This window comes from Fistularia commersonii, chromosome 3 (genome assembly GCF_037954325.1).
Source record: "Fistularia commersonii isolate RoL2024-O1a breed Wild chromosome 3, RoL_Fcom_v1.0, whole genome shotgun sequence".
Taxonomy (NCBI): domain Eukaryota; kingdom Metazoa; phylum Chordata; class Actinopteri; order Syngnathiformes; family Fistulariidae; genus Fistularia; species Fistularia commersonii.
In genome coordinates this window covers 1,402,229-1,463,176 of record NC_141286.1, presented here as the reverse complement: position 1 = coordinate 1,463,176, position 60,948 = coordinate 1,402,229, and the positions used below count along the sequence as shown (strand labels likewise).

Sequence of the window (60,948 nt, the reverse complement as noted above, 5' to 3'; positions counted from 1 at the left end):
AACATAAAAATACTCATTCAATTCACATTTTGACATATTTTCATCTTTTTTTTTTTTTTTCTTGTCATCAACTCAGGCTGCTGATTTTCAGCCCAGCATATAAATATTGGGGTCGGATGTTTAATTATCAACTTTTTTTTTTGGGTGTCTGATCGTCATCATCTGGGCTTTATTGCTTATTACATTTCACCGACTTCCCATGAACTCCGTTATGAGATTTGGATGTTAAGAAAACGCCTCCCTGTGACGCTTGAAACCCAGACTCCGTGTGCATGATGACAATAGATGGGTTTTTAAAAGGTGGTTACATTTTCCTCTGGATCTAAATCCAAGTAGAGAAACGAAATATATTTTACCTGGATAGTTTGTGAATCTGTGAATGTGTTTTTGACTGGAATGAGAAATTACAGTGAAATGACATTTTGCAGACGTGACAATCCGTTATCCTCAGGTGAAACTGGAGCTGTTTTTTACTTTGATACTAATCATGGAAATGGATTAGCGAGATAACATTTGGGAAAGAGTCGTACGTACAGGACATTTCTCCCGTTCCTCCACCGGCAGCCAGAGTTTCTCCCTCAAAATACTGTATAAACTACAAGTAGTGATGAAATACAGCCAACAAACTGCTCAACATGGCTTGAATTTCTGTGCGTCAGTTCTATCCTTGAGTCAAACTAGGAATTCTAAAAGGAACTTTTGGCTGAAAAACTCTTACTTCAATTTATTTCGCTCTGACTTATGTTCAAGTCATCTTCTGTTTCCTGCCAATATCTGAGGATATTTCTCTTAAAGTAAATCTACAATTTAAAAATTGTGGAGGACTTGAGTTGCAGCAGCTTCCAGGTTTCCTTTCTCTTTAACTGACTGTCACATAGAATTCTTTCGCATAAAGTTTTTTATTCTATTTATCATAAACTCAGCAATAAAGACGCTTGTATGTGCCGGAGCGAACGTCGGTGATGGAAAACACAAAATAACAGCGGCGTTACGATTGTCAAACCGAATCCAAAATCCCAGTTAAACGCAGCTGTGAGACGTTGATGTCACAGCTCTAGAGAGAAGATTTGGTGAGAGTCTGGAAGCGAGAGATCAGGAAAGGCGTCAGGTCGTGGGACGGCGTTTCTCCCAGGCTGAGTTCACTCAGCAGCTTCCCGACCAGGGGGCCAAACTTGAAGCCGTGACCTGGGAAGACAAATCCTTACATTGAGTGCGCTGAGGTTTACTGTTGACGTTATTACATTTCTAAAAATACTAAAAAAAATTAAAAAAATCCAATAAATAATAACATAATTAATTTTAATTTATTATTATTTTCTTAATTAAAATACAATAACATATGACAAATAATATGCATGTTTTTGTATTTTGATAGGATCAAGACTGAGTCCATCAGAGGGGCAGCACATGAGATAAACTTTATTGATCCCCAGTTATACGTCTCAATAAATATGAATATAAATATAAATAGGCAAGATAATTACAAGGTAATTGGAAAACGCAAACGAAAGCATAAATAGAAAAAAAATAAAATAAATAGACAGTAAAGAGAACAACAACAACAAGGGTAGGAATAAACAGAATGGGAAAAAAAAGACAGCAAGGGTGAAAACAAACAACCAAAACTAAACAACATAGACAGAGTGACAATAATAATGACAAGAAGACGGTAAATAAACAGAGCGGGCTGAAACCAACAAGGATAAATATAAGACATGTTAGATGTTGTTGTTTTGGCGAGAAGGTCATAGATGGTTGGTGCACAGAGGAGGGGGAGTGAATATATTGGTAGACGGACGCTGGAATTGGAGGTCTAGAGGAAGAAACTAAGAGAAGATTGATGGAGGTGTGAGAGAGGATGTGAAGAGAACAGGGTTAGATGGAGAGGGTTGATTGGCTGTGGAGACCCCTGAAGGGAAAAGCGAGAAAAATGTAAATGTATATTTTTCTATAATATGTTTTTTTTCATCCACTGTGTGTTGCGTTTCTGCGGCTCCAGGGGAGGTGAGAGACAGTGAAACCATGCAAAATCCAAACAACAACAACAACAACAACAACAAAGCTAACCACTGCGCTAACATGCCGCCGCGCATCTACATGTCTAATTTTCCGATCAAACGTACATCAGAAGCCTGCAGCTCATCAATGATTTAGCGCAGCGGCAGCCATCAAACAACCTCTCACAGAAATGAAACAGGTGTCCTCTGCCGATGCCTTCAACCAAAAATAAACACATCTGAATGTTGACCTCTCGTCGTTTTAATGAAGATGACCTCGAGGACTTCTGCAGCTCCCAAAATAAGAAGCTCGTTTTTCAAAATAGACACGTGCATTTTTAGCCTCTATTGCTTGTATGTTACAGTGAAGGCAGGTCTTGCAGAATATAACACACACACACACACACACACACACATGCGTGTCTGCCGTGCCCCCCATGCGGGTCAGGGGAGTTTTAACCCCGAGCAGAAATCCTGACGGTGCGAGGAGGCCGGAGGACAGACGTGTGAGTCACGCCGTTGCTTCAAACCTCATGACTGAACACAGAAAAAGAATAAGAGAGCCGTTGTGATGCCCGTCACCGAGCATCTCTTCTCCTTTCTTTGCGCCTTCAAAGAACGAGGCGAAAGCGCGTCCGTATTTAAAACGTCATCGGCGTCGAGGTCTGAGAGGCAAACGCTGAATGTCAGCGGGGCTGCGGGAATGCGGCAGATCGCCATCCGACAAAAGGTCTCCGCGCTCCCGCCGATTCTGCCGGGCTTTGAAGTCGTAAAAGCTCGGCTCTGACGGTTTCGGCCACGTGCAATTTGCTCTCGCCGGAGAAGGAGAATGGAAAAGCTCAATAGATGGCCGAGCCCATCGGGTGACTTTGTAGCCATGGCAACCCTCCCGACTTGCTTTAAAGCACTTGTGTCAAGCTTTGATGACAAATGCACGGTGTGATGGAGAAGAGAGCGCGGCAACACGTTTATCCCTCTCTTATGGAAAAGCTCTTTGGATTTCTGTTGGTTATCGCTGGTTTTGCTGCTGCAGTTGAGCATACAAAATAAAAAAAGATTAAAAACACAGCAAATTGCATCATTACTAAATTTGACAAATCAGGAGAACAAACTTGGAGCGATTCAGCGCTTTCATCACTTAAATTACACTGGAAGTTGATTTCCGAGTTGTTTTTATCATAAATGGAGAGGAAATGTTCTGTTATCTCGATACAATCAGTCACGGAATCGAATCTGCTGTTTAGATCCGGTTTGTCGCAGGCTAATGATAATGTTTCATGACGGCGTTTTCTAAAATAAAGGGACTGCAATCAAAGCAAATGTATGATCTTCATTATAAAAATGTGTGTGAGGCTGGAGACAGTCCCAAGTCACAGGATTTCAGATATTTATTAATAATAATTCATTTCTGTTTGTTTTTTTTTTCCCCAAAGTGGAAGCAGCGTAATGAAAAAAAAAAAAAAAAGGATTTGAATATAAATATAATTAAAAAGCCGGACGTCAGAAGAGAGCAAGACCAAAAATTTCCATGAATAAATAGAAAGCAGAAAACAACAACAACAACAGCAACAACAATATATTCCAGTATTTTTCACATCAGCTGTGAAAATTACCGCAGAGAACGCAGGAGAATTTGAACAAGCAAAAACAGCCACTGTATTTGAGATTTTTTTTTCCAGATTTTTATTTACCAATTTCGCTGTCCATCCCTTTGGAATCATCCAAATGAAGGACGATAGATGGCCGGTTGAATAGATTCAAAGGTGAAGTGAGGGATGGATAAAATAGATGCTTGGGATCCAGAGAGCTACATATTGAAAATGTCTAATAATGTCCATATATTTCCTGCTCTCCAGTTTCACACACTTTCCTTTCCCCTTCTAGACGGTCCGATCTGCAGCTCCAGACACTTGCATCATTCCTTCTGCAGACACAAACCTCTTCAGCTTCACACACTCGCTCCTCCACTGTCTGCTCATGCTAAACACACTCTGGTTTGATTTTGTTTTTTTCCCCCCAGAACTCGATGTGGTTTCGCCTTCCATACGTTCCTCATACCCCCCTTTTCTTGCACCATACACTCCTATCTCCTGTTCCACACACACATTCTACACCTTCTCCACATTCCTGTTTGGCTCACTCTGTACTCTCCTCTCCCGCTCCACGCCGAGAAGGTAACAAATGATACAAATCCTTTTCTGCTTTTGCCGCTCGTGTTTTCTTGCGGCCCTTGTCAGCAAACAGCCGGTGCACGAGCTGCCAGATCCACTTCTCCACGTGCTTCGTCCGACCGAGACGGTGACATTTTCGTTTTGACATCGATATTTTCTACTTGACACCGCCAGCCTCCGAACTCAGACATGGTGCGAGTTGTTTTTCTTTCAAGATAGCACTTCCTTCGCAAGATGTTCACACACTTTGCAGCAGCCTTATACAAAATTACACCTGGTATTGATTGATCATGTCTTGAAATTTAGTATATTATTACATTTTATATATATTACAATACATTGCATATACCCAATATATTAATTGCATTTATTCATGTTAATGGTTTAACCTTATTTGAATGCTGCATAACTTAAGCATCGCACAAATTGGATAAATATTTAAGGAAAATGTTTTAATTCCATTTCTTTTTTGTTACTACTTACTGAATTCTGTGGTTGATTTTGTATGTAAATTAAATGTGATATTTGTGACTACAATATCACTTATTTCTTGATCATTTATCAACAATTATGTTTTTCATTTAAAATGCTTTGCCAGTTTACTTATTAAGTGCCATCATTAAAAAAATGAATGTGTGGGAGCGGGAAGATCGAGACGTAAACCGCATCATTAAATACCACAATTCTAAGGAAAGAAAAGCTAGAATATAAAATCGCAGTTCAACAACGTATTTCCGATACCGAGGACCGGATAACCTGCAGGATAAGCGGTAGATAATGGATGGATGGGTTTTTCCTTCTATTTAAAATACACATTATTCGGATGCTCTTAATACAAAATACGCATAAAGTGCAGAAGAAAAATTGAAATTGCGACCAATGAAACCTTCCGGTGAAGCAAAGAATAATTCTGCTCAATTTCATCTGATGGGTCAGTGATGGAAGGTCATATCAACTGTTTGACGGAAAAATAATGCAGACGTTATTTGAATTTACACACACGGTAACATAACTTTTTTTTTTTGTGCTGAATCACAATTAATATGGCATCATTCTGTGAATGATGGCTTTACATTGATTTTTATTTGAGAAACTCCAAAACAGGTTGTGAACACTGAATGAAATTCTCTAGAGAAAGTAAGAAAAATGCAGTTGTAACTTCAGATATTTTCAGAGAGAAGAGAAATGCGTATTCCATTGCAGTAATTGGTTCATTTCTCACACCTGCCAAAAGAGCACTGGAAAAGTAAACCTGGCAAAAGACAGATGCATTTAGCTACCGTTCACACACAAGGGAAGAAAAATAGAAAATGGAGGCGGCGAGACCGGCTTCGCCCGGTTGATTACGCTCCGTCTGGAGCGCACCTGTTTATGTGTGTGTCTTTAAAATAATCTTTCTTTTTCATACAATTCTAGCTCAATATCCCTCTTTTGTCTGTGTGTCCGTCTTACGCTGCAATCATCTAGACAGATTATCTAAAACAAGATGGCGTTTTCTTCAATAGAACTGAAAACATCTCGGTGCAACGGATGGTTTTGTTGGTATATTTCGGTCTCGACTCACGCAGTGAATATTTATTTATGATTAGCGGAAGATTACATCACTGAACCTTTGGATATTTAAATGTTTACATAGTTCACGTCGTACACTTGCATCACGCATTTTAAGTCAGTGCAGAGTGAAACAGACTTTCGACGAGCCAAAGAGCTGCACTCACAACATTCTTTAGATAACATTTAAAAGGAAGAAACTGAGCTGAGGCTAAAGTAACCTTGATCCTCAAATCCATTCTTGACATGACGCATCCTTTGACAGCAGGAGGTAATTACGGTGATCACTCGGCCGGCTAGTTAGAAGAAAATGACCTGCTCGGCATCAGAAAATATACCTCTGAAATATACCTCTTTTTCAGAAATTCACACCACCAAATCATACATGTCTTTGGAGGTTCTCGGCCATCTCGATCATTATCATCCGGACACGAAGCGAACCGTGAGGTTCGGGGTCACGCGGCGAGCGGACCGGCGTGCGAGCGGAGCCCAGGACCGGTCCTGGTTCATGGCAAATGGGTGAAGCCAGAGCTTTGCGCCCCGTGCCGGTTGCCGGGTCATTTGCCAATTTCCCCGGGTCTTCCCTGTCCTCCCGTTCCTGGCCGGCACCTCCAAGGATCTTTTATTGTCATTCCGGCACACCTTACAGTCTGTGGTACCACATTTGTACCCAGGTGCGATAGTCGTACCCCCCAAGCGAGCCTTTCCCTCGTCGGTATAAGCCAGCGCCTTCTATCCAGTCGCCTGTTCCCTGCGTTCCCTTCAGCCCGAGCTGGAACGCTCAAAGAGCCATTTGGAAGCGTTTCCAGACAGTAAAAAAGGATTTTGAAATTTAATTTGAATTAATTAACACGGCGTATAACGTTTTATATATATATATATATATATATATTTTTTTTTTGGGCCTTTATGCTATGTATACAAATGCAAGGTTATTTTTAAGAAAAATACTCAATGTCTATTTGAGTCCTTCTTGTATTTATGAAAAAAAGCCAAACATAGATTATCCAAACCAAAAATTCCATCCTCTCTCTGTGTGCCGTCATCATTTTACATTTTACTATACTAATAAACATGCAACACAAGAGCAACAAAAATATTTCAACTATAATTTACTATTTTCTACTCTTTCTGTGAGCACATATCCACATGCATTATGGACAGCAAAGTAAGAACCTTTATAACGTAAGTGTGACAATAAATGTTTTGAATATTGAATCCCAACACATTTTATTCAGATGTTACAAGATGACCATAAGCTTCAAATTTAAAATGACATTTTAAAAATGAGGGAACTAAAATGCATTTTAATTAAACACTCTAAAATTTGCAAAAGCCACAGAGAGCTGAATTAGACGGCGTGTATTTCATTATGTTCTGTGGGTGATTCAAAATGAAGTAGGTAGATATCATGAAACACGTCATAGAAATGGACTGAAATAATATCAAATGACCACAATTTTGTTTTGTTTTTCCACCAAGTCATGTCTGTTGAGCACATGAAAATACAATTTGACCTGACTAAAATAAATTCCACAAGCCTGTGTAAATTCAATACGGGTGGAAACTATCCTCCATAAATGGGATTTGGCGTTGCAGTGTGACGTACCTGAGAATCCTGCTCCGATCACGATGTTGTTGTAGGCCGGGTGGCAGTCCAGCACAAAGTGGCGGTCTGGTGTCAGCTGGGAAAACAGAATTCATATGAAGCTTGAGCTTTAGACCGCTTTCATTTCAAGCCCACCGGTTTGAAAAATACCGTCTTCAGGGTTGGAGTTAAAGTGAGCTTAAAAGCCAGAGCAATAAATGAGTTTTGTGCTAATTTATTCAAAAATGCTGCAGCGACGAGATGATCTTTCACCGGGACACAAACGACACTAAAACATACACGATGCAGCCTTTGTAACTGGAGAAGTTAAGGAATTGAAACGAATGTAATTAAAGACACGATTAGTTAAAATCAGGGTGCACGTGACCTGAGGCGGAGCAAGAAACCCATGTAATCATGGATGTAACAAACTAAAACACTCGCTATTTGATTTGAAAAGAGCATGACTGTCAGGATTTTCAGGGGCATTGGACAAGGTCACTGAGATTCTGTTTTCCTATGGCTTCAGTATGTCATCATGGTAAAAGCTGCTTGCTGTGATGCTGCAGGGCAGAGCATCTGTGCACCCCCCCAACACACACACACACACACACACACACATGCACGAGTGCGCGGATGCAGGCACATGGACAGCTCTGCCTCATCTGACTGAATTCTGTGCAGCATCCAGCAGTTAAAGTAAGAACACTGATGCAGAGTCTTTCACACTTGCATATAGTTTCTTTTTTGGACGGCCTGTGTGAAAAAGGCTTGTGTTGTGTTATAAAATATGTGGCTGTTCTAAAATTGAAGAATCAGCTAAACAACATTGCAGCAGGATGGAGGTTTGGACATCATCCATTAGAAACTCTTCTATGTAGAATATTGGAGATTTGTCATGCTGAAATCCATAGATTTTGGTTTAGAAATGGAAAGAGAAATGGAGATTGGCACCGATTGGTGGCCAATAAAAACAGAGACATTTTGTGACATGGCTTTCTTAAGTCACCAAACACACACACCATACCAGGGGTCGGCAACCTTTAACACCCAAAGAGCCATTTGGACCCGGTTTCCACGGAAAAGAAAACACTGGGAGCCGCAGTTAATTTCTGATGTTTAAAATAAAGGTACCGCTGTATATATTGCTTTTTCATATTTTAACTGCCTGTGGTTGAAAGTGTCGACAACTTGACGGCGTCTTGGCGAGTAAACCGGCTTCCGCGAGTGTGACGTATATTTCAGGCGTCGAAAAATAATAAATATAATTTTATTTTAATATTCAAAGATCACAACAATCTTCCAATTTCAAATCTTTGTAGTTAACAGTCAACAGTTAAGACAATTTATATTTCATTGTATTTCTTATTCTTCCTCCTTTCTACTAGTATCGATTACTGTTAGGTTCTTTACTTGAAACTCTGGCACAACAATTTCCTTCGGGATAAATAAAGTTGTTCTCATCTCATCTCATCCCATTTAGAACTAAAATTAAAAAAAAAAGGAACAAACACAAATAAAATACACTCAATTAAATACTTATAATTTATATTTCAGAGCCACTCGGAGCCGCAGTGTGAGGATGAAAGAGCTCTATATCGTGCACTGTACCACGCACCATATATTTTAAAGGTACTCCCATTTCCATGCGTTTTTTTTGTTCTTTACACAACTTTGCACATGAACTCTACTGAGTTAATATTTTGGGGTGCCCTTACTCACCGTGTACAGGCAGCTCTCCACCACAGCGGGCTCAGGATCCAGGGCAGGGAGGCAGCGCGCCACAAAGCGCTGGAGGATGTCAATGTCAGACCTGTCCGTCTGCTTGTCTCTCTGGTCCGGATCTGCCTTCTTGCCCCCATGGAAACACACCTGCAGGATACATTTGCATCGAAGCTAATTCAGCAGGAGTGTACCGCGCACGTATTTCATGACCGTCATACAAAATGACATTGTCCTTCCGATTGCTTCTCCTTGAGGGATGTAGCTAAACTGCAAAATTGTGCCCCTCTTTGAGTTGCCACCTTATCGCGACGGAGGAGTTGGATGGTCCCAGCGATCCGAGGAGCTAAGTTGTCAGGGGTCTGCAGGGCCCCAAAGCACGGCCCCAAGAAGACCCCCAATGGTGAACAATAAATGGATCTGGTTTTCCAATGCCCTGTCGTGGGTCACCGGGTCCCTCCTTGGGGAAGTGGCTTGATGGCGAGAGCTGCCACCCCTGGACCTGCCAGGCCAACGCAGATCCTGCGTCTTTTGGCTGCACCACCCACGGCGGAGGCCGAGGGGGTCGAGTGCCATATGAGCCGGGTGGCGGGGGATCTGCAGCTGGAGAAGCTGGTTCTAGGAACATGGGATGTTACCTCTCTGGTGAGGAGGGAACCTGAGCTGGTGGGTCAGATATAGTTGGAATCACCTCGATGCGCTGGAGCTCCGGAGCTCTGGTCGGACTCTTGTCTACTCAGGAGTTTCCCCCAGTGAGATGCTTGGGGAGATGTTAGCATACCGAGGCTACATGTTCTGGACACTCGGGTGAACAGAGTGTGAGAAAGTGTATCAACTCCCGCCTCCGGCAGAGCTTCCACTACATCGTGAGGGAGAAAGGGGATTCTTCATATGATCCAAATGACTATATGAACACTGATAATGAAGATATTGTATGTTGGGGGGCAAAATTCATTTCATTGATTTATTTTCCAACTGGTGTAGACATTCAGGCTGCAATGCAACACTGCATCGCAACAAGAAAATGAGGGACTGTTAATCAATGACCCCCCCCCCCTGTATTCTTGTACTATAAATACTTCTTAATGTCTTATAAATAGTACATTTAAATTTTGAAGACAGATGATTTTTCAGGGTGTGACTGTTACGTTCTTTCAGCAGATCATATTTAAGATACATAAGTGACCCTACGTAGTCAATGTCAAAGTTTTTTGTAGTGCGTTGCACGCCTTAATGACATGAATGACCGGTTTGGAAATGACAATGTAATTGGAATAGTTTCAAAGAGTTAGTAAGTCAGTCGTTAACATAATTTCTTTTTAAAAAGTATGACGATTCCTCTCTTTTGTTATACCACATCCATCAGCAGAGAACTTATTCTTATATTCAGCATCACTTCACATTTGAAAAATGCGTTCTATATACACTGGGAAATCTGTTAATTCAAGTGAGAAATTTATACCTGTCAAATGACAAAAGAGGAAAGGAAAAGAGGGCTGAACACAAACTTCCAAAGCTGCTTTAATGTGCAGCTCCTGTCAGGCAGGTCTGACACACCAAGTCTCGCCCTGAGATTACAAGCACATCGGGGGGCTGAACTATTCAAATACCCCCCCAAAAAAAGAAGCTGGATTTATTTTTCTCTGCTTTAGACGGTGTGCAGAGAAATCCTAATAGATTTATGGAAATATCAAAATTATCATCCACATTTAGGATTCATGTAACAGCCCATGATATAGAGCCGGTTAATAATATCATCATTTTCACTTCCTGGAGAAACACAAATTATAAAGTCTGCTCTTTCCGAGTATTTCCATTTAGTTATTATTCAAACGCTGGACATACGGTAGCCTTTGTGGCGGCATACCGGGATGAATAATGCTATGTGGCGTCACCATCTGTCCCCCTCAAACCCAACACATGTGGCCCGCTATTAAGCTGTGAGCTCCCGCTGGACGCTTTTTTGCCAAAAATATGCCCCCAAACCCGAAGGAGATGTGCCATCAAATGATGGGGGACCAGAACTACTTCCAGGTCCAATGACTAAATCTTGAGTTTGGTGCTTTTCCAGTAAGAATCTAAGTCCCCATGAAGGTTTTTGCAGTTCCAACCACAATCCTTCTTTAATCAATAATTCAAAGACCCGTGGGGATGACATACAGAATACATCTGCAACACTGTCAACATGTAAATATGTATGATTTAAGATGCCTTGAAATACACATGAAAAAAAAAAGAAAAGCCGTAACGAGGCGCTGTAGATACTGCTAGCTGGATGAAACACTTCATAAACAAAGCCACAGTACATGACAATTTGCAACAAATTAATTTTAAAACTTAAATCTGTTTGTCAATAATTGTTTGCCTCATATTAATGTTTTACAATACAAACATGTCCCATCTTTTTTGTGGTTGAGCCGTAACGAGTATCTTCAGACCTGTGGAATTTGACAATATTTTTGCAGCAAACTTCTTGCCAGATAAAGCAATAAATGTATTTTATTTGTAACCATATCTGTTTATTTTCTCCTAAATTTGTTATGTTTGTAAAGTCAAAAATGGGTTATGTTGAGAAAACATAACAAGATTTGTTCTTTTAACATTTTGTGCAGACACCAAAGTGAAACCTAAAAGTACATGTGAAGCGTATCTCATCAATGAGATTGAAATTACATTTTATGTAATTGTCAGCCACTTGTTTGCTGAAAAAAAAGAATAATAATAAAAAGGGAATTGTGTGTAAGTAACCACGTTTACCTGTATCTGACCCCGCATTTCTCCAGAACACAAATAATTTCGTCCGACATGTTCACGTATTTGCAGTTTAGATCCCATCAAATCAATATTTAGATAAATAATAATAAAAAAAAAAACAAAAAAAAAACAAGAAAAGATGTCATATTTTTGAAACGCTATAGCAACATTTAGTTCATGTAGGTTAGGTGGAAGGGAGGATGTGCTTCCATGAGCTGGCTAAATGTTGAATAATGAAGCCCAAATACCACGTCAAGCATGAGATTCAATTAGCTGACAAAATGAACGATCATCAAAACTACTTTACGTATATTTTCTATAAATAAATTGAGAATATAGAGTGTCTGGAACCTACCTTGACCAGGCCTGGGTACTCGTTGGAAGGGAGACCATAGATGTGCTCCTTTGTCTCCTCGCATTCTGTTTGTAAAAAGCAGGGGAAGCGTCTCTTCACGTTGTACGAGTCAGGAACCTTCTCTTTCCAGTAGCACACGTTAATTTTTACCACCTGTAGCAATGAAACCATGAGTTCAACTGTTTAACCAGGACTAGTGAAGTTCAGCACAAAGGTCTTGGAAGACACATGCATGTGATTTAGAGTTGGCAAGTTATAAATACACAACGGATCTGTGGCACTTCTGTGCCGCCAGTTATTAACACATGCACTTTGTTAATTGAAAGAATTGTAAATGGAACAGAAAATGAAACAGGCAGCGTAATCTTTGGCTGAACTGATGAACAAAGAAGTTCATCTTCTACGTCAACAGCGAGAAAACTGATCGATCTGATTTGATTTCCTGATCACCGTTCTCAGGACATGCAGTGCAAATACCCCCAAAAATATGGATTATGGATTTCATATAAATTCAATATGACTTTATATTGCTCGAGTGTTGCGATATCCCCATTTCTTTTTTCACTTCTTTATGAACATCGCCCGAAACGTGGCTTTCCGACTGGCTTTTACTCGGGTTGAAAGTTAAAGAACCGACCAATAGAAGAGCAACGCCGCTTGCCAATTTTTCGGACGAACAATCTTTCGAAGCCAAGTAGATTGAAACAATTGACAATATTGCACAGAGATCTAAAAGGAAAACCAAATGTTCAAACTGCATATGATCCCTTTTATATACAAGCTATTTGCCTCGATTAGATCCGGTCCTTTGTTTTCGATTCTTGTCAGAGACATTATTGAAGAAGAATCAATAACGCCTGGATCGAGTGTAAGCACAAATGTGAATTAGCAGCACTTAAACCCTCTGTGATCGAACATTAGAATGCAACATGTGGACCCTCGCCAGATGCAATTGCAAAAGGAGCTAAAACCATGACAGGGATTGTTTGGTCCGTCTTGTCGCAAGAGGGAAATTTCAGAATGAGGATTTAATGAAATGTACACATGGTTGTACAAATGATGTCCATCTAAGGGTGGTAGTACGAAGGACACATTGTTCAGGAGCTTTCAGTGTAATGAACTAACCGGCTGTGCTCTCATTCCCAAGGAACATAAAAATTCACAGCAGCACTCCAGCAAGCCAATGAGCTCTGAGCCTGCGCTTTTCCAGCAGTTCACTCAGGCATGGCAGTCCCCAGGCCCCACAGCCTGCTACCGACCTGAATAATGCAATTCCAATATCAACTCCAATTCTCCTCTCCTAACAGCCGTCCGCTTGTTTTCCCATCACTTTCTTATTTCAGGCTGGGTGGCAAACTCCCAGACGGAGGGGGGCCGCTTTGACGACCGGGACCTTGAAGCACGAGCGCTGCAGCGACATCTGCAGCTGGGAATTTAAGGGGGCCAAAAGGCAAAACTGGAAAATCCTGCGCGAGGGTTGGTGTGAAACAACTGCGGCATGTTTTCAGAAGGTCTAAATTTTTCCAGGTGTGCAACGGATTCTCAGTAGCAAGTGGTGAAAAACATTTAAGCAGCAAAGTTGAAATGAAACAATACTTAGTGTGAAACCGTGGCGGATAAAGACAACAAACACCAGCAAACACTAGTGGCTACAAAGGTAAAATATGGCGTCCAGTCGCCGAATTTGGATCTGAGAAAACCTTGAACATACAGCAAAGGTGAAAGGTGAGCATATTTACCAATATACATACATATATATATATATATATATATATATATATATATATACTTATATAAATACAGGCATACATACACTTATACACACACATGCATATATACATGTTCATATGTATATACCTATATATATATTTTGACACATATATTCATATACCTACATACAAAATATATGAATATATATGTATGTTTATGTATACATTCATGTGTAAAAGAATGCATATATATATATTTATACCTACATATGTAAGTATTTGTAAGTATCTATATATGTGTATGTAACTAAGTATGTATGTATGTGTGTCTGAATTCTTATGTGTAAATATGTCGATATGTATGTGTATGTATATGCATATATGTGTATAAATGTATGTGTATATGCAGATGTATGTGTATATATGTGCATGTGAAAAAAAAATATACACAAACATATATATCCTCATATGCAAATACATACATACACATATACACACATTCATTAATACACACATACATACATATACATATATACTATACATACAGACATTTATACTTATATACACATACATTCATATACAGTTATATATGTATATGCAGATGTACACATATACATACATATTTACAAACATATACATTTATACATATACGCACATACATACATATATACACATATACATTTATATAAATATATATATATATATATATATATATACACACATATATACAAAATGAATTACACATATAAATACATAAACATATATATATATATGCATACATACATATACATTTATATATATATATACATTCATGCATATATACATATATACACACATACATACATAAACTAATATACATATGTACATACATACAAACATATACATATATGCATATGCATACATACATACATACATACATATACATACATACATACATAAATATACATGCAAATACATATACAAATACATACATTTATACACGCATACATATGTATATATATACACATGAATATACAAAAATATATTCATACATGAATACATACATACATAAATACATTACATAAATACACATGCATACACACATACAGATAAAACTTAAAATACATTTTAGTTAAATAATATTTTCAAAAGCTGCAGGAGCTGCATTAGACCCGGGTTGCCGACCTGCAGCTTAGACCCTGTTCTACACATAGTTTGATTATAATAATAATAATAATAATACATAAGATTTGTATAGCGCTTTTCAAGGCACTCAAAGACGCTTCACAAATGAAAAACAATTGTTTTTATTTTGCAAAAAAAAAATTTTTGAAAAATTTTGCAAAATTGTTTTTTATTGTAAATTGCATCATTTACAATTATGAATTGTAGACCAGAAGTCAGAGATCCTCGGGTTTAAAGCCTCATAGCTCTGCCGTGATTCGGTAACATCATCAGCTCAGAGTCTTAGAAGAGTAATTTATTCATTAAAAAATCTTTGAGAAACACATTTTTTTTTCTCCAATGTATATAGTTCCTAAAAAACATGCATTTTTGTGCACTACGGCACTTTGTGCACTTAGACAGGCTTCAAAGACTCACTTCACTGTTACATTTAATAGGTTATTTTTGTGCAACTCTGTTTATGTACAAGCTTGAGAATAAGGGGCACGAAAGTAACTGAATCGTCCATTTGATCAAAATGAGCTGCATTTCCTTGACAAATGGAGGGCTAAACCCATCATAGTAAAATTGCACAAAGTAAACCTACATTTCTAGGCTAATGTACTTTATTTCAACACGCCCATTAAAAAAAACAAAAAAAACAACTCACTTATATGACAAATTACCGGTTTTTAAATTTGTTTATTCATCGTCCCACCATGTATCCAGAACTAGGTTATAGTAGCAGCAAAATGAATAGGTCGAACCAGGTGTCCCGTCTCCAGCAGCACACAATAACTCATACTCAGGGACCCAAAAGAGGCTGGGTAAATAATCCCTTCAGTGAGCTCTGGCTCCTGCCGGATAGAAACACCCAGAATACGTAGAATGAGAACACAGGAATCTGGAAAACATTTTTATCAGATGCTCCAAACTCCTCTACTGACTCCCTTTCTCCTTACGAGCATTGGCTCTTCTCTGAGCCCCACCTGGATGATGTGCATCATCTGCTCTGCACAGGAAAAACTCCTTTCAGACATTTGTTTTCAAGAATTCTCTTGTATGGTCACAACAACATAAAGTTTGTGACTAAAGGAGAAAGTTTGAACAGAAATACTGTGGACGGGTAAGTTGAATGTTTACCTCAGTCTCTAAGCTACATCTTACTGATGCAGTGCTCATCCAGCGATACGTTTGCATTCCATCCAACCCCAAGTGGTGAACAAGAGATCAAGATACTTGACCTCCTTTGTTTGAGGCTTCAAATGGTGAGGGGGCAACTGGATACTGTCTCCGACTTGTAGATGTTGACACTCATTTTGTCCGATTGGCTTCAAAATGCCCCCGTGCTCACTGGAGGTCACATGGAGATGAAGCGATCAGGAGCACCTTCTCCACGCAAAGTAGAGAAGTGAACCTGAGCGACCCTAAGAGGTGACCCTCCTTTCCATAACCCCAAAGAGAAATCCTCTCCATGAAGACAACCAACACAATTGCTGTCAAAGAACAGCATTAGACAGAGTTTTACGGAGACAAAACAACTCAGGGAAGCAACCCCAAAACCCAACACTTCTGCAGATCCACCAACGAACATCCTGTCATACACATTCTCAAAGCACAGGGTGAACGTTCTGCCACGAGACATCCAGGACTGATCCACTGCTCAGCAATATGGATGACAGACACATTATTACTCCTAAATCACAGGTTTGATCAGTCGGGGTCTCTTATGTAAGCTTTCCTCAGGAGGCTGAGCGGCGTGACCCCCCTTTTGGTCCGGACATACCATCAGATCGTCCCATTTCAAAAACCTGGGACCACGTCTGAGGTGCCACTGATCTGCCAGCTCCAATGCGATGCACATGAAATAACCTTCCCCGTGGTCAAAGCGCAACTCCTGATGGTGAGGTCTGTCCGGCTTCTGATTCCAAAAAACTGCGCTATTACAATACAACTCAGATGAAGTGCAGACTGCTGACAAAAGTCACCGCTTTTGAGAATAACTACATTCACGTGGGCTGATCAGGAATCAAATCTGTTCAAAATTCACACATGGGACTATTATAGTGTTCCAATGTTGATGTGCACAGTGCAAAGTGCTTAATCAATGAATTCCTGATAACGGCTGGCATGTTGTTGCATGTTGTCGGGAGCGACCAGATGGATAAGCGTTTGCCTACATTTCATTAGAGCAGTAACACGCTTGTAATATTCAGATATGTTGCGTGTACATGAAGTCTCACACTGCCTTGATAATAAAATTCAGTTTACATACATGTGTTGGTTCCGAAACACAACAAGCCGTGGCACAAATCCTACAAAGTTTTAAATTCAAATATGGGTCTGAATTAGAAGTTAATTTCTCAAATCCCTGTCATTGATTTGTTAAAGAATCTCTGAAATGATAAATGCAAACAAGCTTTTAAAAAAAAAGCAAAATGAAGTAAAGAAAAAGTCAAACATTTAAATGTGTGAGACAACATTTCCCCATAAATTTACCAACATTTTGAAAGAATTTCAACAAGGAATATAAATTGATGCCAATACGAAGGCACTAAAATGACAAAGAACACAAATCCACCCTGTGTCTACCTCTATTTTGCTAAAAACGTAAGGTAAAACTACCAGGGAACGTATTTAGTATAAACTCATCTACCTCCAGTGGAAGCTGTACGCCGGTGTTGGCGAGCACTCTGTTAGCCCACGGTCCTGCTGTGACCACCACGCTCCGAGCTCGATACTGACCGGCGCTGGTTCTGACCGTCACCACGGAGCCGGGCTCGATGTCCGTGACCTTCTCGCCGTCTCGTATGATGCCACCAAGCTTCTGGAACTGGTCCTGCCATGGCAGCGGTATGAAGCATGTTAATAAACAGCCTGAGCTGCAGCGGCTCATCCATCAGCACCTTGAGCTTAGCTTGTAAAAGAAAAAAAAAAGAGGAAATTGGGTTTTGATATTGATATTAAAATACAACCAAACATTCGAATGAAACAACACAGATAGAGTAAATATTGTGAAAATACCACAAAATACAAAATATAAAAAAAAACACATTTAAATCTGTTCATATGGTTTCTGGCGGTATAATGCAAATCTGATTTGAAAAAAAAAAATCAAAAAAGAGATAAAATGATATCCTGTCACATAGGAAAATAATTCTAAATCTGAAAAAAGTTACCAGACAATTTGCGATTTTTCCAATGATCCTTCATAACAAAAAAATGAAAAATAATCTGGTTATAATTCAGAGTAGAGAACTTACTTATTCTTTCCATTTATCTTTTCTAACCACTTGTTCAAAAGTCATCATCCGTAACTTAAAATTAACTGTTTTGGACCTCGAAGCAAAGTAATAATTCTCACTAAAGGGGATTTCGTGGATGTACGAGGACCACAAAGGAAGACGGGACGGACTGGGTGTGTTATGGTTATTGCTGCATATTCATAATTTGACATTTAACCAGTCTCATCTGCTCTCATATTTAATGTGAATAATTGATGAGGACAAAGAGTCACTGTGAGTTTAGTTTGACGCTAACACTCCTAAAAATAATGTATCTCAAATATCACGGTTTCACTAAAATTTCAAACTTCCTGTCCACTTTTTTCATATTTATTATTATTTTCCTTAACGGACAGGAAAATGTTATTTTTTACCTTTTTTTTTAAATCATATCTCATTTCTGTTCTGTTTTTTTTTTTTTTTTTTAAATCAGATTTGCATTATACTTCCAGAAACCATATGAACAGATTTAAATGTGGTTGTTGTTTTTTTATATTTTGTATTTTATGGTATTTTCACAAAACAAAAAAAGTTCAGTTTGTACACAATATTAGACAAGACTTTACCAAAAATATAAATACAGACATCAATTGCACGGCTTGTGTTTTGAAAGAGACGAATCTGTCGACACTGAAAACTCAAATATTGGCGTTCTTGCCCGAGAATCACGATTATCTTTTAAAGACGGGGAAAACACATCAAACAAAGCAAAAACATAAAACCAAATCCATCTGTTCCATCATGGCGGTGATCTATACGACAGAAGCGTGAATGTGTGTGTTCAACCCGGTCAGAACGCTTCCTCTGCTGTTTATTAATGTGAAATTATTGCTGACAGAGAGTCCTGGAGTTGTGTGTTCAGATAATGTGCACATTTAGCTACATTTTCTCAGCACTGTTCACTGACCTTGTGTTAAGTCAGTGATGAGAAAATGCGTCGCGTCCGTTATCTTTGACGACTTCCTCATGGTCTCATTTTTTCCCCCGGTGTGTGTTAAAGTTTGTTTATTACACAACCAAAACACATCTTTTGTGACGAACACCAGAACAAACGTGAAGGTCAGTTTGTGTTGAATGGAAAGTAACTAAGAACTAACACGCTGTCAGATCCCTTTTAGACTCATACATAAAGACTTGAAAGGGAACGATTTTATTTTTACCAAAGAAAGAGAGACCTTGAAAGTCTTTGGGACGGATCATTTGGAATAAAAGACTGTCACAGAGCTTTGGGGGACACGGGAGAGATCAGGGAATTAAGGAACAGCAGGTTTTCTTTTGACATAAAAATAAAATGTTTCCTCTTTGCTATCCAAAATAAAAAAAAAAAAACACTCTTTTTTTTCCTCTACGTTTTTCTTGCGAATTTCCCGAAACAAACGTTGACATCCATTTTAATGCAAGCGGTTAAAGTCACAGTTGATTGGATGAACTTTTTTTCAGTGAAGCGATGAGTCACAAAACTAATTGTTTCATAAGATTTCACAAAAAAATACCCATCATGTTTTTTTTTTCGCCCCCCACAACTATGTTGCGCTAAAATATATGCTATAAATAAATATTTTGAAGACATTCACAAATGCTAAATGTGGAATAATAGATAAACAATCATAATTAACATTCAAATTAGCTGTCATTCATTCAACCCTCCGTGCAGGAGCACAAAGATGAAGACCATGACATCATTTATTTGCTTAAAAAATGATAAAAAATTAAGGATACACCAACCACTTCTAGGTGACCATGAGAAACCCCAAATATGACTTTGCTCCCTCAAGGTCTTGTAGTCAAGTGTAGATCAGTTTGAGGCGCTTTGGTATTTTTGCATTCTGCTCAAAATGTCCCACAATTAGTAAGAAGGTCTAACCGAACTCTTGTGTCATTGTTTTTCTTTAAATTGGACTATTTGTCAATATCAGTAGTTTCATCCAATAACAAAGTAACTGGAGTTCTCCAACAGTGTGTGTCTGTGTCACAAATGAATGTTTATATTTTGTCAGCATAGGGTTCCTAAAGACTGCCAAAGATGTATTTACTTGCCACAAACCCACTGCGGACGTCAGGTGCTAAATATCCACAGACACTGGAACGTCGTACTTAAATAACAGGAGAAAACAAGCAGACGGAGGTAAAATCACTCTCAAGGAAAACTTCCTTCACAGCAATAAAAGACAAAAATATTCTACTTAGAGGGCGGTATTATTCAAAAGCTTATGAAAATTTTTTTATATGGAAAATAAGAATAATTGTGGCAGAGAACCTGAATGTTGATAGTCTGCATTCACTTATTTTAGTTGTTGTTTGTGTAATTGTATCCAGATCCACTCATTGTGGGCAACTAGTAATAATAATTGTTGCTATAACCTGCAATTTTCTTTTCTTTTTACAGCTAACACGACAAATGTTATCCGTTTTTTTTTTTTTTTTTTTTTGTCCAGTATGAACTGTACATATTGGTTCCGTGACCACTGTTGTTATTGAGTCTATTTATCGAAAAGCAAACTACAGTTTAGACGGTACCGACGTACGACTCCTTCACCCTCTGCGACTCACAGGACGCCATCGATGACGAACGATCCTCCAAAACACCAGGAGCTAAATTGCGTACCTGCACCGTCTTGAGCGCCCGGTCTGCATACAGCACTCCTGCGCTCACGTCCACCAGCGCCCCCGTACCGTCCCAAAGCTTGACGTTGGGGATGTGCTGGCTGAAGTTTTCTGGGGTCAAAACCACGATGGGAACCTGGTTTCGCTGCAGAGTGTTCTTCACCACTTGGTAACTGTGACTGTTCTCCGGCCCCATCACCAGGAGTCCTGTTTGCCTGGGAGGAAATCGGTGTGTTACAGTGCAACTCGATCACAATATATCATATATATTTACTAAATGAGTACAATTTCCCGAGGGGCGTCTCCATGGGGATTAATAACGTGCTATCCAAACCTATACTTACATTATGATAACTGAAGAAAGACAAATCTGCAAATGATGAGGTGGGAAATCAAATCAAAAACAAAAGAATCCAAATATTCCCTCAAAATGCATTGAAAAATGGTCTAATCATAGTTTTGATGCTTTCAATCGTTCTCTGACTTACCTTTACCTTACTGCCTATCTGTATATTTTATATATACTGCTCAAAACAATAAAGGGAACACTTGAACAACACAATGTAACTCCAAGTCAATCACACTTGTGTGAAATCATAGTGTCCACTCAGGAAGCAACACAGATTCATTTGGACTTGTTTTAAGGACATTACATCAAAGTTGGATCAGCCTGGAGTTTGTTTTTACACTTTCATTTGGAGTGTGATTCCTAATCCAGACCTCCATGGGTTGATACTATTGATTTCCATTGATCATTTTTGTGTGATTTTGTTGTCAGCACATTCGACTGTGTAAAGAGCAAAGTATTTCATAAGAATATTTCATTCATTTAGATCTAGGATGTGTTTTTTAAGTGTTCCCTTTATTTTTTTGAGCAGTGTATATTGTCTATTTTATACAGTTTTATATTTGTATTGTCCAGGACTACAGATGGAAATTAGCGATGAGCTATAATCCGGTACAAACATCTCTGCCTCTGTGCTTGATGTATTTGTACACTGTCCTAATAAACTTCTAAACAAACAAACAAACAAACTTATTCACGCAAATTTGCTGATGCCAAATCACCAAATGCCTTTTAAAATCATTCAAAAGACCTACATTAAATACGTAAATTGGAAAGACAGCGGTGACCGCGAAATCCTCCCCAAAAGATGCGACATGAAAAAAAACCCCATCCAAATCAGAAAGAAAGAGCAAACAGATAAAAAAAATAAAATATTTTGGAGTCTATTTCCCGAACTATAACAAATCACAAAGAAATGTTATTAGCTGGGATAGAAATAGAAGTGAAATTGAAATGTCTATATTGATAAGGCAGCAGGCAAGACTGGCCATCCATTTTCTTTCCAATTAGTTTTGAGGAGAATTGATTGATTTAAATGTGCGTTAATGGTTGCTGCAGGCAGGTTGGCCTGGCGAGAACCGTCCGGGGATCTCGGATTACTCCGACTCTGACACGCCGGGTGCAAAAGAAGGTCGGTCAGATGGTTTCCGTTGACACGAGCCCATGATTAATGTCTTTTCAGGTTTGTGTCCGGAAAGCGGGGTGCGGTTTCACTGCTTGTCGGTCCAAAATAGATACGGATGAATTATATCGAAAGAAGATTGAGTTATAGATGAAGGACAAAAAGCAAGACAAGTAGTCGTTAATAGGCAGGCAGGCAGGCAATAGCAGGATTTGTCTTAATATTGTTTTATTTAAATAAATGGCAGTGAATCAAAACCGTTTCGATCTAGAATGTAAACAAACTGAGGTATTAATTTGCCCAAACAAAAATCAAATCAATTCTAAGAACAAAACAAAAACAAACCAAAAAAATTACTTAAAAACACCCAAAAAATTATAATAATGATTCACAGATGTCACATGAAGGTACCAGGACATTTAAAATTAAAAATGCGACAATATATATCAAGTATCTACTCTTACAATTATCTTCAGACCGTTGTGTTGTTATGAAAAGGTAATGAAAATCCTCTCATTGGTATTTAGCCTACATAGCAATTGATAATTGGAGGACTTTTTCTGGTTCAGCTGTTACTTTCCCGTGTGTGTGTGTATGTGTGTGTGTGTGTGTGTGTCCTCTGAGATGACAAGAAGATTGGGATTGCTCCTCTTCAGATGTAAATTGAATTGGAGTTTGCTGAGGAAATTCTGTCCCTGACTTTGACAAGGTAGAAAAACACACTAATTATATATTTCCATAACAAGCTTCGATTCGGTTTTCAATCTGAGGAGCGGAAGCACAGCGTGACAAGACAGATGTGAGGCAAGTCCATGGCTTAGAATTAATGTGAAAGCATGAGTACTAATAGGACTTTTTGTATTCTTGTCTACAACCTGAATGCTGAGGTTTAGAAAACAGAATGCAGTAAAACATACAAGTTAACACGCCATTCATGTGTTAGAGTGAAGCTACTTTCAGGTCATAAAGGTTTCATCGCACAATTCTAGCCTTGGCTGTTTGACACCGTAAAAAAGAAAAAAAAAAAAAAAATGACGAGGACACTTTTTTTTTTTTCAAATAAAAAATAGAATTTCCAGTTTGGATGGCATGCTGAATAGATAAATGTTTGTTATGTCTAATTCGTCATTTTCGACATTTTAGTGTCTTGTTATTGATGAAAAGATCTGATCTGAGGCTGAAGGACGCCACCTTCCCTTGAATCAATCCATGGAACAAATATTATTCTGTCATATGCGCCCGCAAATTTAAAGGGTACAACGTGTATTTGTCTTCAAGTAATATTAAAAAATGTAATTTTCCCCAGTGTTGATCGATGGTGTTGATGAGGATGGAAGCCGACAAATAGATCTACATGTCTTTTGCTGTCAGATTATGATTAGCAGCTTCACGAGATATATTTTTGTACAAAGCTACCAAAAGCAACATAAACAGACAAATTCAACGCACTTGGGCTGTTCGTAAAGAATATTGACATTATTCATTTATCTGTTGATTGTTCTCCGATCAAGTGGTGAGAAAATGCCAAAGAATAACGTCTTGTTTTGAAAAACAAAACAAAAAGAGGCTGAAATGTATATTTTTGGACGTGCTCATGACACTTTCAAACATTACTGAAAAAAACAATGACCTTTTATTCTTGTTTATAAAATGATCATTTGCTGCATTGATATGAGGCGACGTACTTTAAGCTTTGACGAGAGGCCCTCAGTGTATCGATATTTATAGTTCAATATAGTTCAGTATCAATAAATATGCAGCGCAGATTCGTACGCGAACACATCGCTGGCATAAATAAAGCAGGAAAGGTGGTGGATTCTGCAACGGGGGCTCAAACAAACCACCAGCCGCTTCTGTTGTCTTGTATATTTCAAGAATCAATAAATTATCCGCTGATCTCTCGGCCCCATCGGAAGCGCTAGGGTTAAATAGAACTTAATCGCATCTTGCAATAAAATCCTGATCACTTCCCAAATAGCCAGCAGTTGAAATATGTGCCGGCCCCCGTTTTCTCTTCTGATGTTATTATGTTTCTGCCCGACGGCAAATCACTGGCTCCACAGCCTCCCTGCAGCCTTATTACATTAAAGTTATGATATAGATTTAGGCAAAATTGTTGACCATTCTTACTATGTTGGAAAAAAAACAACAAAATAATAATAGTTGAATAGGTGTCCTGAATCTGTGACTGTATGTTGACAACACTATATTATCCATATCCAAACAATTAAAGAAAATGTATTTTATTGCATGTTACTGTGGTTAAAAAGAAAAAAGATTACGAAGGAAAAGAAGGAAAACAGCATGATGATCTGGTTTATGGGATTCGAGGAATTTCTTGCCATCCAACTCAATTCCCAATGGAAACCAAAATTTCTGTCCTGCGAGACAAGCAAGAGATCAGATGTCTGAGATACACACACACACACACACACACACACACACACATAAACATACACACAAACATATATACACATACCTATATATGTACAGTACACATATATACAAACACATATATGTATTCACACACATACATATATTCACACATACCTATGTATGTATACATATATGTATACATAATACACATGTATACATATATACATAGATATATATGCACATATACATGCATGCATTAACTATATATACACATACACACACATATATGTGTATATGCATTTATACACATACATATATATACATACATGTGCATATATACACATACATACATACATGTATCTACACACAAACACACACACACACAACTATATGAACAAATATACATGAAATAATACAAATTAGCTTATCAAGAATTTTTTTCCCATCTTATAAAGAATCATTTTAGTTTCCTTCATCCTTCCATCAGCTCGCCAGGAAGCCAAAAAAAACAAAACAAAAGAAAAGAAAACAAACATTCAGCAACATTTCCTGTTGATGTTGCTCTCAGAAAAGGCTGAACACAAAACTAACGCTACCTAGTTGGGATTAAGTTGGCAGCATTTTTCCCTCTTTTTATGATAATAGAAGCACATCCAGCACAATACACTTTTAAATACAAGTTGTTTAGAATTTGTTAGATTGAATGTTTAGATTCTTGTTTAGAATCTAAAGATAGAACTTTTACAAATCAAGCGTAGCATTGATAAAACTTTCAATTCTCAAAACATAGAAGCATGTTTTTTCCATGTGCAACTATTAAAATGGTACCACTATAAACATGTGAAGATATAATTAAACAATGCCACAGGAAGGGTGAGAGGAAGGAACAGCATCAGGTAGGAGACTGACCAAAAGAAGGAAAATAGTGAAAAAGACAAAAAAAATAAATCTGAATACAACGAGGGAATAAAGAGAGATACAGAAGATGCAATTAGAGAAATAAGATGCAGTGAGTAAAAGGCACGAGGGAGAACTCCTGATAAGATGTACTTTATTATTTCACTTTATAATTCTTTTGTCACAGCAGAGCAACTATGACAGTGTCAATAAATATGGCTATAAATATAAACAGAGAGACAATTAAAAGATAGCATAAGACATTCACAAATAAATAGAAAGCGGAGACTGATTAAAAAAAAAAAAAATATGTTTTTGATGAACATCTGATGGGATAAAATAATATCCAGGTTGCAATAAATCAGAGCAGAGCCACGCAGAGGCATCTGACCGGACGCCGAGTGACCAGAGTCACAAAGTGAGCGAGAGGTTGTGACGCGGAGGCGGTAATTTAGTAATCTGTAATCTGTAATCTGGCTGTTAAACGGCTGACTTGCCCTTTGCCAGCGGTGTTTTCTGACACTCCTTCCGACATCTGTCAGCAGCCTCAGAGCTCAGATAACCCCCGCTAAAGGCTTCAGCCATTCATCACGGAATTTTATGACTGCGTCTCGGTGTGTACTTGAGTGTTTACGAGCCTGTGACGGAGGAAGGAAAAGGTCCGTGAGTGTGTGTTGCATCGTAAATATGATACCTCATCTAGCGCTGCCTGTCAAAGTAGGTGATCGGTGGGAGCGTTGATATACCGGGCGAAATAAAACGGGTAGATTTTAACACGGCTCCGGCCCGGTGTCAGGGAGAGGGAACCGGCAGAGTCACGCCGAGCTCAGCTGGACATTCTTCATTGTGATGCAGACGTTTTTTTTTTTTTTCCTCTTATTTTTTTTTTTTTTTTACAAGCCCAAGGGCATGAGTGGCCTTCAGAAGCAGACCCATCTGTCATGAGCTGAGGACAGGTGCACCACGCACAGGGAAGTGCACCGTATTTCCAGGAACATAACGTAGGCGTGGCTCGGTATCACGAGCTATTAAGCTTAGACACGCATAATGTTGTTATGCATATTTATTATTTACCTAGTTGTTGGTGGAGCAACATGACAGGGATTCAAAAAGTGCTTGCGAGGGATTTGATATGAAACTCATATTCATAAACACACAAATCTCTCAGCGCTTTGGATAAAAAAAAAAATAAAAAAAAAAAAAAAAAAAAGCCTCTGTTCCACATTCAAAGGCATGAAAGCTGTCTGGGGGTGATTCAGTGATGCTGGAGGTAATGAGAAAGCCACGCATTTATGGCTCACGTAGATTGAGTTGCTGCTCTTGTGCGTCCACAGCACCTTGAATGTGACAAATGTCTGCTCTGCCAAAGCTTTTGTTATGTTACGCTTACTTGGTTTTCTCTTTCTGTGTGTGTGTGTGTGTGTGTGTGTGTGTGTGTGTGTGTGTGTGCTGACGACTTGCCTGTAGAGTTTGAGACTTGTTTCCCTCTCCAGCTGAGCCCACAGCTCGTAGCTCTCTTCCATCATGCGGGTGTAGAAGTCCTGATCGTAAGCCCTGCGGATGATGCGGGTCTGGCCATGCGAGCTCCCGCGGGAGTGAGGCAAAACAAACTGAGGGGGAGACAAAACATGATTTTAGAGGTTCTAGCTCACCTTGAACTTAGAAGACCCTATGCAGATGTGACCTCTTTTTCAGGACGCTTGGAAATGCTGATGATGCTTTTCATTGAGCTGGAGAAAAAAAACGCTAGGCATGACTATTTCTTAATAAAGTACATCATAAATTATCAGGAACACTGTTGAGTCCAATATCTGTCAGACAGACACACCTATGAGGGAAGTGCTGTGTCTGGGTTATACATACTTTGTTGCGCGTTCCATACTATCCATACACACACACACACACACACACACACGACTCACCAGATGAGATGAGATGAGAACAACTTTATTCATCCCGAAGTAAAATTGTTGTGCCAGAGTTTCAAGTAAAAACATAACAGTAATAGATAATAGTAGGAAGGAGGGAGAATAAGAAATACAATGAAATATAAATTGTCTTAACTGTTAACTGTAACTGCAAAGATTGTTTGATTGTGGATGTTTTAAAGCTGCTTCTCATTGTGAAACTATGAACACCAGATCAGTTTTGTGGGGTAAAAAACTCAAACAAGTAGGGGAATAATTTCATAGCTGATGAGATAAAACTTTATCGATCACGATAAAGCGGTTAAATTCCTTTAGCATAACAGCATAACAGTTATGTCTAAAATAAATATGACCAAGGCCTTAAAGATACTCTAAATGTACTATGAACTGGAAATAGGTCTGATGTAAATATATAGAACTGATCTTGTGTTTTAGGTGGTTTCTGCAGAAGATTTGGTTTGACCTACACACACACACACACACACACTCTCTCACACACACCCACACACACAATGTACATCAATAGGTGGATGGTGTATTAAAGAGATACCAACACATAAATATTCATCCACAGTAACGGTTGCTTTTAAGATGCCCGAAATAATCTAACGCTGTGAGTTTACTCCGTAAACAGCTTCATCGCTGAGACTCCCATCTACAGCTCCTTTTGAGAAGTGGAAAATTTAATCTCAAACCAGACATGCTCATTTTCCCTGCAGTTCTCATGCATATGGAGAAAAGTCAATTTCTCTTTGTAGATCTCAGCTTTTTTTTTTTTTTTTTTTTTTGGCCAGGACTCCAACTCTTTCCTCCACCATCCTGTGAGTGCACATCCCTGACAGGGAAAAGCAAAACGTGCCTCCCAGTGATGATGCAACTTGCAAAAAAATGCTACTTAAACCAAGTGTGGCTGCTTCCAGTAATGTGCCACGTTTTAAGGAACACATTGGTTATTGGTAAAACTCGGCAGGGGTGTCCTTGTCGAATGCCTTTTGTTTTTTTTTTTCTAATAAATGAGTCAACATTATTTTTCAAGGGACCTTTTTGATTGAAGAAAAAAAAAAATGTAATGTATGTTGGTGTGGATATACACTATGTTGCTCAAACATTCTCATGCTTAAGTAGAAACATCTCAGTAGGTTGAACTAGTCGATAATGAGCTAAAAATAGGTGGAATTTGTTGCATGCAAAGTGGATTTTCAGGGTTTTTACCCAAAAAAAATTTTAAGAAAAATTGATTGTTTTTTTTAGGTATATACTAGAATAATTCCTAACTTCTTTTTTGTTTTTATAAATCATAATACGTGCTCTGTAAAGGAGTACAGAATTTTCAAAATTTATTACAGGATGTATTTAGTTCAGGGTTTATTTTTAAACCATCGAAAATTAATTGTGTAGAGACCAAAAGTTCATGTTTTACAAACACAATGATTATCTATATTCCAGCATTTGAAAGAGGATGACTGGAGTTTTGGTGGCGATAAATATACAGACAGACTTTGTAATATGATTTTGAGAAACAGCAGGTTAAGATAATGTGTACCGACAACTGAAGAAACTTCAATTTTTCAGCTGAAGAATGGAAACGCAGGCGTAAAACTATAGCGCCCGTATGTGTGAATGCTACAAACAAAGTCAAAATGAGGAAATTGAAGAGTATCTTTAGACGTTGGTTTGGCTTCCAGGGTTTCCGTGCACTCCAGCCACTTTCCATTCCTGCATTTTCTCACCCAAGATGAAAAGGGACATTTTTCATTTTAACATTCAACAAAAGAGCCTATTTTAAGTGCAGCGAAGCAGCTCAAAGCAAATACGGTTTCAGTCATCTTTAAGCTAAGTTAATGCTAACTAAATCTGCCCACTGAGCGTAGCGCTTTTAACTTAATTAAACCATGAATAACCTTAGCTCTCGGACTGTTTACAGACAAAGTATTTCAGTTATATTATATACTTCATTGATCTCTGCTGGGAAATTAGGGCTCAGCACCCGCTGATGATTCCGCACAGCTCTGAGATTCAGAGCTCGCTTGTCGCACAGGCGGCGTCCTGTCACAGCGCCACGCCGGAATTCACCGAACCCCTGAGAGCCACCCCATCTTTCACAAACGTTCGTAAAAACAGATTTGATCCACCTGTGCCTGTCGCCGTGGAAGGGATTGGAACACCCGATTCCCGTCTTTATTTGGACGATACTTTCGGCCCTACGGTGCATTTTAGGTCTAGTAGGTTTGCCGCTGTGCACCACGAAAGCGGCCATTCGCAATGACCTTCTACTCTTCGCTTTCCATTTTTCTCCCAGCAGTTTGAGAGAACCCGGCGAGAGCATTTCTTGCAAGAAAAGCTCATCATAAAACGGGTACGGTTGTCTCATAAATCGAAAACGTGTGTCGGCGCCTGAGATGGGGGAAAAAGAAGAGCCGGGTAAACAATTGCGTTTTGCTTTTTCAAAGTCTCCCTGGCAAAACAGATCGTTTCTCACGTTTCGTTCAAAAAAAAAAAAAATGCATTGGTTCTGCTGCCTTCTCGATATGAGCCACCAGCGTTTCACACAAAACAAACTTTACCAATCAGCTTCTAATTTTAATAAAAACTCAGAGCGCATTTGCTCATCGTGGTAAAAGGGAACCCGGTCTAGAACACCTGCCAGCAGATTATCCATGGCAACAGCAGGAATCCAACAAAAGTCGTCTGATGAACACAATAAGAACTTTTCATGCTGGAATGTTTCAGTTGGCGTTTAAAATAAACCTTAAACCTGAGACCTGCCTGTGGTTCATTGTTTAGGAGGGCGAGCATCAGATTGGCTGTTTCAAAATATTTCATATCATGAATGTTTTGATAAAAGCTTTTCATTGTTACAGTGTGAGATGAGATGAGATGAGAACAACTTTATTTATCCTGAAGGAAATTGTTGTGCCAGAGTTTCAAGTAAAAACATAACACTAATAGATAATAGTAGGAAGGAGGGAGAATAAGAAATACAATGAAATATAAATTGTCTTAACGGTTAACTACAAAGATTTGAACATTCCCTGCGGCTGAGGGAAGAGGAATTAAAATATATATTATCATTATTATTATTATATCATATCATTATGTTATATATTTCTTGCTAATATAGCATACAGTTATAGCATACACCACTGTACTGTTGACTTAAAAAAATATGGTTTATTATTAATTCTTTTTACACATATGGCATGTCTATCACAAAACATTTTACAAAAAAATCAGATGTATTATGTATAACAATAAATATATATTTTTTTGTAATACATAATAAGTACATTAAGTATTACAAGATTTAAATATGATTTATTCCATTATCCATGTAGCCCAAGAGCAGCAGGTGCACCTTCTCTGGAGCGTTTCTCCGTGCCAGAGGGAAGAAATGTTAATTATTACTTTACTTTGACTGAGGCAGTGAATTGCTATCTTTATTCTACATTGAGGCAGTTGTGGGTCACCTGATAAGCAGAAGTATATTTAGCCAAATAGATACACCACAATCAAATGACAATGGGATTTAAAAGCTTATTTTCAGCTTTGCAAAGTGCATTTATAAAAAAAAAAAAACATGCAGTCACATTGCATTGTGTACATGCACTGCACGGTACATACAGTTCTTCCAAACGCACTAAGAATACACTGCATGTTAGTTACAGTAAGTGAGAAACTACTGGATGTGTGTGTGTGTTCCATATGTGTGTGTGTGTGTGTCGGACCTGCTCCAGCAGAAGAGTCTTCTTTTTTCTCCCCGCCAAGTTGTAAGCGGTGAAGGAGCCGTGGACTCCGGCTCCTATGACGACACAGTCAAACTCGGCTGAAATCGACATTTCCACTGACATCCGCAGCTTCTGGGCATTGAAAGCTACAAAACCCGAGGGTTCTTCAACTTTTTAACTGTTAAAAGTCGGACTCCGAGGAGGAGGAGGAGGAGGGACGGTGTGAAGGTGTGGAGGTGTGGAGAGTGGACGAGTCGTTCAAAACTCCAGAGTCGTTTGACTGAGTCGTGAGTCACGATTCCTGGTTTGTAACGTTCCTGATTGTAACGTTGCACCATTGCTGAGTAAAATTTGCACACCCGCGTTCTGTGCACGGTTGTTCTATTCCAATGTGCCACTGTTGGCTTTTAGTTTATTGTACTTTCGCAGCGATGCATTGATATTAATATTTATTTTGGAGGAAAAAGTGAGACTCCGGGTGACTCAGTGACTCAAATGACTCAGAGACCCAATGGCTTGTTAGAGGCAGTCTGTAAAAACATCACTATTGCACATTTTGCCACTTTCTAATGATAATAATAATAATAATAATAATAATAATAATAATAATGGCATCAATTACAACAATAATATTAATAATAAAATAAGAATAAAAATAAAATAATGTTTAATTATACTAATACTGATACTAATACTAATACTACTATTATTAATAATAATATAATCATGATAATGTGTAATAATAATAATAATTATAATAATAATTATTATTACAATGATGATAATGATAATAATCATTATCATCATCATTAAAAATCGTATTATTATTAAAAAAAAGGTAACATTAGAACTGTTTTGCTGCTGTGACAAAGGAATTTTCCCTTTGGGGATCAATAACAAAAATGCAAATGATGTAGCGGACGGAAATAAAAAAAAAATAATAATAACACAAGATTCTTGTGGAAATCTTCTTGTTGTGAAACTGAATTTCTCCTTCTTCTGAGTGGCTTTTTCAGTTCCGATAATACAAGATCTTTAAATAAAAAAAATACTGTAAAATATTAAAAAACAACAATAAATAAAATAATAATAAACAATGATAATAATAATAATAATTGATCTTTTTATTATTATTATTACTAGTGAATTCTTGTTATTATGTGTGCTCTGTGCACATTTAGCTGCCTAATGACACACAATAGAGGAGCATTTGTACGCTAGACCTGAAACAAACTGTTTTGTATAAAGTATCAGTAAACATTTTCAATCTTTTTGCTGAAAAAAAAAAACAATTGTCACCATTTGACTTCAAGAACGGTCAGGTGGAAGCGCCGCAGTACCTTTTAACCACCTCTGCCACAACACCTACGATCAGAAAGCCGAGGGCAACAACAACACATTTTTCTGCATTTTAATTTATTTATTTGTGCATTTCAGCTTGGTTTTTATTCATTTTTTTAAACATTTTACTGTATTTTTTTTTTTATTCAAAGATCTTGTATGATTGGAACTGAAGAAGCCATTCAGATGAGGGCTGAATGTCTTCAAGCAGAGAAATTCAGTTTCACAACGAGAAGATTTCCACAAGAATTTCGTGTTATTTGTATTTGTATTTCTGTCCACTACATGATTTTCATTTTTCCTTTTATTTCTCATATCCAGTATTAATTTTGTAAAATAAGATAATTGTTACTGATCCCCATAGGGAAAATTCCTTTGTCACAGCAGCAAAACAGCTATCATGTTAGATTTGTTTAAATAATAATAATAACAATAATAATAATAATAATAATGATTTTTAAATGATGAATATGTTGACTATTATATTATTATTGTTATTATTATCATTATACATATAGATATTAATAGAAAGACAAGTACAGCCCTCAGTTTCTGCTTTTATTTTGAATATTGTTTTCCCTCTCTTTCCTACTCAGTGTTTCCTTATTAGAAATTCATGAGGTTTTTCACAATGTTTTCTCAGAAGATGTGTTTTTTACCGAGTTATTTCCAACATCTTCGGGAGAGATGGTTAATATATTTTTCATGCCTATAGCTCAATGTGTTCATTTATATTGGTCCAAAGGCTGATTTTTCAATGATTATTTTTTAATTTGATTTCTCACTAAAATAAAATTGATGCATGGATTGACATGTTCAGCCGGTAAACATTAGCCAATTTATGTATTTTACAAAATAAACTTTGATTTCTGTGAAACAAGTGATTCAAATCTCAGAATGGACTCCTGATGGCAGGCCATGTGGAGAATGGAAATTTGTGTACTAAAATAAAAATAAAAATAAAAATAAAATAATGTTTAATAATACTAATACTAATACTAATACTAATACTACTATTAATAATAATAATGTAATCATAATAATGTTTAATAATAATTATTATTATTATAATTATTATTATAATGACGATAATAATAATAATCATTGTCATCATCATTAAAAATCATATTATTATTATTATTATTATTATTATTATTAAAAAGATGTTACATTATAACTGTTTTGCTGCTCTGACAAAGGAATTTTCCTGTTGGGGATCAATAACAAAAAATGCAAATGATGTAGCGGACGGAAATAAAAAAAAAACAACACAAGATTCTTGTCGAAATCTTCTTTCCTGTATCTTCTGTTAGAAGTCATAGATGTATAAGCCTCTTGATCAAATATTCCAAGACAAACTGTGTCAAAAGTGTCATTCCATTGCCCATGTATGAGCAGCAAATACACTTTCTCTTGGCCAAAGGGAAGAACCGTTAATCATTTCTTAAGTTATATTGAGGCAGTGAATTGCTTGTTTTATTCTAAATTGAAGGCTTTTGTGGGTCACCTGATAAGCAGAGGTATGTTAAGTTATATAGATACATGCTAATAAATGAAAATGAAATTTTAAAGTTCATATTCAGCTTCATGATGTTCTGTTCTTAAGTGCTTCTACAGCAAAACAACAACAACAAAACAGATATAGAATTGTAGAAGCTGTGCAATTTTCTGTAAATTCAAGATCAAGAGCGTTTGCTATGTAAGATAGTAAAGTAGAACGGTGTGTACGTGCCTCCCAGCTCTGGACGCCAGCTCCTCTGATGGAGATCTTCGTTGTTTTCAGCAACAACCAGACGGCATGGGAGCTTCATATATTATTGATACATGGAATTAAAAACAGGCGGTAACACGTGCACGTTACTGTCGAACATCAATGTGCTGCAAGAGAAGATGGCATGGAAGGGTCAAAAGAATTACTTTTAGTCGGATGGATGGATGGATGGATGGATGGATGGATGGATGGATGGATAGATGGATAGATGGATAGATGGATAGATAGATAGATATTTCAGTGACATCAGGAAAATGACGAGGGTTAAATGTGATAAAACAGAAAAAGGAAGACAAAATAATAAATGATTTGTTTCCTGGTTCTTGCTGTCACCTTGGACGTGTAATTTTAAATCTCTTACATTTGTTGAAATAGCCGCTAAAATAAAATCAGGCATTGGATAAGCAGGTTGACGGATCACACTGACCCAGAAAAACGGGGAACTTTGACATATTTTCAGAAGTAGCAGCTACACGTTGCTCACGTTTTCAATCTGGAAGAAAACCTCATTATCAATGGTAGTTTGTGAATTTGGTGAAATATTAAAGTACTAACTTCAGGAAGACTGTTGCCAAAGATAATATATATCTCTCTATATAGACATACATTTATGTATACAGTATATATATGTATACAAATATACATAAACACACATTTATGTATACAGTAAATATGTATATATATATATATATATATATATATACATAAACACATACATGAAAGTGTCACTGAGACACTTTATAGTTTATAGTTTATTTTTATTTCTAATTCTGCCTTTCTTTTATTATTTATTACTGTTATATTTTCTGTAACTCTGGCACAGCAATTTCCTTCGGGATTAATAAAGTTGTTCTTATTCTTATTCTTATGAATACAGTATATATATATATATACAGATATACACACATACCATACATATGTATACAGATTATATATAAAATTATGGATAGATGCATGGATATAGATAGATTGATTAGATTGATAGATGGATAGATAAATAGATCATGTGTGCGTGCGCGCGCGCACGTGTGTGTGTGTGTGTGTGTTTGTGTGTGTGAGTTTGTGCATGCAGCCAGATGGTGAATCATTTCAGAATAATTTTCCAGTAAAGATGAAGTTGTTTTAATTTTTAGAACCGTTACTTTTATTTTGTATTTCATTCAATGTGGGGTCTGATAACTGGTATTTTGTATTTTGCACTGGTATTTATGAGGGTGGAGACTTAAGAAAGCAATGTGACGTACAAAATTAGTCAATATATCTCTTTCAATTTCCCACAACAGTATTTTGACGGTAAGGTTTAATGATCACCCTTGGCATTTTGTCACTTAGTATTTAGCGTTGTATCCACGTGTCATGCCAGTCTCACCTCGCTAATGTGCAGACTTGTGTAAAACGGTTGCACAATCCTTTTCTTCCGTGCACGGGTCAAGTACAATCGCGAGATATACAGTCTTTGTAAGTCTGTAAATGTGATAACATTGTATTTACCTTGTACGTTGTCACAAGTATCTGTGTGTGTGTGTGTGTGTGTGTGTGTGTGCTGACTGGGCTTGTATAGAATTTTACTCATATGGGTTTAGTTTTATAAGCTATCATATTTTGTTTTATGAGTTTTATTAGCTATCATATTTTGTTTTTCTCTATATTTTAGATGTATTTTAATGATCCCATCCTTGGGAAATTGTTTTGCAGAAGCAGCAAGACAAGCAAAAAATACACGTAAAAAATACATCGATAAATAAACTCTGAAGCGCAAAAGTATAAAGTATTATTTAAAAAAATGGAGAAAAAAAAAGTCTCTCGATATTGTATAATATACAGGATAACAAGTGAGCAAAGTGTCAACGTAAAGTAGTGCAGTAACTGATTAGAGCGACTTGTTGTATAGAGTTATGTTACGAGTGGGGAAAGATTTCCTGTATCTTCTGTTTGGACAGCAGAGTTCAAATTTCAAAGTTCAATCACAGAACCAGCTCTCCTGATGACCCTGATATTTTGCTGTACCTTCAATTTTTCTGGTCATTATTACATAATGTTGGCCCACTTTATGGCATTTATGCAATTCAAAAACTTTTTTTTTGACCTAATTTACACAGTTACACATTTTTTTCATTTTATTTTGGAAAGCTGCAAGAATGCATCCTTTATATATATGTATAATGTGTGTGTATATATACATCTATGTATTTAATGCATCCGCGTGTGTGTGTGTGAGAGTAATTCATCCCCGCAAAAAAGAATGTAATGATTTAGCGGTTTAACCAGCAGAAGTAATTAGACTAAATACCTCATCATATTTAGATAAGTAAATGAGTCTCCAGTAAAAAGAGAAGAGGAAAATCAATGATCATCAATACTAATTTGCCATTGTTTTTTTTGTTTTTTGACAGGAAATAAACCAAGACATCATTAAAAATGAGACAATTCTTCAGGATATTTCCCTGCAGAGGGTGAGGAAGTCCGGGGGTGATGGTTGTTTTTTTTCATCTCTGGACTGGAGGCTTTTTGTGTTTTTCTCAAGAGAGAGCCGGTCAACCTTCCAGCCAGGAACGTCCTTGGAACTTTGTATGTCTGAGCTTTTCCATCTCCTGCAAGAGCTTTCCAGCGTCCTATCAGCTGCCCTCCTGCATCCCGCTTGCCGTTTCATCTTTCATGCGAATGAGACTCCCAAGCGCGATGTTATCGACAAATGTCACGATAAGGTTTTGGCCGTCGGCGTGTTTTTCGGGATGAACAGCGGAGGCCCCGTGACACGGCCTTGGGGGGCTCCTGTCTTCACTCAGGTGGTTTTAGATGTTGCGTAATTGAAGATTGCTCTTTGGGTTTGAATCAAACCAGGCTTAACGGTATGTTGTGTGAGGCGGGGCGACTCCATCCTGGTTTTGGTCTCTACTCCTGGTCTTTTCATCTGGTTTGTGCCATGTTCACGCTCGCGTCAGGTCCAGGTCCGTAGCCTTATGGATGTGCTGTGACCTTTCCTCGATGAGAATTCTCCGTCGGTCGTTATAAAGTTCCCTCAAGTTCCACACCAGCCAAAATTTGTTTGCCGGGCTCCATCCTTGCTGTCAAGCCACCCTTTCGTCCAAGCCTTGACATGCAAGCGCTCTTCATAGAAGATGATTTATTAGAGCTTCGCAGGCTAAGCGCAGGACTCTCGCCTATTCATTTTATCGACAGACATAAAAAGTTACTGAGGTAGAAAGTGATAATCAGACTTCACGGCATTGGAGCTGAAGCCGACCTCGCGATTTTGTTTTCACTATTGCTCACGAGTAATCCAGGCGTCATCCAGGCTCTAGTCTTCTCTTGTTTGGACGACAGCAACTCCCTCCTTGCTGCTGCCCTGGAGGTGACCATCAGGCCTCTGGAGCTTCTTCAGAAAGCAGCAGCCCAGCTGGTGTTCAACCATCCCAAATTCTCCCACACAACTTCCCTTCTCATGCGCCTACACTGGCTTCCGAGAGCCGCCGCATCAGGTTCAAGACCCTGGTGCTCGCCAATGGGACAGTCCCGTCTTATCTCCAGGATATGATCAAGTCACATGTTCCTACCCGTCCTCTCCGATCTGCCACCTGTCGGCGACCGTCAACCCCATCAATCAGGTCAGGTGCCAAACTTTCACCATGAGCTGAAAACCTACCTCTTCACCAAACACTAGCCTACTAATCACACTCAGCCCCCAACCCCCACGGAACAATGAATAAATAGATAATAAAAAATGAACGATGAAATGAATGTATACATGTGTATGGTTCTGAGATGGATATTTGGTTGAATGGTCACCTCTGACTTCCAACTAGTGGTACATTGATTCTTCAGTGACTGAATTGCACTTCTTGTAAGTCACTTTGGATAAAAATGTCTCCCAAATGACTGTAATGTAATGTAATGCCATGTAATGTACTATAATGCAATGTAATGCAATGTAATGTAATGTAATGTAATGAGTAAGGGGGAAAAATGGCAGCTCAGTGTGACGTCAGCAGTGATGCAACTTTGCATGGGGCCCTTGTGAGCCAAAAGATGAGCTTTTTCTAGTTACCGGCCCCCTGTGTTGCCATCCTCACCTGCAGTCATGAGCTGTGGGTTAAACCGGAATGGGTTTCCTTCGCAGGGTGTTTGGACTCAGCCTTGGAGATCGGTTCGTTCATCTAGGAGGGGTTCAGAGTAGACCTGTAGAAGAGATGGCTTGGCACCTGGTCAGGATGCCTTCTAGAAGCCTCTCTGGAGAGGTGGTCTGGACAAGTCCCACTGGGAGGAGGCCCCAGAGAAGATCCAGGACATCTCGGAGGGACCATGTGTCTCTGCTGGAGATTCCCCAAGAGGAGTTGGACCAGGTTGAAATCTGGGCCTCTTTGCTCCGGGTGTTGCCTCGTGACTGCAAGCATGGATGGATCGAAGTTCTGAATTAGCTTCACACCTTATAACGCCATTTGAACATTGATGATCGCTCATATTTTCACTTAACCACCCCCTGTCTCCAGATTGAAATTGTCTTTTTCTATTGAAATAGAATGTCAATTTCCCCACTTTCGACTAAGACAGACTAGCCGCCCCCCTAACCAACAAATGATGCTAATTTTCAAACATTTTCACGTAACTGTATTAATAGATGAACGCACCTTTGCTTTAGGGATAAGGATTGCATTCATATCTGTCTCTGTTCTACTGAAGGTCGACATTTTTCCCCCAGTATTGTCAATGTTAATAAAACTTCTACAATGTGATTATGGAGAAACCACAAACACCTACTAACAACGGCTTGATGTCTGGCATTTATCTGCATTATTTTGTCTGACTTCAGGCTCTGATGAGGTTATCAATGTATTTTCCAAGTCCCGGTAATTGTTTTTTTCCATTATTATAATTGAAAAAGGTTGCAAGAATGTCATCACATCAACAAGCCAAGTCTTCTCACTGATATGATTCTTATCTCGTTCAGCAAAATGAATCCGGGTTGGTTTTCAGAGGTTCTCCTGCTCAGACAATCACAGACCGATGCCCTTGTCATTTGACATTGTCAAGATTCTTGTTTTATAGAGATACTTTGTGTTTCATCTTCATAGGCGGATTTAATCTTCATTCCAAATATTCAGGAAATACCAACTTTCAGTGCCCTACATCAGATAAAGTATAGGAAAATAAACTGATCGTTTGAATAGAGTTAAACATCACTTGAGAGTGTTTGCTGTTGTTCATATATTCAATAGAGCTGAAGAGCGTTGTTTTATACAACTTATAATAACACATTTAGGTTCTACTTTGTCAACATGAAAATTTGAAGACTTCAGAAGAATTTTCAATCATTATCATTTAGAAAAATCTGTCCTTTTTTCAGAACACCAGAACTAATAGCTGACATATAATTCTGGCTGGAGGAATTGTGGTAAAGATATTGCAAAGCACACACATATATTTTGGCTTTGCCCCAAACTAAGTGTATTTTGGGGGGAGGTTTTCAGACAGGAAACCCCAGAAAGCCCAATAATTGCATTATTAGGAGACAGAGAATAAAAAATACCCCGTAAACATCTTGCTCACACTTGCATTATTATTAATTTTTTTGTATTTTCCTATACTTGCATGCTATTGGTTTACCTCATGCCATTTATCTACTACCTCTAATATTATAACTACTTCTACTGCACTGTTTACTATTTGCTGCATAATATGAATTTCCCTTCTATTCTATTCCATCTACCTTTACTTAAAGCCTGCTTCCTCCTAAAACAGCCCGTATTGGACAATGATAGCAATATTGTTGATGATAGTAATATTTTACAGATGCAGTTTCTCATTTACATTGCAGATTTAATTAATGTAGATGAAGTGAAGGTGGAATGTGGTTTATTTGGAGGCAGGCTTGGCCCCTCCAGTCCAGGACAGCAGGTCGAGCAGATGGACCAACCTGCGGAGAGTCAGTGGTCGGACACCCTGCCGTTTTGACTTGTCACACTCATGCAAAGTGTGAACCTCCCAGCAGCCTTTATCCTGCTTTATCAGGCTGGAGTTCAGCAGCTCCGCCTCACAGGATCCGAGCAGCTTCGTACAAATACAAGTACATGTCAATTTTAGAGATTCCGGGAAAGATGAATCTTTATATTCAGAAACTGATTCGGGATGGGACGGCCCTTGTTTGTTATACTGAAGGAATGTACTGACATGAGAAGAAGGGAAGCTTGAGAAACAGTAATTCAAGGTTAACAAAACAAGTAATCTGCATAAACAGAAGAAAATATATTGTAAAATAACAGAAAAAAATTAACTTCGGATGTGAAATATGTGGTTAAAAATTCAGGAAGAAAACGGGTTTTTTTGTCATCCCTGATGTTGTTGTTGATTGTTGTTTTTGTTGTTGTCTGCTGTCTTCTGCCTTTCTATTTAAAATTATACTTATATTTACCTGTATATTATATTTATTTCCTTTTTTTTCTCTCTGACATTATAACTGTTACACTGCTATGGCAAAGGAATTTACCCTGTGGGGATCAATTAAGTTTATCTCATCTTATCTTATCTTATTATATCTCATCTTATTGTAGAAAAAGCAGCCGGAATTTTGTATATAAAGTGCAGATCAATTTTGACTCAAATGTTGCTGTGGTTTTTCATGTGAGGGATTGTTTTGTGTGGCAGCTGAGGTTACTGCTGGACATTTTACATCATTAGTACAAGGACAATGCAAAAGTACTCTTCATGGGGCAGGAATATTGTGTCTTTTCCCAGAACCCCAGAAATTCAATAATTCAAAATACCATAGCCTTTAGCCAAACACTGACCCACATTACATTTCTCGAGGTAATGCTTAACCTTTATTCCCTTGCATCAGAACAGCACAAATAATCAAATAAAACTGACAGCTTGATACCACGGAGTTAATATATGTGCAATTCTTGATCTGTTATGTTGTCATATACATTTACACTGCAGCTGACCTGACTGTGACTGTCTTATATCAGTAGGAAAAAAAAGATGTGTGTGTGTTTGTTTATGTGTGTGTTGTTGGAGCTGGGTCTTATTGTTATTATTACTTTATCAAGACTTATTACAAATCACTCACCCAATGATTGACACAGTATACAAAGAAAATCAAAATCAAAATGGATATGAACTGGCTGAGGAAAGTGAATAAAATAAAATAAATTCAATTAAACAAAAAATAAATGAATAAAAGAGGTGGCACAATGGGATTTCTCATGGAGTTTTCAAGGACTAACATACATCCCCGGATCTGTTATTTGCAGGAGGAAAACATCCAGCGGTGCAAAAAACATCTCCTGACGTCAGCTGCAAATGTCAAGACACTTGAACAGAAAATATGTGAGATTTTCAACCTGAAAACGTTTAACATTGCAGTCTGTTAAAATTACACGGTGGTGCTGCAGAAGCAATTTTGTAGTGCTCAAAGCAATACAACTTTGGAAAGCACAGGCGTAAAATAAAAACATGACACAGCATTTAGAGACTGTCCTATTCTTAGAAATGTCGCAATTCATAGTGTCATTATGTCATTATTACAGTGGCAGGTCAATGACAGACGGCTGACAGAAGTCAAGCAGCATCTGCAAATATTTGCACATAAAGAGTTGGAGTTGGACCTGTTAATCTTTTATGTTGTTAGTTAACACTGCAATCTTTATTCTATGTCTTTATTCTATGTGTTTTTACACACATTTTAAGAATATTCTCTACCATCTGTGTTAAGGATGGATGATTTCTAATGCTGAGTCTTTCAAAAATTCTTGTTGCAAACAAAAGAAATTGTCAAAGGAGTGAGTTGGATCAAGAGTTGCTGAAGAAAAGCAAAGAAACATCTGGTAACACTGGAAGAAAAACACACTCGTGCAACACAAACTCAATAAAACATGAAACCTTGTTTCATGAAACATGAAACAAAGCAAACTTCCCACATGAAAACAACATGAACAAAATCAGTGAAAACTGCTCACATATATATATATATATATATATATATATACACACACATATATATACATATATATATATATATATATATATATATATATATATATACATATATATATGTGTATATATTATTTTATATATATATATATATATGCATCTGTAAAATATTATTATATACAGTATATATATACATACATGCATTGGTAAAATCAACATTTCTTGATATCATTTAATTCCTTGATTTTGAAAACACCGTTTATTTTCATCTTTTTATATCGCTTTGTATGAATATTTCATTATAAGCTGAAGTGTTGTTATATTCTGCCACTTTATCAGTTTATGAGGAAAACACTTTCATCTATCATAGATAGACTATTATATGTAGGACACAAAAGTAGACCAGGTTATTACGATAAACAACGGGTGTGAGTCTGTGAGCTAAAACTAAAAAAAACAGAGGACAAAAAACAAGGAGTAAATTCTGAAAATCCCAACAGGAAGGACGAAATGAAGTGGTTTCCTACAAAATACACAAACACACCCTCATTTGCTTTGACTGCTTCTTGGATGATTTGACGTTGCCGAGTTGAGTTGGTCTTCATCCTTCGACTGCCGCGCATTCACACGCTTTCAAGTCGAAACGCCAAAACCTCATTGAGGCCGAGTGGAATTTCACCCATTAGAGCCGCTGAAAAACAGTCTGACAGCTATTTCTGCGGTAACGGTGACGAGCAAAGGAATAAACTCCGCACGTGTTACGCTGCAATTTTTCTTACATTTTTCATGAGCCGGATCAGAGTATGATACATTTTTTTTACGTCTTCACAAATCGCAGCGAAACCCGAAGTGTGACAGTTACTGTCTTTACACAGATTCTCCGAAACTGAATAAGAGTTCCATGCGGTGCATTAATAAACTGCAAACATAAATGTGTTTACCTCTGATGAATTGCATTCTTGAGCTTCCTTCCAGATGAATTCATGACAGAGCAAAGTATCTTCTTTCTATCCTAAATGTGCATGTCAGTCAACGTGAGCCTATAAAATATACAGCTGAAGGGAATCCTTAAACAACACAATGTAACTCACGCTTGTGTGAACTCAAAGTGTCCACTCAGGAAGCAACACGGATCCATCTGGACGTGTCTGAAGGACACTGGATCCACCTGGAGTGTGTTTTACCAGTGTGACTCCAGATCCAGACCTCCACGGGTTCAAACATTGGATTTCCATCAACCATGTGGGTGTGATTTTGTTGTCAACGATGTCTTCTTCTTCTTCTTCTTCTTCTTCTTCTTCTTCTTCTTCTTCTTCTTCTTCTTCTTCTTCTTCTTCTTCTTCTTCTTCTTCTTCTTCTTCTTCTTCTTCTTCTTCTTCTTCTTCTTCTTCTTCTTCTTCTTCTTCTTCTTCTTCTTCTTCTTCTTCTTCTTCTTCTTCTTCTTCTTCTTCTTCTTCTTCTTCTTCTTCTTCTTCTTCTTCTTCTTCTTCTTCTTCTTCTTCTTCTTCTTCTTCTTCTTCTTCTTCTTCTTCTTCTTCTTCTTCTTCTTCTTCTCAACCTTCTCCATCTAACCCTATTCTCTGGATCCTCCTCTCTCACACCAACTACCTTCATATCTTCTCTCACTACGTCCATAAATCTTCTCTCTGGTCTTCCTCCAGACCTCTTGCCTGGCAGCTCCAAGTCCAGCATCCGTCTACCAATATATTCTCTATCCCTCCTCTGTCCATGACCCAACCATCTCAGTCTGGCTTCTCTGACCTTCTCTCCCAAACATCTAACATGTGCCGTTCCTCTGATAGACTCATTCCTGATCCTCTCCATCCTGGTCACTCCCAAAGAGAACCTCAGCATCTTCATCTCTGCAACCTCTAGTTCTGCCTGCTGTGTGTACAATCTATTTGTACACTGTCCTAATAAACTTCTAAACAAACAAACATATCTCAGGCTGAAGCTTCACTGCAGCATCAAGGCTGTTTGAGCTCCAACCTGATGCTCTCTTTCTCTTTCTCTTTCTTTGTCTTTGCCCGTCTGTCCTTCCCTTTCCGTGATAAATACAACTCCCAACACACCCTCCCGCGACAGGGTCGTTCTTTATTTACCGGCATCCGAATCATTTGTCATTCAAGAGTGAATCTGCTTTTCTTTCGTGCGTCTCTGGAAAGCTCCGGAGACAAAACCGGATATGAGCGTGAGGTTTAGTGACTTGGAGTCTCATCATCGTCATCATCATCCGCCGACGCCGAATTCGTGTTCCCTGGAAGCAGACGGGGTGCAGCGAGGCCTGCCGGGGCCTCCGTCCACATCACGTGATACGCGACATGATGGACGGTGCGACTTATTGCTTTCTGAAACACATTTCTGCTCCGTGGCGCCGGGAAAAATTGCAGCGTCAGGGCGTTTCCGACGTCCCTCTCATCGCCGTCACCAACCGCCGTTTGATTGCCTTTGACAGCTCATAAAATGTTAACACGTTTTTGTTTCGGAGGGTATTTATATTTGAGATCAAATCGGGAAGGAAATAAATCACTTTCTGTTCCGTCATCTTGTCAAAGAGCAGCGTTCGGTTATTCAAGAGTTCAAAGAAGGTGTATTTTCAAACAGCGCGATGAGAACAAAAAGAAAAGTGGTGAAATGGAGGGACAAATGAGAAGATAAGTGACGTGGTTGAAAGGCAGGGGTTTGATTCAAGGCTCAGAGACACGCAGAGACACGACTGCAATCCAACGTTCATTAGAATGCAACGAAAATCGGTCAAACAAATGAAATCACAGATAATATCGCGACGAATGACTTGTATTATAGTAAAGTTCAGGGGTCGGCAACCCGCGGCGCCTTCATCTTTACACCGCGGCTCCGAGTGGCTTGGGAAAATAAATGCTAAATATTTAATTGAAATATATTTCACTTGTGTTCATTCCTTTTTTAAACTTTTAGTTCTAAGTTGGAAGATTATTGTGATCTTAAAATATTAAATAAAATGATATTTATTATTTTTTGCCACTCAAAATAACGTCACACTGGCGGAAGCCGGTATACCTGCCAGCCGGTAAAGTCCCGATTTGCAGATGCTGTGCGCAGAAGTCCCATAAACCAGGTAAAATAAATATTTATGAAGATATTTTGCAAATATTTATTTTTTGTTTACTGACCGTGATTTTCAGGTCAAGGCTCCGCTAAACATTCTGAAAGCCCAAAGCTCAAAATGAGTTCATTACATAAATAAAATTTAATTTTCTCCGTAATACTTTGTGAATTTCAGAAGCAACACACGACACACTTATTTATCCAAAGTGTAAAGGTCATAAAAAGCAATATATACTGGGGTGCCTTTATTTTAGACGTCAAAAAGTAATAGCGGCTCCCAGTGTTTTCTTTTCCGAGGAAACCGGGTGCAAATGGCTCTTTGGGTGTTAAAGGTTGCCGACCCCTGGTCTAGTTTGTAGAGCTAACTAACTGATGACGACAAGACAAATATATGCAAACAGACATAATTATGAAATCAAGGTTAACGCCATACAAGACTGGAAATTGATTTTGACAGAATTTCCGGACGTCTCATGTCGGTCCTCAGCTCAGTATACAAGTCAAAGGTTGGAACGCGCTTGATGTGCGCGGGAAAACATTGTGCTGCTAAACGTTAGCGTGCGAGCTATTAAAGGATCGTTCGCTCGGAATACGAGAACCTTTGGAAGGCATGATTTGTGAAAGACTGCCGGCCATAAACGAAAACACTCTCTTCTGTCCCAGAACGTTTCGTCTGTGGGTTTTGCACGTCGGTTTCATTCATAAACTCGGCGGAAACGCAACCAAAACACAAGTATTTATTGGAGTTCAAGATATATGAATCACAAAGATCATAAAGCAGATTTTCACAGCGCGTCAAAGACTCGGAAGTGAAAACGTGGCTTGTGGAAAATGGAATTCCCTCGGTACAATACCGAACCGTGAGCGCACAGATCATCAGCTTATGATGAAATAAGGATATGTCTTCTTGTTTTCTTAATGACAGACCAATTGGAAACTTAATCCACCGCATTTCTTTTTCACTGGAACAACTTGAACACGACAAAGAAACAACAGCGATGTTTCAACTTGCTCCGGGAACGTAAACCTCCGGTGGGCTTAACGCGATCGCTAACATAAAACATGTTACTTGGGTTTAATAATTCCATCTCGCGAATGTATGACGACCAAAAGAGAGAAGCGTCAGGAAAGAACCCGACTTCCTGCTGGGACTTTGAGGAGAGCCAACATAAAGGCACAACTGACTGGCGCGTTTTTTCTTTCTCAACCTTTTAAAACCACCAGCAAGTCGTTCTTTTTCTTTTCGAGAGATTTGGAGTGTGTTATTGAAGAGAAATCCAGGCTGACTAACTTTCACAATCACAGCCTGTTGCACTTCCAGGGGGAGAAGCACCAGGTCTGGGAGCACAAATACAGGAGTACAGCTGTGGATGTATGCAAATGTGTGTGTGTGTGTGTGTGTGTTAGAGCTGCACCACTGTGAAACAATCCAATGTTGAAATAATATGATAAAACTACTGCTCCTACAAATACTATACATATTTCCTTTACATTATCGGTTTAACCCATGTTTTGACTAGTTGAGAGCAGCGCTTTCCTATTTATTTGTGATGTTGCCGAACAGTGTGTTAGTGTCACCAGCCGCCTCTGCGCTGCCCGCTGGCTCACTCAGTGGAGGATTTTGCAGAAAATGCAGCCCAGTGACACAAGCTCCATTTATGAAAAGGTCACGCACAAAAGATGGCAGGTCCCAAGTCTCTCGGAGCGCTGCATCGCTATTTACCTGCCATTTATGGCTCATCGCCGGCGTGTTTGGATATCAAGCTCCTCCTGCAAATATTCATGGATATTTATAGGCGAGAACCGCAGAATAATGGCTGTCAGTCATGTTCATTTCCAATTTACCTGCAAACACTTGGAGCATCAGATAAAACTCTCCTTGTTTGGGTTGATATACTACTAGTGCTACTACTACTACCACTACTACTACCACTACTATTACTAATACTGTGACCACTGCTAACACTAATACTGTGACCACTGGTAGAACGAATAATAATACTAATACTTTTAATAAAACCAATACTAATACTAATGCAAATACTAATACTAATACCATTACTATTACTAATACTGTGACCACTGCCAATACTAAAACTACTGCTAATACTAATACTATTACTATTACTACCGTTAATACTAATACTAATATTTATACTGATACTAGTCTTAATACTACTGCTAATACTAATACTGTGACCACTGCCAATACTAATACTACTGCTAATACTAATAGTAATACTACTGCTAATACTATTACTAATACTAATACTGTGACACTGCCAATACTAATACTAATACTAATACTAATGCTATGACCACTGCTAATACTCATACTAATGCTAATGCTTATACTGTGACCACTGCCAATACTAGTACTAGTACTAGTACTAATGCTAATAGCAATGATAGAAGAAGAAGAAAAAAAAGAACAAGGTCATTGAACTGTAAGTCAAGTGACAGAGAAATCAAGTTTAGCTTTAGTTTTTAAGTTCAGTCTTTGTAAAAACTCTATTGCCCTCCTTGTTTGTTTGACATTTAAATGAAATGCAGCCAAAGTTTCGCCATTTTACTAACCTTTGCTGATAATCAAGATGATCAGATGCGGTTTTCTGCTGATTTACGTTTTTACCTGATTTCAATCGGGTCATTTTCTAATCACGCGCCCATTTGGTTGGAACTGTTAACCAATGACCAAACTTATCCCGTGTGTTAACTTATTTGACCTCCTTGCAGAGATCAAACATTTCGTGTAAGAAAGGTCCGGTAAAAAGGATGATTTATCAGAAAATGCAATCCTATCGGTCACCTCGAAATGCCAAATGATATTTTCTGAGGCGCCTGCCGGAGCCAGCAGCCTTTAACTCGGGGGTCTCGTGCACTTTTTGTCCGTGCTTGGTTGCGACGGATGCTTAGCATGACATTGCCCTGTTTAGGCTTTGCCCTTTTTCAGGAAAATACAACATATTGTGAAACCTTAATGTATTTATGAGAACAGTTGTCAATGTATTTAGATTTTCATTTGGATCATCAGCATCATATTAAAACAAGTGTCTGCAGTAATATGGACTATTCTTAAAACATAACTAGGCAATGCACATGATAAAATATAATACGTTACGTCCTGTGCTCATGAAACAAACCAGTTATGACCCGAAGCCATGAAAAGGTGTTATATCTTCTGGTCATATAAGACTAAAAAGTACAAGATGATTTTATTTGTGATCTTAACCATTTCTGGCTACCCCCCTCCGGGGGGTTCAGCCAATCCCTGTGCAACTATTTTTAAAAATGTCAAAAAGCCCACATGGGTGTAAACAGGCAGTTGGTATCTAGCAGAGACGATGCAAAGAGCAGCTTAGCTTATAAACTCTGGGCAGCAACTAAAGGTCACACATTTGCCTGATAAATTAAACTTGTCCACAAACAGATCACTTCTCCTCATTTATGTTTACAACCTGCTGATACCAGTTCTATAAATGATTGTTTCAAACCATGTTTCAGCCATAATTCTCGCTGGATCCTCCAGCATTTTCCACCTGTTGAGGGGGAAGTGAGACAGCTGTCGGAGTGCCTCCCTTTGGAGCTGCAGATAGGAGATGTCTCTAATTAAAATGACATGGCCGCTTGCCTGTCAGCCCCGCGCACAGATTGAAATCCTGTCAGACGCCAGTACGACTTCGCAAAAAGGCCATCGCTGTATGTCGGTGAAAAGACTCCAAAAATGCCCCTTATTCCTGCAGTTTGAAGTGAAAAACTCAACGTCTCTGAGTGGAATAGTGTTAGCATGAGTCAACCTTTTGTTTTTATTTTAATCATTATTATCATATATTCTTTTAACTCTTTGGTAGGATTCTCAAGATATTTTTTATTCAAATAAATCCATTTTATTTAATCAAATCCAAGGAGGAGTTTTAAGGCGACGCAGTGAGTGAATGGGCATTAATGAAAAATAAACCGCATCTTCTCAACGTCTTATTCATACGTACAAGACGTCCATGACAAAGTGTGTGGGAAGCAAAACACAAACAAAAATTGGGGCCTGAACATTTTTGAATGTAGCTCACAAATGCAAAGATATATGACCTGTTTTATTAGGAAAATTGCTCAGCTCAGCTGACTTCTCAGTTTGCACCATTGCTGTCAGGTTATCACCTGGAAATTACTCTTGTTTTTATTCCTGGACTTCACAGCTGTGACAGGAAAGCAAATTTTTGGTTCAGTCTCCTTTTTCATCCTTCAAAGTGGTTCAGAAGTGAAGCCCTCGTCAGTGATGCTCTTTGTTACCATCCTGATGTGTTTGTATTTCAGTCTACTCTCCATGTATTACAGCATTTTGGATGTTTTCCTTTTGCACTTTTATGAGAGCTTTATGTCACTGGTGCAGGACATGTATGCTAGCTGTGAGACACTGGTACGGTGTGCTGTAGGGGTAACAGAGAAGTTCAAGGTGGAGGTGGGACTCCATCAGGGCTCAGCTCTGAGCCCCTTCTTGTTCTCAATGGTGATGGACAGGCTGACAGATGAGGTTAGACAGGAATCCCCAAGGGCCATGAGGTTTGCGGATGACATTGTGATCTGTAGTGAGAGCAGAAAACAGGTAGAGGAAAATCTAGAGAGGTGGAGGTATGCTCTGGAAGGAGAAGAATGAAAGTTAGTCGTAGCAAGACAGAATATATGTGTGTGAATGAGAGGAACTCGGGTGGAGCGGTGAGGCTACAGGGAGTGGAGATCAAGAAGCTGGAGGATTTCAGGTACTTGGGGTCAACAGTCCAGAGCAACGGAGAGTGTGGAAAAGAGGGGAAGAGACGGGTCCAAGCAGGTTGGAATGGGTGGAGAAAAGTGTCTGGGGTACCAGGAGATGGAAGAACATCAGCCAGAATAAAAGGAAAGGTGTACAAGACAGTGGTGAGACCAGCGATGATGTTTGGACTAGAAACTGTTCCAATGACCAAAAGACAGCAGGCAGAACTAGAGGTTGCAGAGATGAAGATGTTGAGGTTCTCTTTGGGAGTGACCAGGATGGAGAGGATCAGGAATGAGTCTATCAGAGGAACGGCACATGTTAGATGTTTTGGAGAGAAGGTCAGAGAAGCCAGACTGAGATGGTTGGGTCATGGACAGAGGAGGGATAGAGAATATATTGGTAGACGGATGCTGGAATTGGAGCTGCCAGGCAGGAGGTCTGGAGGAAGACCAGAGAGAAGATTTATGGACGTCGTGAGAGAAGATATGAAGGTAGTTGGTGTGAGAGAGGAGGATCCAGAGAATAGGGTTAGATGGAGAAAGTTGACTCGCTGTGGAGACACCTGAAGGGAAAAGCCGAAAGAAGAAGAAGAAGAAGAATGAGAGCTCTATGTCAGGCGTGTCCAAATTCCGGCCCGCGGGCCGAATGCGTCCCGTGTCCGAACTGTCACCGGCCCGCAGCCTCTGTCAGAAGATAGATAGTGTGCGTCCGCCAGCATTGTTGACCGCGAAACACACAAACTACAACAATCTCACCGGTAGCGAAGGTGGCGAAAAATTGAAGCTACTGGGAAACCGTTTTAACGACGCAGCAGCGCTTTTCTACAAGAGCCCTTTTCATTAAATGAAAAGGCCACAAAGGCAAACTAGCAGGCAGCAACGCTGATTACCAAGCACTGCAAACCTTTTATTGAAGACCACACAATGAAAATGGTGGAGAAAATTCGTCTGGTACTGTTTCCCCGGGTGGTAACACTGACCCGAAGACATTTTGTCTGACTTTAAGAGACAATTAGAGGCAAAAGGAACAGAGTTTGAGTGTTTTTCGTTATTGGGCCTCAAAGAATGTCAGTCCGAATGGGCGGCCAAATATTTACACAAGGTTTGGACACCCTGCTCTATGGAGCTCAAGTCAAGGTTTTGATTTTATGCTGATTAATAGCAGAAAATGACATATTGAATGGAGCCCTTGGACATATTGATGAAAATATATCCAGTGACATATTAAATATTTTCACTGATAAAATCAAATGCATTAAACAAGTAAAAACATTGTGTGATGGCACATTGGATCTCATGGTTAAGGTATATAGAAAATGTGACACCAAAATGCGTTCTTTCACCCTTTCCATATTTTAAATATACGGAATAATGCATATTTAATATAAATAAATAGACTACTGATGTATAAATATATATCTAAATGGAATAATTGTTCAAATAAACTCCGTGCAGGTGAATAAAGGCAATTTTTTCATGTTGTTCCTTTATCAAGTTCATGTATCTTTTATTCGATAAATGCTTCCATTTACTTGCGCAGTGTCAGGTTTTGAATATTATATTTCTTTAAAGGACAAATTGAGTCCAGCTGATAAAATTTAATGTGCAGTGATCGATGAGTCACAAGGCGACGCCAGTGTCAGATCCACTTTCATGCAATGTATTCATTTATTCTTTCATCTTCATTCTCCACATTAACCCAAGATGAAAGTTTTTTGGAACACACACACACACACAAAATCAGCCGAGGAGCGAAACTGAACAAAAACAGATTACTGTCAAAATGAAAAGAACGCAGAAGCGTGTTAATGCCACGCCACATGATTTAATGGCTATGAAAAGGAGGTGAATTAAATACATGAAGTAAATACATTATGTGAAACACCAGGGAGAAAGTCTTGTTGTCAATTATATGAGTCAAGTAAAAGGACAAAATCCCATAATATTTCCCTGAGCTGCAGGAACTCAAGAACCAGACTTTATACCTCATGCTACCCCTCCATTGCTTTTGCTCAACAATAAAAAAAAAAAAAGGAAAATCTATCCTGCCGTGAAATGTAAACATCATTAATTAGCGTGGTCATGTACGGCTGTATGATAATTAAAACCATGACCTGTTATGATTGAATGAACTTTAAAAGAAATTGATCCAGATAGGAAAAGAAAACATAAGATAGTCCGATGTTTAGTTTTTCTGCAGGAGTAGATACCGGTCAGCAAGAGAGGAAGACGGGAATCGAAGTCACATTTGCTTATTTTTTGGTTATTGTCAAAAAATAAATGGAGGTACGTAAGGCCTCCCAGAGGCCGGACCGTTCGACCCAAACACACTGATCCTGATTTGGATCCCTTGAAATGTAACGTGGATGGTTCCTCACACACTCAGGACAACCTCGTGTCTCCTTAATCCAGGTGTGTCAAACATACGGCCCGCAAACGGGTTCGACCAGGACCGCAGGATACTTTTTGAAAGTGAAAAAATGCATAAGACAAGGATTTATTTTTTTAATTAAATGCAATTCAAGAATTTTCCGCTAAGCGGTGCACTATTGGTCAGAGTAGACGGCAATCTGCATGACTGAGACGGACCAATCAGCAGACGTTGTCAATGCACCACCTGCTCCTTGTTATGACGTTGTTTCTACCCTGTTCTCCACCTCCTGCTACGCCCTCATTAGCCAAAATGTTGTTATCAAAAGAGAGAAAAGTAGTTGAAGAGTGTAGAATTTTCAAAGAAAAATGGACTACGTCCTATTTATTTACGGAGACGCATGGGAAACCTTTGTGTTTGGCAAGGGATTGTTCACGAAATTCCAAGATTTTCCGAATGTTCTTGTACTTCTTTACACCAAAACAGGAAAGACAAGATATTTTGGTTATTCATTGCCGAGTATGCCATTATTTTAACGGTCCGGCCCACTTGGCATCTACCTGGGCCGTATGTGGCCGCCATGAGAAATGAGTTTGACACCCTTGCCTTAAGCCATCATCCTCGTCCAGGACGGCTCGGCACGACGGATCCGCACCGGAAACCAAAAGCAAAATGTCATCGGCGAACGAAGCAATTTCGAACAAGTTTCCCCGGCTGAATACGGGGTATATTAATATAACACCTACAAACGGTGTGACAGTGATCACGAACAAAGAAGGGGTGAAAGTGGGTTACCCCGAGGGCTCCAGCAGTCTAATTTAAATTTGGAGAGCACATTCCGGTCACAACCGCTCTTGCACAAGATCAATTTTAGACCTGCCTTGCCTATGTTACGAAAACCTCCAGCGTTTCAAGCTTCTCCAGGGTCACTTTTCCGGGAAGCGCAGCTGGTATTTCTCTCAACTTGTACTCGTTTTTTTTTTTTTTTTTTTTGTGTGTTTGAATTTGTATCCTGTGGCCAAATGAAAAAAAAAACAACAAACACAAAACACCTGCATGTTTATGCTACAATAGATTCATGGCAATTTTATGCATAGCTCCGCTCAGACTAAACCCCTCAGGGACGCTTTGAGTGGCTTCAAGTGGACCAGCTACCACTTTGTTTGAAGCTCACTCCGTCTTCATGAATTTTGCAAGGAGTTTGGAAAGCAATTTATCCGTGTTAATTAAACTACGTGACCTTTGACTTGTAGAACTATGAATGGACGGGCCGCGGCGAAACAAAGAATTCAAATCGATGCGTTCCCGTCGAAATAAAAGAAATTCAAAAAATAGCAACAACCAAATGCCAGCGCCTATTTTCAATGACCTGATCCGTGTGTGTGTGTGTGTGTGTTCTCTCCCTGTCAGTGGTAATGACAGAGTAAGCATCAACTATTGCTTTAAAAGGGGAAATTGCATATTCATGTGTAAGATAATAAAAAACCCGAGCCGCGATACACGGTTTTATCTAAACACCTCAAACATGTCGACTCCGTCACGAATCAATTTCATTTGGGAAACGGCGAGGCTGAAGCGCCCGGGCCCGTCATTGAATTCACTCATTTGAAATACAAAATTACACTTCATTTCATCATTATCACATGAGCGGAGGGTTATTTTTTCCCATTTAAGATCGAATACAGCGAACCTTCGCTAGAACGCGGTTCACCTTTTGCGGCTTCGCTCTTTCGCGGATTTTTTTTTCTGTAGTTTTTTTAATGCTTTTTTTTTTTTTTTTTTACAGTACACTATGTTGTATTCTGCATGCTAATTGGCTAAAGGACGCTAAATCTCCGCGCCTCGTCTCTGCACAGCTCGCCAAATTTACGTTTGCAAATTTTCTTCAATGTCGACGAAACGTTTTGCGCCGGCGAAGGCGCCTGACCAAGCGCCCAAAAGGAAGAGGAAAATATTAACTATCGCAGAAGAAGTGAAACTTCTCGACACGCCGAATGAAGGTAGAAGCTACGCGGCTTTTGGGCGCCGTTACGGAATAAATGAATCTTCGGTTTGTTATGAAAAGCAAGAGGAAAATAACATGAGGACGACAGCGGCGATATGTTTTAAGAGGATGGAAAAAGGGTTGTTACCGTCTGCGACCAGACCGTCGCAAGGATGGAGTTTGCTTTAGCTTCAAGGATTCATGACTGCAGGAAAAAGAACATTATGCTGGTAACCAACGTTATCTGCAAAGGAACTTTATGAAACCGTTGCCGACAGCGATGACATTCATGACAAGCTGACTACTTTGCGGATTTCGCCTATCGTGGGTTATTTTACTGTAATTTAACAAACACTACCATCTTCTTCCCTCCTTTCCTTCTCCTCTCCAAGATCAGAATGAAATGGTTGTAATGGGATCATTAAAGACCAACTGCTAAATTTGAAGATGTGACTTGTACATTTTTCTTTTTTGTTGAGCGGTGGCACTAAATACAAGCTATTGATTTCGAGCGGGTTTGAACTAAAGGCATTCAGGCATCGTAAATAAGCATCCTTTAAAGTCATATTTTTGTCACTTTGTTAATAAGGGACCTAAAACAGAGAAATATAAAGTAACATGCCCAGACTTTTAAAACCGCATTTGCAAGGAATTCATTTCCAAGGTTATCGATTAAAACGTCTCGGTTTCTTTTAGGGCCTGACTCGATACACTTTTGTTCGCATTTAACTTCAAGACATTACGGCTCATCCAGTTATAGCCAAACGACGGGCGATAAAACGTTTATGGTATACTTTATTTCAACTCTTTGGCTATGCAATCTATATATTCGGTTCGATGTAAATTCACCTGGATCCCCCCTCAGGAGGCAAAGCAGGCTCTATGTCCTTTTACCCTAAATATAGAATCCTACCCTATCAGATTAAATTACCCGAGTCACGCCGTCAAACTAAAGATATACATCTTAATGACACAGACAGATAAGTTTCCTTTTAACATCCAACAAACTGCATCTTGAATCTGAGATCAAACACAAAATGTACTTGCAGCTAAGCGGCTTTATTTTCCTCTTTTCTGTCTGCACTGCTTTATGACATTTTTCTTACCAACACATGTAAGCCATAATGTGCCTCACAGATTTCAGAAAGTACCAAAAAACACTTAAGTTGTAGGAGAAATTGCTCAGCGGTAAACAGCCGGATCAGCGAGGCTCGGCTTAAAAAGCAACATCATTGTATCGAACACAAATAGGGTTCGGCAAATTCAGTGAAAGACATTTTTTGCTTTTATTCTCTTTATAACTGTGGAGGATGATTGTAGCGGTGACGTGTGTGACGTGACAGCTGAGAGGAAGCTTTAAACGGTGTGTATGTTCCTGCACGCACACACATGCAATCTCCATTGATGCCGTTTTAAAACCATGGAAGTTAAAGAACTCTTCCTCTTGCACGGCATCAAAACATTTTTGTCATAGTAATCTTGCGCGGAACATGTGAATGTTCATTAAGGTCATCTTCAGGAAGGAGTTTGACCTCCAGAACCTGCATGAAATCAGCATACTGGTCTCACTGGATGCTCCTGGACATCTTCGTCAGCGGGTGCATCAGTGAAAGAGCCCAAAAGTAGGGGATTCTATATTTTAATATTGGGCTATTCAGCTTTTAGATTCCCACTGGCGTGAGACTGTTTTGTTTTTCCTAGAATGGCCCGCAAACTCCTCATGACCCACTTTTTCTTTAACAAATATGTCTGAGTTGTTTTTTCTGTTGACTCCACCATCCGTTCATTTCACTTGGTTTCTATGCAGCCTTGCATGTTTTCCTCATTTTGTGATGAAATGTGATATAAGTGGCTGTTATTAACTCCCAGAAACACTCAGAGAACAATCAATCAATGCCTCTCACACAGATATACAATCTTCCATCATTTAAGACACTTACCTTAGCTATTGAAGGTTTTTTTTTTTTTTTTTTTGGACAGTGGTCTGAAACCAGAGAAGCTACGAAGGAATGGGGAGAATATGAATTACACCGAGAAAAGCCCCCTATTGGCTGCTGGATTTAACCTGGGAACGTTCTCAGTGTGAAGCCAGGGGTCTCAGCACTGCACCTCAAACTGGAAGCTATGATCACACCTCACTTCTTGTTTTACCTTGTTTTACAAGTTTAGGAGCAGCGTTGAGCTGTTAGCGCTGCGCTAATCGGTCTGATTTTTTTGAAAATGTTACCGTAGACAGGCGTCTAAATGTGTTGTTTGTTGAGAAGAAGTTACCGATCATTTTATGGAAAACTGTGAGACACTTCATTTGCACAAAGAATTCGGTCGGACCATCTTTTTATCACCTCGTAGTCATTTAAACTATTGCTATAAATTTCTTTATTTTGATACAAAAATCAGTGATATGACTGTTGGGTAGAAAGATTCAAACTACCGCTGTGGTATAACTCTTGAAAGCGGCACCGATTTCATGCCAAACTGCATTTTTCTAGCTTCCTTCAATTCCCTTTTTTCACAGTGAACCATAAAATGAACTTGTTCATTTTCATCTCTGATGTATTTTTCCCCTTTATTTCCAGCTCTTAGAAACCAAAACAAGCTTCTGTTTTTTTTTGTATTTCAGTGAAACTTTTTTTGGGGGGGGAGAAATCAGTAAATGATATATTTCGGAGGCAGAGTGTCGTGATATGGAGATGATCCCAGGGCAGCCTGTCAGAGCTGAAGACATCTAGATGTTGAGGCGGGTGTTTAGGAGCAGGCTAGCAACATTATAAAAGGGTGTTTGGGATTCAGGCGGCTGGTAAACTTGAGTTATCTGAGGTACAGAAATAAAAGTTCGGGCAAAAGGAAACCACAACAAGCTCTCAGGAGCAAATTGTGAGTCAAAAGCCAGATTATTGCTAAGAAATTTGAACCTTTATTCCCAGGGGTGCCTTAGTTGGTGTCCTAGATAGATGATGGTTAGATGAGGAACAGTGCCGTGCTCAGTGGTGCTCAAAGGAAGTCGCCTTTACTCGATATCATTTATGATAATTAGCATTAATCGACATCCAGTAAACACACAATGGGATCCATGGTATCTATTCTACATTCCTGCATTCTCATGTTAACATCGTGGAGGACGAGCAACAGAGAGTCACACTCAATCACCTCCATCTTGAAATTCTCTGTTACACTTACAGCACACCTCACAACTGTCTCACAGCGAGCATACATGTCCTGCACCAGTCTAACATACTTCTATGCCACTCCAGGCTTTCTCATATGATTCCGTCGTTCATCTTTTGGCGAACTGTCGTAAGCTTTTTCTAGGTCCATATTGGCACAATGCTGCACCCTCTGGCCTTCTCTGTACTTCACTACCAGCATTCTTAAAGCAAATACTGCATCTGTAACACTCTTTCAAGACACGATGCCACACTGCTGCTCACAAATGCCGGCTTCTGCTCTCAGTCTAGTTTCCACTACGCTTTCCCACAACTTCATTGTATGGCTCATCAACTTTATCCCCCTATAGATACCACAATTCTGCACATCCCCATATTCTTAAAAATGGGCAGCGTAAATCATCAGGACCGACTGCCTTTCCATTCTCCTTCCTCGTCAATGCCCTCCTCAATTCGCTTTTACTAATCTCTGCTACTTTCCACAATAGTCACCTGTTCTACCCTTGCTTCTTTCATTTTCCACATTCATCAGCTCTTCAAAGTACTCATTCCATCATCCTATCACTCTTCTAGCATCTGTCAACACATTCATTTCCCTCTCTAGCTTTCATCAGCCTGACCTGCTGTACATCCTTTCCATCTGTTTCGCTCTCTTTTGCTAACCTATATAAATCCTTCTCTTCCTCCTTACTGTCTGAACAAGCATACAAGTCATCGTACGCCCTTTATTTTGTCTTTGCTACCTCTTTCGTTACCTTACGCTGTTTCTTCCTGCACTTCTGTCTGTTCTGTTCAGTCTCCTCAGTGTTCCACTTCTTCTTTGCCAACCACTTTCTCTGTATCTACTCCTGCACTTCCTCATTCCACCACCAAGTTTCCTTATCTACTTTCCTTCCAGATGATACATCAAGTACTCTCCTACCGGTCTCCCTGATCACATTAGCTGTAGTTGTCCAATCATCTGGAAGCTCACCCTGACCACCCAGAGCCTTTCTCAACTCCTCCCTGAAAACCACACAACACTCATCCCCTTTTCAGCTTCTGCTAATTCGTCCTCTTCCTTTATCCTCCTGATCTTCCTTGTCACCAGATTCATCCTACAAAGCACCATCCTATGCTGTCTGGCTACACTCTCACCTACCACTCCTTTGCACTCACTGATCTCCTTCAGATTAAACCGTCTATACAAGATGTAATCTACTTGCATGCTGCCACCTCCGCTTTTAAAAGTAACTGGAGCTGTTTTCTGGAAAAATAGTATTCACAACAACCATTCCCTGCCTTTTTGCAAAGTTTCCCACCATCTGCCCCTCTGTGGTCCTCTCCTGGACCCCCAACCTGCCCATCACTTCTTCAGCGCCTCTATTTCCTGCACCAACATCTCCACATCTCACATCTGGGGATTTTCTGCATCCTAATCGAACTCCCTGCAGAAATTGTCCTTCTCCTCTTACTCACAGTGTAAGTGTGGAGCATCGCCACTAACAACACTGAGCATCACATCTTCAATTTCTAGTTTCAGACTCACAGTTTATTTGACACTCTTTCAGCTTCTGGAACATTCCTAACAAATTCCTCCTCAAGATAACATCTACCCACTTTCTCTCCATTTCTTTTCCTGTCAGCACCAGAAGGATACAAGGTGGAACCTGCTCCTGAGCTTCTGACCTCGCTACCTGTCCAGCTGGTCTCCAGGAGGGGGAGTTTGTTGTTTAGCAAAGGGTTTCTCAAGACAGTGAGCCATAAGACAGACAAACAATCATTCATTCATTCATTCATTCAGGACAATTTTCACAATTTCTTTCCAATAAACCTGCTGCATGTTTTTGGTCCACGGGAGGAAACCGGAGAACCTGGAGGAAACCCAAGCAGATACGTGGAGAACAGAGTCCTTCGTGCTGTGACGTCCAAGTGCTAAACACTGCGACATCGTGCCGCTCTTAATATATAACATATAATACAGGTATTATATTTATTGGATTTATTATGTATATTAAATTCATTGAATATATTAGTAGAGGGATGCTGAGGAAGACCAGATAGAAGATTTTTGGACGTCGTGAGAGGACATGAAGGTGGCAGGTGTGACGGAGGAGGATCCAGAGATGGAGAAGGTGGAGGCCCAGAAGGGAAAAGACCAAAGGAGAAGAAGAAGATTATATATATAATGTTTATATAAATATGTGTGCGTGTGATTATATACACACACATATAATAAATGGTTCACTTCGGTTAATTTTTACCTTTATAACTCGTCTTGTGCGTCTCCTCTGTTTTTAAATATTAATTTCTTGTCATATCTCTTCATTTCCTGCCCTACTGACCACCCAGATGTTCTACACCTGCATCTAATGTCCTTCGCCACACTGTCTTCTCTGCTCACCTCCTGCGATTGGACACATCTAACGTATAGTAAAATGTATATCTAAAAAATATTCCAGTTATAGATGTTTAAACATTTAGTTTAACAGAGACAAGAGAAAAATAAGTGGTGCTTTCGCATCCAGCCCTCCAGCTAGCGCTTTCCTCTTAGCCGCTGACGTGCTTATCTGAGTTTTCACAGTTGTATAATGAAACGTTGTGTTATGGATCATCTGCCAAAATTAGGTCACCTTTACAACAAATGGAGCACAAAAAATGGTGAAAATGTGTTTGAATCTCTCACAGCCAAAAGCCAGTGCACGTCTGTAACACATTTACAACCGTAAATTATATGACGATGAAGATAAAAATGCCAGGTGGATCATTTGCTTGCCATGTTTCGTTATTGTTGACGCCAAAATGAAGTTTCTTAACATATAAAGGACGTTTTAGTTTGTAAATGCAAATACATTATCCTTGACACGGACACTAATGTGCAGAACTAACTAAATTCTAGCTGTTGCAGGTTTTCCTTCACAGTTTGAAAAAATAATAATCCACTCTTAACACAGCTTATTTAAGGGGTTATAATATAAGGGAATTATGAATGTTCATCTCGGACCTTTCCAGTTCCTGATATGAGAATATGAGGCATCAGGAGTGTATTGTCTCAGGAGTGTATTGTCTCAATGATTTTTTGACTGCAAATGCAGTTTTGTTTCTCATCCCATTCCTGCAGTGAAAGCTACTTTCATATCTTTGTTCTCGACTCCAACATTTACCCAGCTCATTAAATAAGACTGAGGAAAAACAGTCTTTATGCATTAGGGGTTAATTTGAGTTAACAGTGCGAATATTGACACGTTCTTGCAAAATAAAAAAAAAGACTTGTTGATGATGCATTTCACCCGAAGAATCCCAAAT

General features: G+C 38.9%; 1 protein-coding gene across 1 annotated transcript; it reads right to left on the bottom strand.

The window, feature by feature from the left end:
• Nucleotides 1–883: 883 nt before the first annotated feature.
• On the bottom strand, nucleotides 884–31,427 carry pipox (pipecolic acid oxidase). Its single transcript, XM_086141066.1, has 8 exons — nucleotides 31,274–31,427; nucleotides 27,082–27,230; nucleotides 20,880–21,093; nucleotides 17,647–17,829; nucleotides 12,139–12,291; nucleotides 9,030–9,179; nucleotides 7,329–7,404; nucleotides 884–1,185 (listed from the first exon to the last, which is right to left on the bottom strand). Exons 1-8 carry the CDS (start codon nucleotides 31,394–31,396, stop codon nucleotides 1,055–1,057), a joined length of 1,179 nt encoding a protein of 392 aa, XP_085997192.1. The 5' UTR covers nucleotides 31,397–31,427; the 3' UTR covers nucleotides 884–1,054.
• Between the last annotated feature and the right edge of the window lie 29,521 nt (nucleotides 31,428–60,948).

Coding starts and splice junctions, on each gene's coding strand:
- pipox (XM_086141066.1), bottom strand. CDS start 31,396: ATGTCAGTGGAAATGTCGATTTCAGCCGAGTTTGACTGTGTCGTCATA. Junction 21,094..27,081: donor ACAAGTCTCAAACTCTACAG/GCAAGTCGTCAG, acceptor ATTTCCTCCCAG/GCAAACAGGACTCCTGGTGA. Junction 7,405..9,029: donor TGGAGAGCTGCCTGTACACG/GTGAGTAAGGGC, acceptor CTGTTTTCCCAG/CTGACACCAGACCGCCACTT.